At 40.2% G+C, this 72089-nt stretch overlaps 1 protein-coding gene across 1 annotated transcript; it reads right to left on the bottom strand.

Annotated features, from left to right (window-relative positions):
• Positions 1-12155: 12155 nt before the first annotated feature.
• On the bottom strand, positions 12156-43039 carry mmp2 (matrix metallopeptidase 2). Its single transcript, XM_060838137.1, has 13 exons — positions 42675-43039; positions 41449-41675; positions 39205-39353; positions 31310-31438; positions 30721-30894; positions 28617-28790; positions 26998-27171; positions 22694-22849; positions 22025-22151; positions 14786-14922; positions 14034-14193; positions 13681-13790; positions 12156-13110 (listed from the first exon to the last, which is right to left on the bottom strand). The coding sequence occupies exons 1-13, from the start codon at positions 42825-42827 to the stop codon at positions 13007-13009; spliced, it is 1974 nt and encodes a 657-aa protein (XP_060694120.1). The 5' UTR covers positions 42828-43039; the 3' UTR covers positions 12156-13006.
• Between the last annotated feature and the right edge of the window lie 29050 nt (positions 43040-72089).

Genomic DNA, 72089 nt, shown 5'->3' with positions numbered 1-72089 from the left:
ACTCACGTACTCCGACAGCAGTAAAACTGCTTTCGGCTGCTGGGCGGCTTCCCACGGTCCCTGTCCATCACTCAGGCTGTCGGTGCCGGTCCACTGTACACCAAGTCCTGGGATGAAACATTTGTTGCGACACCTCCGTTCGCCACGTCTGTTAAAAATCACTGCACTCACTCACTCACTCCCTCTCTCACTGGGCCGGCCCCACACTGGTTTTCATCCACATACATGCCAATCCACGCATACTGTCGGTGTGTCCGTACTCTCGTCTCAGCCTGTCGCAGTCCCTTGTCCCCAGTCTTAGTGACATGTTTCGAGGCATTACATCCTCGCAGAAACTGACAATCTGTGTGAGATCGTAGCCTAATACCGGTTTCTATAATCCCGAATAAAGTCGGCCTTACAAAAACATGTCGTTGCTTGGTGTTCAGTAAAAAGTAAAGATTACAACCTGTTGGGAAGGATGGAATTGGAAGCATGATGTATAATCTCCTGTGTGTTGTTGTTGTGAAAGGACAAACGATTGATTAAAAGGCTGATAGTGAAGCAGTTTTTTTTAGTTGTGGGAGGACAGAAGTTACCCACCCTAAAACAAATCAATGTGAGAATGTGACTAACAGTTTCGTCTTCCACCCCAGGGATTTTTCGGCGGTCGGTGGTGCCCAATCAGTAGGGGGTTTCCCTAGGGCTATCGTTTGCCGCACTGAATATTGCGGCGAGAGTAGGAGACTGTTTAAAATTTTGTTCATTAGCGCCGTATTGGTGAGGGTCTCTTTTAGTTTGGTCAATATCAGGTCTTTTTTGGGCGGGCGCTTGGTTAAACACTTGATCCAGTGCTGTCTTGTGCACTGTTACACTGTCCAGTAATAAATGAGCATGCCAAGTTACGTCTGTGCCAACCGTGAGGTGCCATCAGGGCACTCCGGGGCATAATGGTCGAAAGTGGGTCATTTTTGGTGGTCCAAAGTTCAAGTCCCCCATGACGGATCTCACCTGGTGGGTACCGCTTTAAAACCAGTGCATTTTTCAAAAGCCTGACCTTCGCGTGGCAGATTTCTGCTCTTAACAACCGGTCTAAGGCAAACGCCTGTGCAGGTAAACCCTATCCAGGAGATGAGATCCGCCCTCTGTCCCCTTAGGATGCTAGCAGCGAGTGTGTCTATCGATAGTTGTCAGAGATAAAGTGCTTACTAAAAAAGAAAGGATCCAATCAGTCAAGTGCGGTCAGTGCTGTATTAATTAATTTCAGAAAGCGTCCAGGCTCCGTAAGCCACGCTTTTACCCTAACTCAGAAAGCTGCGTCCAGGATCAGAAATCCACGCATAAACTTTACTGAAAAACCCGCGTCCAGGATCCGAAATCCACGCGTAAAACTCAAACTCAAAAAACTGCGTCCAGGATCCGAAATCCACGCATTAACTTAACTCAAAAACCGCGTCCAGGATCCGAAATCCACGCGTAAAACTCAAACTCAAAAAACTGTGTCCAGGATCCGAAATCCACGCATTAACTTAACTCAAAAACCGCGTCCAGGATCCGAAATCCACGCGTAAAACTCAAACTCAAAAAACTGCGTCCAGGATCCGAAATCCACGCATTAACTTAACTCAAAAACCGCGTCCAGGATCCGAAATCAACGCGTAAAACTCAAACTCAAAAAACTGCGTCCAGGATCCGAAATCCACGCATTAACTTAACTCAAAAACCGCGTCCAGGATCCGAAATCCACGCGTAAAACTCAAACTCAAAAAACTGCGTCCAGGATCCGAAATCCACGCATTAACTTAACTCAAAAACCGCGTCCAGGATCCGAAATCAACGCGTAAAACTCAAACTCAAAAAACTGCGTCCAGGATCCGAAATCCACGCATTAACTTAACTCAAAAACCGCGTCCAGGATCCGAAATCCACGCGTAAAACTCAAACTCAAAAAACTGCGTCCAGGATCCGAAATCCACGCATTAACTTAACTCAAAAACCGCGTCCAGGATCCGAAATCAACGCGTAAAACTCAAACTCAAAAAACTGCGTCCAGGATCCGAAATCCACGCATTAACTTAACTCAAAAACCGCGTCCAGGATCCGAAATCCACGCGTAAAACTCAAACTCAAAAAACTGCGTCCAGGATCCGAAATCCACGCATTAACTTAACTCAAAAACCGCGTCCAGGATCCGAAATCCACGCGTAAAACTCAAACTCAAAAAGCTGCGTCCAGGATCCGAAATCCACGCATTAACTTAACTCAAAAACCGCGTCCAGGATCCGAAATCCACGCGTAAAACTCAAACTCAAAAAGCTGCGTCCAGGATCCGAAATCCACGCAGTAACTCGACTCAAAAAGCGCGCATTAACTTAAGGCTAGCCATGGATCAATTAGTCACTTCAGTACCGCGATAACAGGCAGGTATTAGTGAAGAAGTGAGAAAATAGCTTACCAGTATGGACTCTGCAACGTTGCTGCCAAACTGATTTAAAAGTATTGTTTGTGTTGGTGACGATCAGGGAGCAGACAAAGACTGACTAACTGAAAAATTTTACCTACTGGAAGCCTTTGCTTTAACAGGCGCTTCCTCACCTTTTAAAAGTTCGGCCGAAAGTTTGTCTGCCCTCCGGTCCGCCAACGTGGCCAACTTGCGGTCGTCTCTTTCCCTTCCCACGTTCAGGCTCACCATCTGTTGAGACGGAAACCGAATGGTCTCGTCTCTACGTGTTCGTTGGAAGGAGAGATCAAACCGGCTAGAGTTTGGAGCAAAAACACCGTTTATTACAGAATCAAGACTGGCAAACTATACAACAAATTCAAAAGCATGCAAATTCGTTGGAGAAAGCGTTCTGTCTCTCCCTTTGGATCTGGTGCAGTTATACTTCGCGCTCCCTCGAGTTCCCGGTCAGGTTCCCCTTGTTCGGCTCTTTCATTGGTCGGTTCACCTGTCTGTGAAGGGATTAGTGTCTCTATTGGCTGCCCCGAGATACCTGTCCCACTCCTGCTGTGCCGAACAATGGGTAGACATCCTGGGTTCGGCAGTTTCCGATCTTGTAAATTAAAAGTTTATTGTTGGAAGGGTTTCCTCATTGCCATGCGTCTGGCTGTCTGGGCGTTCACAATAGTTCTCCATAGTTGAATATACAGATATTATCATTTAACATAGGACCCGAATGAGTTTGACGTCAGCGGAGGCATTAGCAAGTACTTTATCAATCAAGTGTGGTATCGGTGCGATTTACACTATCCGATAGTTACCGGTTTCCTTTATTAACAATGAGAGTGTAGCAGGATGATCTAAAACTGACGGACATGTTCTAATCCCCCAGGAATGTGGCCCCAGGCAGACAGTCCTGCAGTGGCTGGGTTTACTTTACATGGCTGTGTTTTAGCTGGTATCTGACAGTGTCTGCTTTAATAATGGTGCTCCCCTCCCTAGCCCCAATGTAGGTACCCCGATAGCAGATTCTCCCCAACAGTTCAAAGAAGAGAGCCAGGTTTGTCATCTTAAACTTTGTCACCTGTTGATCTCTGGCCTTATTCAGCCTTATCACCAATTAGTTCTTATGTTCTCAAAAGTACACAATGCAATCTTCACAGCACATTGTCTGGTGTATCTACAAGTTATTCAATTACAATTCCAAGATCTGTAGATATTTGATAATGTTCATGTAGCTTATTCAGAAAATTAATTTACAACTTGTACCTGGGCATAAAAACAGTAAGGTGTCTATCACCAAGTCAAGATAGTGTTCTTCTGGGACAAGGTCAGGTTATCTATGGGAATGCCATATCTTCAGGCCAGCAGTACAGAAAGACAGGTAAGACCTTCTGTGCTAAGTCACCAAAGTAGCAATCTTCTCTCACACATGCTTCAACCATATTACTGCACACACCTACCACCAAAGGTTTTGACCACAATGACTCTCTGACATCTGATAGGGGTTGATGCTGGTCCTGGGCTTGAGTGTGCATATGTTTCTCAACCATTCATTTAATAGCCATTAGTGCAGTCATAGGGTTGACCATGTAACTTCTGTGCTTTAGGATGATTCCATTGAGTGTATGTGGACAATATCAGAAACAAAGCAGTTCCTCAGTGATATGATCAGTCAGCAGTTGCAGCACCACAAATAACCTTTAAACATTGTCATTGAGTCATAGAGGCCTCCTGCAAGGCCAGTGGGATGCCTCTACATGGACATGGAACACAATTTCCCTGATTCAAACAAATATCTGCTGCTCAAACATTTCATGTGCGTACCGTAGGAGATTGGTCCTCATTATTGCTGCAACTTGTACAATCTCCCACATCCAACCTGCACAGCATCTATTATAAATGGAGAGGTTGTGAGTGAGTGCGTACTTGTATTTGTTAGTGAGTGACTGCATGTGTGTGTCTTTAGCAATGCCTTATGGCCTGGAAAGATTCCCCGTCGTTGCCAAATTAGCAATTACCTTCCACGTTCCCATAGCCTGCACAGGGAGATTGGCAGCATTAATGTGAACCCATTCCCATACAAAACCTGTATAGTATCTATATAAATGGATGGGTTCTGAGTGAATATGTGCTTGTTTGTGCGTGTGTGGATTGGTGGGTGGCATGTTATTTTTTTTTGTGGATCAGCACAACTTGGGTCCAATGTAGCAATTGGCCAACTAGTCCAAGAAAAGCAGCATTGCAGATAGGAGAATGGTGTGGATGTTTTATCATCTAAGGTGTGAAGTGAGCAGCTCCTGTAAGCTATGGGAACTTGGAAGGTGATTATCATTTTAGCAACAAGAGGGCATCTTACCAGGCCATAAGATATCACTTAAGACAAACACACATTCTCACTCAAACTCACTCAGTTACAACCCATCCATTTATAATAGATACTGTGCAGTTTGGGTATGGGAGATGGGTCCTCATTATTGCTGCCACTTATAAAATCTCCTACTATGCGTGTACCAAAAGGCTTCTGTCTGTATCAGTGTACAACGTCCATGTAGAAACATCCACTGGTCCCCCTGTAGGAGGCCTCAATGACTCAATGTTTTGATGACAATGTTTAAAAGTTCCTGTCCTTTGAAGGACCTTAAATCACATAAAAGTGGACACCCCTCCTTCAGAGAAAAAGCACTTACTCCACCCACTCAGAATTTGTGATAGTGCTCTGCATTTCCATTGTGCATTTGTAATTCAGATTAAGATAAAAAGCAACACAGGTCATGATTCGTGGACTGAGTCATACGCTCAGCCTGTTAGTCTCCTCAAACCTTCATATTTTTGTCTTCTTTGCCTATTGGCTTCATTTTCATCACATTTCCACCCAACCCATTTCGTAAACTGCTTACCTCCCCACTTTATTCCCTGAACCCCAGACATCCAATGTAATCAGTCACGTACTGCCTTCCTGTTGAAGCCTGAGCAGTGGTGAATTTGATGAAATCTCCCATAATAACTCCTTGTTCTCCCATGCCCATTGTCTTCAACAGACAACTGCTGCCCTATCAGAAATTAGGGACATGCTTTCAGAATTGCATCTATTTACCCAACAAAACCAATATGCCCTCGATTACATACTTGCAAAGGAAGGTGGCATTTGTGCCATAGTTAAGGGTAAATGCATCATGGGGGTCACTGACTTCATGGAAAACATTACTAGGCATATAGATAACTTCCTTGAATGAAGGTGCAGGATGGGAAGATTGGGGTTTTGGCTCATGGTACAACTGGTTAATCAACATGACTATATGTGCTGCTATTATTTTAGTTGGTCTTTTTGTTGGTATTGTTATTGTTAAGTTTATTATTGCTAAGATATTAGCTTCTATTGACAACATTGATTCAACCCAGAAAATGCTTGCTTTATACAGACCACATTCTGTTGATTCTTTTGACCGATCGTGAAACCGAGAGGTCCCTCGTGGAATCTTGATCTTCATGTTGACCTACTTCCCTTTATAATTAGTATCCCCTCTGCATCCCAGCATATTGTCTCCAATCCCCACAATGGTTTCCTCAACCTCCCTGCCACAACTTTGGTCACTGATAGTCCCCCAACAACCCAACCTCCACTCCTGGCACCTTCCCCTGCAACCGCAAGAAATGCAAAACTTGCGCCCACACCTCCTCCCTTACTTCTCTCCAAGGCCCCAAGGGATCCTTCCATATCCGCCACAAATTCACCTGCACTACCCTACACATCATCTATTGCATCCGCTGCACCCGATGTGGCCTCCTCTATATTGGGGAGACAGGCCGCCTACTTGCGGAACGTTTCAGAGAACACCTCTGGGACACCCGGACCAACCAACCCAACCACCCCATGGCTCAACACTTTAACTCCCCCTTCCACTCCACCAAGGACATGCAGGCCCTTGGACTCCTCCATCGCCATACCATAACAACACGACTGTTGGAAGAAGAGAGCCTCATCTTCCGCCTGGGAACCCTCCAACCACAAGGGATGAACTCAGATTTCTCCAGTTTCCTCATTTCCCCTCCCCCCACCTTGTCTCAGTCAAATCCCTCGAACTCAGCCCCGCCTTCCTAACCTGCAATCTTCTTCCTGACCTTTCCACCCCCACCCCACTCTGGCCTATCACCCTCACCTTGACCTCCTTCCACCTATCACATCTCCATCGCCCCTCCCCCAAGTCCCTCCTCCCTACCTCTTGTCTTCGCATGCTGGACACACTTTCCTCATTCCTGAAGAAGGGCTTATGCCTGAAACGTCAAATCTCCTGTTCCTTGGATGCTGCCTGACCTGCTGCACTTTTCCAGCAACATATTTTCAGCTCTGATTTCCGGCGTCAGCAGACCTCACTTTCTCCTCCACTGATAGTCTCCTTTGACCTTCAATGAACACACTGACTGGAATGACAGTGGTTCACCCAACAGACCAACTGGGAGAAACAGTTTTAACTGTTGTGTGACCAGACCCCTGACTGATCTCTGTACAGCTCCCCCACTGATCTACTGTGAAACCCAGAATGGTTCAGTTGAACCTGCAGAACAAATGATAGCAATCTTCATTTCTCAAACAACATCAACATGTATTGACTGGTTATTTATCTCATTGCTGTTTGTTGGTGCTAGCTTTGCATTGAGTTGGCTGTCACATTTACTTGAATTAAACACCTTAAGAATTATTTAATTAACTGAACTGCTTTTGAATATCCTGGGCACTTGAAAAACCCTAAATGAACCATGTTTTGCTGTACTGTTCTGTGTTCTATTTACAGAATTGTTACAGTGCAGAAGGAGACTCTGTAAAGATCCCTCATCATTTTGAATATCTGCATTAAATGTCCTCTCAACCTTTGTTTTTCCACTGAAAACAATCGTAACTTATTCTATCTGTCTCCATAACTGAGGTTCCTCACCCCTAGAACTGTTCTTATGAATATTTTCTGTAACTGTGCCAATGTCTTCACAGCCTTTTTAAAGTGTGGCTTCCAGAACTGGGCCCAAATTTCCACCTCAGTCTGAATTAGTGTGCTGTATGGATTTAAAATAACCTCCTTGGTCTTGTACCCTGTGTCCTTACTAGTAAACTATAGAAATTGAGTCTCAGTCACCCTGCTACCTCCAATAACAAAAACACCTATATACATATGTCACTCTACTCCTGCAGTCCCTGTAGAATTTTGCCCTGTACTTCAAAATGTTTAATTTTCTTCCTACCAAAATGAATCACTTCATACTGAAGTTTATCTGCCACTTGTTCACTCATTCTACCAACTTGTCTATGTCCTTTTGAAGTTTCAATCTTGTAATTTGCACTTTTTTAATTCATTCATGAGAAGTGGGCATTGATGTCAAGGTCAGTATTTATTGCTCATACCTAATTGCCCTCAAATGAGTGGTTCGCTGGGCCATTTTGGAGAGTAATTAAGAGTCAACCACACTGCTGTGGGTCTTGAGTCACATATTATCCAGGAAAGGAGGCAAATGTCCTTATCTATAGGGTATCAATGAACTAGATGGATTTCTTTCAGCAATTGACGATGGTTTCATGGTCACCATTATCAAGAATAGCTTTTAATTCCTATTTTTTATGTTAACATTTGAATTTAAACTAGCTGCTGTAATGGGATTTTATCATTTCCCCAGAGAAGTAGCTTCAATCTCTCACCGACCAGTTCAGAGACATTACAATGAGACCACCATCTCCTTCCTTTTCCTTCCTCCTCCAGATGGCAAGACCAAATTTAGATGAGATGATCCACTTTGCTGAACTCTTCATTCCATCTACATGAGTAAGCCTGGTTTTGACTAGCTCACCACTTTAATTCCTTGTCTTACTTCTACTTTATCCTTGGCCTTCTACATTACTCTTCAGTGATGTTAAACCACCAAACCAAGATGCCTTCCAAGTGCTGGAGCTGTTACAGATTTTAAACCCATAATAATTTAGTTCTATTATCTGATCAGTATCATTTTTTTTGTACTTCTTTGTTACCGTTTCACTCACATTGCTTAGTCCAATGGTTGAATAATTCGTGGATTTCAAACACAAAAGGGCTTAATTATTTTGGTCCTGCTAAACTGGTATAAATTTCAATCTTGGCTCAGCGCTTTCACTGAATCATGGGTTGTGGGTTCAAGCTTCATTCCAGAGGCCTGAGCACATCTACTTGCACTCCATTGCAGTGCAAAGGAAGTGCTGAACTCTTGAAGGTTACAGCTTTTCAGTTAAACTGAGGCTCTGTTTGCCTTCTCGGTTTGGAGGTAAAAGATCCCATCGCATTATTTGATGAATAGGAGGGAAATTGTTGGTGTTCTGGCTGACATTTATTCATCTACCAATACTACTAAAACAGATAATCTAGTGTTTAAACCCTCTCAAAAACTGGGGTCAAGGCAATATAATCTACTCCACATTTCTTTGATTGGCACCATGTTAATTATCAGCGTAGCCTGGAGGCAATACCGAACGACAAGCCACATCCACTGCAGTTCTGAAGGTCATCTTGTGAGAGAGTCGACTAACAAACATGGCACAGGCATGTTCCAGAATAAGCCAGTGCATGGATTGCCTTACATTTTGACAAATGCTCAAAGGCACTTTTCAGTGAAAAGTGGCACCAACTCAAATACAAACAAGAATGAGTGTGACAATAGTAAATTAGCCAGAAAGAAACTAACATTTGAACCTTAAGGCAAAGCCTACTGCAGTCTTTTAAGAGATTCTAAATCAATGGACCATACACTGCTGCAGCTGTTTTAATAGGTCAAAAGGAAAATGCTGACAGGGCCACAAGATCCAATAAATGACCCATTTTCATTGGATTCTAAACTGGTCAGGAATCTTATACTGTCATAGTGGGATGGAGGAAGGCCTCTTTCTTTCACTTCAAAATATTGTCCACTGTGAATCAAGAGGGAAAAAATTCAGGAAAAGATTCCTGAAGAAAGGCTTATGCCCAAAACATCGATTCTCCTGTTCCTTTGATGCTGCCTGACCTGCTGCGCTTTTCCAGCAACACATTTTTAAGCTGTGAATCAAGAGGCCCAATTTACAAGTCTAAATGTGCAATTGATTGTCTGGACTGTTGGAGTGCTGTATTTCCTGGGTAATAAACATAAATGCCATTGGTAGAATTAAATAACTTATTATTTTTTCCTTAACAATTGGATAAGGAGGGCACCATTAGTTTATCAACCAACAACCAAAAGAAAAGCAAATTTTAGTTATGATTGAGTTACAAATAAGCAATTGAATCACTTTTTCTTCGTCTTACCTGTACGCTGTATCATACAGAAGCAATTTTAACTTTGCTTTAAGCAGGAATATTGAAGGCACATTTTGCTTATTCAAATTAGAACAGACTCTTTACAAACAGAATGACCTTAGCATTTCTAAATGCTGGTGTTCCTGATCTTGGCACAAGCCATTATTGATTATAACACAAGAATCTTCAGACAGGTGACATTGCAGACAGTGTAAATATTGGTAGACAAGATGAATGGGCAAAACTGGGGCAGACAGAGCTCAATGTAAGCAACGGACAGGTTCTCCAGTTTGGACCGGAATAGGTTAGGGTACTTTCTGGATCGTGTGAAGTTAAATAGAGTGGATATCCAGAGAGACTTGTTGGGTGAGGTTAGGGATGGGGGTTGTGGTGGTGTTCAGGTGCATAGAGCTTTAAAAATTACACAAACAGGGAGAATATAATCAAGAATGGAAAGCAATGCTTTATATCTAGAGGAAAAAAAAGTACAAAAAAAGGTTCAGGGTGATCTGATTAAATCCTTCAGGATATTAACAGGAAAAGACAAGCCAGACAAAGACAAATGTTTTCACTAGTTTGAGGTTATCAAACTGGTGTGGGGTGCACATTTAGTCTGAGAATTAGTTCCAGACTGCCCAGAAGAGATAAAATTATTGAGTCAGAGAGATGCATAGCATAGAAACAGACCCTTCAGTCTGATTCGTCCATGCCGACCAGATATCCCAAACCAATCTAGTCCCAACTACCAGCACCCGGCCCATATCCCTTCAAACCCTTCCTACTTATATACCTATCCAGATGCCTTTTAAATGTTGCAATTGTACCAGCCTCCACCACTTCCTCTGGCAGCTCATTCCATACACGTACCATGCGTGGAAACATTGCCCTTAGGTCTCTTTTATATCTTTCCCTTCTCACCCTAAACCTATGCCCTCTAGTTCTAGACTCCTCCACCACAGGGAAGAGACTTTGTCTATTTATCCTATCCATGCCCCTCATGATTTTATAAACCTCTATAAGGTCAACCCTCAGACTGATGCTCCAGGGAAAACAGCCCCAGCCTATTCAACCTCTCCCTATAGCTCAAACCCTCCAACCCTGGCAACATCCTTCTAAATCTTTTCTGAACCATTTCAAGTTTCACAACATCTTTCCGATAGGAAGGAGAACAGAATTGCATGCAACATTCCAAAAGTGGCCTAACTAATGTCCTATACTGCTGCAACATGACCTCCCAATCCCTGTACTCAGTACTCTGACCAATAAAGGAAAGCAAATCAAACACCTTCTTCACTATCCTATCGACCTGCAATTCCACTTTCAAGGAGCTATGAACCTGCACTCCAAAGTCTCTTTGTTCAGCAACACTCCTGAGGACCTTACTATTAAGTGTACAAGTCCTGCTAAGATTTGTTTTCCCAAAATGCAGCATCTCACATTTATCTAAATTAAATTCTATCTGCCGCTTCTCAGCCCATTGGTCTATCTGATCAAGATACCTGTTAGGGAGCATTTTTGCACGCAAAAGGATGGAAGATGTGTGGAATTCTCTTCCACAAACAGCAAAGGATGCTGAAACGGTTATTGATTTTGAAAAGGATAATCTTTTTGTTGAGCAAAGATATGAAGGGATATAGGCCAAGAGCAGATAGATGGCATTACGTCATGGATCAGCCATGACCTCATTGAATGGTGGAACAAACTTGAGGGAACAAATGGCCTACACGTGGTCCTATGTTTCACATCCATGCCCCTTGTGAAGTCAAACTTGAACAATCTACACAGTGGAGAAAGTGAGGACTGCAAATGCTGGAGAGTCAGAGTCAAAAAGTGTGGTACTGGAAAAGCACAGCAAGTCAGGCAGCATCCGAGGAGCAGGAAAGTCGACGTTGAAGGGCTTATGCTGCTCCTGACCTGCTGTGCTTTTTCAGCACCACACCTTTCAACTCAACCTGCACTATGTTCAGTAAACATGGTTTAGGAAATCTGAGATTGGCATGTTGAAGATTGGCTTTTACTGAAGTACAAGAAAGAGTTTTGAAAGGTCAAATCCATTTTACTGCAATGTCTCAGAATTAAACTTTGGCTGCACAGATTTTGATTCACTTAGTGGTGGAACATTTTCATTCATTCTCCAGGAATCGTTTGGCATAAATTCAGCACTGGAGGACCAGAGTTCACACTGGCCTAATTTATGGCATTCATAACAAATATTGGAAGTTCATGGCTATGCAATTAAATTTAGTATGCCTTCTTGAATTGCTATTAAATGTTATTAAAGAGAGAATTTTCATCAAAATGTCTTGCTCCAGGCAAGGATGATCCATATTGTTATTTATTTTGTTGTCGGAGTCGAATAGTCTTTGGACGAAGTGAATCGTAAGATGACTTTATCTGCTCTTATTGCCCTTTCACTGATATTTAAATAATCACAAAAATGAACTCCAAGCTCATTAAGACAAATTTATTGAATATCAAATTTAAGAAGAAAAGTAAAATTAGTACAAGATTGCTTCAAAATATCACAAACTTTGTAGCTTTGTAGTTAACACTGTAAAATTTGAAAATCTGAAGTTGAAACACCAGTGCTTCTTGAAAGTTGACAATGTTTTAATAATATTTTGTACTACAGAAACTGCTGTATTGCTAAGTATTCTCCTCCACAATGGTATTGTTGAGAAATATCAGTTAGCACCAGTATCCTGATTTTGGTTATTTTCAGCAATCCATGACATTTCTTTTTCCTAAAAAGTACTAACCATGACCTATTTTTGATAGCTGATTATTTCACTTTATTGGTTATGATGATGTTTCCATACTGTCAGTGTGGAGAAAGCAGATTTACTGATAAGGACACACAATGATCAACAATATCACTGCATAGAACACAAAGCTGCAAAACTAACTGAGATTTGTTTAAAGCATTTCCTGTATTTTAAAAGAAATAAATGTGGCCCATGTTTAAAAATTATACCAGTCAAGTTCAGAAAGCATTTTCAAATATTTAAATAATTGGTTTTCATTATAATTCCATCGCACTACACAAATCAATACTTCAGGCAACCTGTGCCTTCACCACTTTTTCTTTAGTTCTCACAGAATAATGAAAAGACTGACCTAAAAATATTGTTTCAATAGCAAAGCTGGGTATAATACTGTTGTATTTGGTCTTGGTATAAAATTCCAAGCTTAATGGTACAATCATGAGACAAAGTTATATTTGTCACTTTAACAATAACTTACAGGTAAGACACATGACTATTTGGCAAAAAAAAATATAAGTGATAAAAACATGTTTATTCTAACAACCGAGCCAGTCAGTTTTCACATTTCCTACTTTAATAATCTTCAAGCTCTGGTCTTCCATTTGGAGGTAGTACCAATCCTTGAAAAAGTAGGTATGTCCTGTACAAAATGAGAAACAACATTGCATATTTGATACACATTCGCAAATAAGCATTTTATAAAGTTTCTTTCCAGTTAATGATTTATATCTAAAACTTATGTTGTGAACAAAGCAGGGGTTGTAGTTGGAGGGATGAAGAAGGGAGCTTACTTTTGGGATATCCTCAACATCTTTAAATTAGTTAGACAGAGTTATTGAGTATGATAAAGGAAGGCGTAGGATAGCAGGTAGAAGAAGTGGCTCAAAAATGCCTCATCTCTCAGTGTCAAAGGTTAAGAGCTTGTACAGAAATTGCTGACCTAGATAATGATTCCTCTAATTTGTGGCATGTCATATTAATTTGGAACACTGTCGCTACTCTTCATATTCACAATTTGTCAAATCAAACCACTGCCATTACAATGATTCCTGTCTAACTTATATATGTGAGAGAGATCGCGAGAGAGCGACTAAGAAATATGCATGTCAGATCACAAATCCCATTATGGTAAATGTAGGGTTATTTGGCTTCCTGTTTCTTAACAGTGAGATTCCATGATTTCATTCTATTTCAAGCACATTAGGATTACCATTCTCAAGAGACTCAAGGGCACCATTCAAATTATCTGGAATGCCATTCCAGGCATCTGCAATTAGCTTAGGGAATCCAGGATCCATCTTTTTCTTCACTTCATTGTATCTGTTAGGATGAAACATTTTGTCACAGTTGATGAGTGTATAAGTTCATCATATTAAGTTATGAAGGAACATCTTTTTTTCAAAAGCTTCATGACATTGTCAATATAAAAACATACGTCGTCAGCAGCTTGAGAAATCTAAAGCATCAACATTGACACATTTATAAAAGCAAAGCATAATTTCACAACTCAAAGTATGAACTGAAATAAATAAACCCCAATTAGTATGTGGAGTATTAGCCTACCTCCAAAACTTGTCACCTGCAAAGATGTAAGTCTTCTTGTTTTTCTTCCAGTTAAAAACTGCATCAATGTGTGGCAAATCATCTGGTAGCCCAAGTGTGGAGATTTTCTTGGGATATCCACTCTCCAGGTCACTGGCAGTGTAAAGCCAGTGCTGATCACCTAAATAAGCAGAGCCATTGAATACTAGTAAGTGCGGTAATTAACTATTCTTAATCTTAATATACATGTGCTCTGCAAAACAAATAATTCATCAGACTCATGTAAATTTGAGTAAGGTGATATTTTTGTCTTGTAAGAGCTGGATCCAAGTTCTGAATAAAAAGGTTGATAAATAGATTTATCCAACTTTGGTTATTTCTTCATGCAGTGCAAGTGTTGAATTCTCTTTCACATTTTACATAATTCTTGATCATTATTTCTTCCATTTGTGACCTTGTGACAGTGAAAGGTCAAAGCATGAAAAATGTTTATTTTTGAAAGTTCCTTTAATCTATTCCACTACACGCATGTAGAGTGTATGGCAGAATTTGGAAGTAGTTTTACAAAAATAATGTCAAATGTTTGCTATATACGTGGGCATATTTTGATATCACAACCAGGATGTACTAATGAGATAAGTGGTCTTAAAAGGAAAATGATGTGATTGATCAAATCATTTTGACCAAGTTTGAATATGTATTCACAAGTTTTTTTTTGACAAAAGAAAGTTTTTTTTAAACTGTATCAAAGTATTTAATATTGAAATTAATACCTGCAAAGAATACAGCTTTGTCAGTTACAGGCTCCTGATAGGCAGCATCAATTTTTTCAGGCAGATCAGTCCAGTAAGTAGCAACTAGCATTGGTCCCAGGGGTTTTGACCGGGGATTTCTGGTTCTCCACAAGAATCTAAGCAGCACAAAAGACTTTAGGAAATGTACAATAGACCTATTCATCAGTACATCTGTTTCTAATTATCATCAGCAAAGTGAATACCAGCTCCAGAAGTTCCTTATTTCAGCATCTGCAAGAGGATGCTCATTAAAAGATTATATTTTTTAAAAAATCTAAATATCAAGATGCTTCTATAAATTTAATTTAATTAAGGAAAGTGCAAAAAGTCTACTTGACAACTTTAGTAAACAAGAGAATACCTTGGCCATCTGAAAATGGCTGATTCTGTGCATGAAAATAAGCTAATGAAGAAGATCATAAAAAGTTAACCAAACTTCTCCAATGCAGTGATAAAGAAATTAAATAACAATGAATTTGTAATGAAACCTTGGTGTCACCTAATCATCCTTGGTCCTTATTATTTCTCATCTACATGCTGTTCCTTGGCAGAATTATCCAAAGGTACAGCATTAACTTTCACACATACACACAACACCTCACTCAAACACATCACTGTTGCAAAACTGTCAATAGTATACTTGTCGAGCAACCAGCACATGTATTATTTATTGGGTAGATTATCTCACTCATTGGCAGCTGAAACCACGAGTCATATCTTTGTTATCTCTATTCCACAGCACTTCATTGCTGATCTTTCACATGCTGCCCTCTATAAATGTGAGGTCATCAAAACCTCTGCTGTCTGTGTCTGAACGCATAGCATGTCCTACCCCACCACCTCTGTGCTCACTCATTGACTGACTCGTGGTCAAGCAACATCTTGATTTAAATATCATCCTTATTTCAAATGTGTCCATTGTTTTAAAGCTCTGTACCCCTTTAATCTGCACCAGCTCCAAAACCTTGTGAGATTATTCTATGAGCATATCTAACAAATAAACATACTATACAAGGTTTGTCGCCAAGGGTGAAATCTTAGAAGTCTCGACAGCAGAAAATCCGGCTGGTGTTATAAAGCATTAGCATAACTGCACGGTTTCAATCTGCATTACAGCATGGTTGTTACAATTTCATATTTACAGTCGCTTCTGCTATAACGTGGTAGTTTTGTTCTTATGCAATCCCATGTTATAAGAAAATCACATAATTGCAGCACCATTTAAACTAATGGGGCCAGAATTGTGTTATAACCAATACACAATTTCAAAGTTTGCAATTTAGAAACCGTTTCCCCAATTCATCAATCACATTATAGTGAATTCGAATTAACAAAATGCACGTTATAGCAGAATGACCTGCAATTCATCTTTGAACTCTGCTTTAAACTCGGTTTCGTCTTTGCTAAACCACAGAACAAGTGATACCTACAGTGTTTCAGGTGAAGTGCGGGCCACTGTTGAGTAAGAAGGTCAAAATTTTTATTTTGTGCAAATCTAATTTCATCTGGAGGTGGTAGTTTAATTAAAATGAAGAATACAATTTGAATTCGGAGGATGCCAGCCTTAAAAAAGGTTTCAACAAGGTTTCCAGTAAAAGCATAGCTTAGTTAAAAATCAGCTGAACCTGAATCCTCATTGATTGAGTCAGTCAGGCCCTTTGTCTTTGAAGCATATAAAACTAGCCAACGTTGTGAAACATGGCAGTTCAGGGTGACTTATAAACTGTCAGAGCTAAGTGAATAAGGGAGTTAAGGAGAGGAAGGGAAGGAGGTGTTCTGTTGCTTTTGCTTTTCCTGAACTTTTTCAGGACAAAGAATTGATTCTTGGTCTACTACAGGAGAAGAAGATTGTAGTTTGGCATCTGGTAAGTGAGTAAGATCTATTCTATTCCTAAGGTTCACAGAGTACTGCAACTGGTAGTATGGTTACTAAGATATATTTTAAAAATTGAACGGAATAATTAAACCATTGCTTGGAAGGAATTACCAATGGAAGGAGAGGTGATGTATTATAGGTGTAGGAACTCCTGATTGCCAGTTTGGTCCACAATAAGTGTATCGAGCAGCTTTGGCTCAGAGTTGATCAGCTGGAGACTGAAATACAGACACTGCGACACCTCAGGTGAGTGACAAAGTTAGCAGGATTCTTTGTACCAGGAGGCAGTCACACTGGCACAGTGGTGAGCACTGTTGCCTCATAGCACCAGTGACCTGGGTTTGATTCCAGCATCAGGTGACTGTCTATATGGTGTTTGCACCTTTCTCCCCCTGTCTGTATGGGTTTCCTCCAGGTGCTCCAGTTTCCACCCACAGTCCAAAGATGTGCAGGTTAGGTAGATTGGCCATGCTAAATTGTCCCATTGTGTGTGTCTAGGTGGAGTTATGCGGTCAGGGTAGGAGGCTATGCCAGAGTAGAGTGCCCTTTGGAAGGTCAGTGCAGACTCTCAAGGTTGAATGGTCTCTTTCCACACTGTAGGGATTCTATAATTCGTAGGGTTAATTTGTCTGATTTGGTCAGTATTCAGAGACAGAATGTTTTAGTTGCAAGTGAGGGGATCCAGGGCTCATGAGCATAGGAATATGAGCCTTTGCAATTGTCCATCAAATGCGAGGTTCTTTCAGGTAGTCTGGATAAACTCGAGGGCTGCAGGATGGACTATGGAACAGTTACACAGGAAACTATTTGTCAGAGAAAAATAAGAAAGAATACAGTGGTAGTGTAGAACAGTATAATGAAGAGGATTGCCACTACTCTCTGCAACAAGGAGGTTAAGTTCAGATATCTGCGCTGCCTGCCTGGTACCAGAGTTTAGGAGATCTCCTCAGAGATAGAAGACCTTGCAATGGGAGGGGGAGGATCCAATCATCATGGTCCATGTAGGTACTACTAACAAAGCAAGACAAAAGGAAGAGGTTCTGCATAGTCAGTATGAAGAGTTAGGCACCAAATTAAGAACCAAAAACCCAAAAGGTCATTGTCTCTATATGTCATGAGCCTATTGCAAAATGGGCAAATCAGATTAGAGAGATGAATGTGTCGCTCAAGATTGATGTGGATGAAGTGGGTTCTGGTTTATGGGATATTGGTACCAGTACTGGGGAAAGAAACATTTGTACAGTTGGGATGGTCTCAATCTCCAAGGTACTTAGAATCATAGAATTGCTACATGGCAGACAGAGGCTATTCGGCCCCTTGCATCTGCATCAACCTTCTAAAGAGCATTCTACCCAGACATTACTGGATGTTGTTTACATGGACTTTACTGAAGTATTTGACAAGGTCTTTCATGGTAGGCTGATTCAAAAGAGTAAGTCACATGGGATTCATGATGAGTTGGTAAATTGATTTGGTCATAGAAGTCAGAGGTTAGTTGTTAGGGGTGTATATGTGACTGGAAATCTGTGACCAGGAGTGTTGCGCAATGATCAGTGCTGGGACCTTTGTTGCTTCTAATTTAGATAAATAATTTGGATGAAAATATACATGGTCCGAGTAGTAAGTTTGCAGACAACACATAAATTGGTGGAATGAACAAGTTTGTCAAAGAATGCAGCAGGATATCGGTCAATTGGAAAGCTGGACTGAGAAAATGGCAGATCGAGTTTAATCTGGACAAATGTGAGGTGATGCATTTCACGAGGTGAAAGACAAGAGTGAAGTGTACAGCAGGACAGTTCTGGTTGCCATGCTATAGGAAGGATATTATTAAATTGGTGAGGGTTAAGAAAAGATTTACCAGGATGTTGCCAGGAATGGAAGATTTGAGTTATAAAAGATAGGCTGGATAGACTGGAACTTCTTTCATGGGAGCATAGAATGTCGAAGAGTGACCTTATAGAAAATACATAATCATGGCGGGCATAGATAAGGGGGGACATCAAAACTAGGAGCTATATTTTTAAGGTGAGAGGAGAAAGTTTTAAAAAGGAACATGAGGGGCAACTTTACTTTTTTACAAAGAGTGGTTCATATGTGGAATGAACTGTCAGAGGAAGTGGTGGATGCTGGTACAGTTATACCATTTAAAAATACATTTACAGCGTTCAGATAAGTACATGAATAGGTTTGGAGTGTTATGGCTAAATGCAGGCAAATGGGACTTGGTCAATGTGGACTAGTTGGACCGAAGGATCTGTTCCATGTTGTATGACACTATTCTCCTTAGAAGCATAACAAAATAAACAAGTTGGTCCTATAGAGAGTGAGATAGGAGAATTAATAACGGAAAATAAGGAGATGACAGATGAATCAAACAAATATTTTATTCCAGTTTTCACTATAAAAGGATAGAAGTAACATTTCAGAAACAGTAACAAGTAAGGAAATGAAAGGAAGGTAGTAACTCAAGAAAGTCACAATCAAGAGAGAAGTGCTCCTGAGTAAACTATCGAAAGTGCAGGCCGAGAATTGCTCAGCTGCTGATGGACTTCATCCTAGGGTTCTAAAAGAAATGGCTAGTGAGAAGATTGATGGATTGTTTTAATTTTCTAAAATCCTCTTGATTTGAGACATGCCTATTAGATTGTATGATAACAATTGCAACTATTTATTCAGCAAGGTTAGACAGAAAGCAAGAACTTACAGGACTGTTACCCTAACAGTTGCCATAGGGAAAATATTAGAAGCTATTATTAAAGAAGGTATAGCAGGGCGCTTGGAAAAATTCAAAGAAATCAGACAGAATGAACATGATTTTGTGAAAGGAAAATCCTGTTTAATCAGTTGAAGTTGTTTCAGGAGATAATACATGCTATGGATAAATAGGAAATTGGTGGAATTCCAGAAGGCATTTGGTAATGTGCCACGTGAAGCATGACTGCAGAAAATAAAAGCTTGTGGTATGGGAGGTAGCTTATTGGCAAGGATAGAGGATTACCTAGTTAGGTTGAAGAGGAGATTAGGCAAAAGGAGTCTTTTTCACATTGGAAAGATGTAACGAGTGGTGATCCACAGGAATCAGTCTGGGGAACTCAACCAATTACAATTTATATAAACGACTGAGTTGAAGGGACACAACGTATGGTTGCCAAATGTACTAATGACACAGAGAGAGACTGGAACTAAGCTGTGAAGAGGACATAAGGAGGCTACACAAAAAAATGAGTAGCTTAAGTGAACGTGCAAAGATGTGGCAAATGGAGTATCCTGTGGGAAAATGTGAAATTGTCTATTTTAGCAGAAATAATTTAAAAATCATTTTATTTCAATGGCAAGAGATTGCAGAGCTCAGAAGTGCAGATGAATCCTGGTGTCCTCATGCATGAATAGCAAAAGTTAGTATGCAGGTACAGCAATTAATTTGGAAAACTAGTACAATATTATTATTTACCAGGAGGGTAACTACAAACGTAGAGAGGTTTTACTCAGTTATTGGTGCAACTACTTCTGGATCATGCACAGAACTGGTCACCTTATTTCAGGAATGATGTAACTGCATTGGATATAGCTCAAAGAGGGCTTACTAGATCAATACCTGGAAAGACCAGGTTGTCTTATGAGGAGAGGCTGGATAGACTAGGTCTAGTATCCATTGGAGTTTAGAAGAGTAAGGAATAGCTTGATTGAAATATCCAAGGTCCTGAAGGATCTTGACAGGATAGATTTGGAGATGATGTATTCGCTTATGGGACAATCTAGAACTTGCAGATACTGTTTAAAACTTGTGGCAGAGATTAGGCAAAAACATTCTCTCAGAGGGTTGACAGTCTTTGGAACTCTTCCTAAAATAGGTGAAAACATCGGAAACACTGTCCTTGAACATTCTTTTATACCGATGTAGATTCTTCTCAAGCAAGAGGGGACATGTTATCAGGGTTTGTTTGAATACAATCCGATCAGCCCCACGATCTTAATAAATGGCACATCAAGTCTGAGGGGCTGAATGGCCTTTTCATGCCCTTAATTTGTATGTTGTTGCATACTGGATCCCTGTCAGTTGACTGCAGGTGGAGACCTTTTGATAAGGATGAAGTAGTAAACCACATCTAAAACTAAAGGCAGGGCTAGTTTACCACTGTCACAGAAGATGCATTTGTGATTTTAAGAACCTTTTGTGGGAGAAGCAGCTATTTCTAGCTTGATTGTTAGTAATTCTTTTGAAGCGATCCTAACTTCATAAAGGGCTGATGGTTCAGCTACGATTCATTACTGTACTAGTTCAATGCCAGTTTGGAATGTCCCATCAGCCCACTGACCTGTTTAACTTTATGCTGTGTTTATTCCCAGAACAAGAAGTCTGGTTTCTTAGCAGCTTGCCAAAGATTCCCGCTTTGCAGCATCCCATTACTGTACAGGCTACACAGAAGTTGAAACAGCCATGGATAATAAATGCAGCCAATTTTCTCTTGAGTCTCACACTCTTCTAGAAGTCTCAGAGGTATACTTAACACCTTGACAGCTGACTGCAGGTACAATGTCACAAACCCTTGGGTCAGTCGGAGGCAGATTTTGGATCTTGCCGCTTTTTACAGAACACAGAAACTTAATGCAATTAATGAGTAACACAGGAAATCAAATATATAAACTTCTTTCAATCAACATTTGCAAAATAAAGCATAACAGTGGAGAAAGAATGTTTAAAAACAAATAGATAATACAGTAATTACAACTGTTCAGGTTAGGCAGATCGATGTGAATTGGTCGAAGCTGGGTTAGTGGGGTTATGGCCCATTTGGAACAAAATGCAAGACCCGAGGAGAGAACTGGTAACTAGTTTAGCATGTCGCCATGCCATGCCCAGCCAAAATGATACCTGGCTCCTTTGAAGACAATTAAAATTGATATACGGTAACTTTTAAAGGTTTCCAATTTTAGACAACTCCAGCTTTCCAATAGGCAGATTTGAAACACTGTACCCACACCATAAAAAGCTAAACGTTAATAAAGTATAACGTAGTCAGTTTCTGAGCAACTCACAGTCCATGTAATTCCAAATTATTTTCTCGACATCTCAACAATCTCAAAGATAACATGGTATACCTCAAATGTTCCACTATCTCTGCCAGAAACAACAGACAGGAGAAACACTGACAATAATCCAATTGTAGTTTGTGAAGTCAGTTTAAAGAGAAAAACTGGAACAAACTCGAGAGGAAAGCTTGCCTTTTATGGTCATGAAAATCATTGACAGAAAAACTAACAGCCCTTTTCACATCTTGATCAATTTTTATTTCTGTTGACTTATTTAACTGCGGGTTTAAAATGGGAAATTTTCTTACCGATCTTTAAAGAAGAAAGTTTCTCCTCTGATATGTGTAATTCCGTCAAAAATCAAGGTCTCCTCACAAAGGTTCATAGGAGTGACAGGACCCTGTGTTGGTGGCAAGGGTTTATCAGTTGGTGCACCTGAATGGAACCCAGAATAGACAAGATTTGTTTTCAGTTGACAGGAAACACACAATTCAATTCATTTTGTGGATGACTGTTCAACTCTTTTGACTAGACAACAACACTGAGTCAATAGTATAACATGCCAATGAATCAGTTAAGTACTATATCCTGGCCATGTTTATCTGGAATTTCCAGACTTTCTAGCTGCTTGTTCCAGCTGAGCTACCTTCGGTTTGATAACCACATTAATCCCTAATAAATAATTCAGTATTTATCATTCCCTGACAATGCTGGTAACTGAGAATTAGAATAAAATTCCAACCTCTTCCACAACAAAGGAAATTTATTGACACTTTGTATTACAGAAATGGTGGTGGAGAATATCAAAACTATATTTAGATGACTGTTCTCATGATTCTTCACCTTGAAGTAGCACAATCAGAGCAGTCATGTTAATTAATATTGTCTTAAGGGGATTTTAAGCACAAGCGGGGATTTGCAACATACAAAACAAATGTGAAAATTTCTATTATTATTTCGGTTCACTGTCACTTTACCATAAAGTTTTTGAATGCCGAGAATGTCATCGTTTGAAAGCCTGAAGTTTTTGGTGTAGGTGTAGATTGGGGCCATTAAAGCTCCAGGATCTTGGGAATGCTCCAAACCAAGTGCATGACCAAATTCATGAGCAGCAACAAGGAAAAGACTGTAGCCTGCAAAAGTAACAAGGAGAGATGATGTTTATTGTTTAAGAAAACGGCAGACACATCATATTGGATATTGCGTTCTTTCTTGCAGTAGTTTTGATGGGGAGGGTGAGGGGTGTTCTTGTAAAATAGATCCATGGCTAGACCACCAGTTCCCCCAACAACTTTCAAGGTCATCCCCATTGTACATCATCAAACTCAACAGCTCATCCTTATGTTTAGTGAATAATTAAGAGTTTGTTTAAAGCTCAATTGACACAAATATTATGCTGTTAACTCCATTATACAGTTACTGTGGAAGCAGGTGGGTGAGGAATCCCCTTTGTTTTCAAAAGTATTTAAGATTGTGGGCAAGATGCATGTGCTATCTTTGCAGGTACTGCCCTTTGCCCTCTTCCTTGCTACCCGTGGGTATTTTGAAACCCACCTCCTCCACACCTTATGAGCCACCATAATGTTGCAAAGAAACCCCTGCCCAAAATCATCTAATTCGCCTTACTCCCGAATCTATTGTTGTAAAAACCCATCTGGTTCACTAATATCCTTCAGGGAAGGAAACTGCCATCCTTACCCTGTCTGGTCTGCATGTGACTCCTGACCCACAGCAATGAAGTTGACTTTTTCTGGGTAATTAGGAACGGGCAATAAATATTGTCTAGCCAGCGATGCCCTCATCCCATGAATGAATAAAAAAAAAATCTGCTCAAACATTCAACAAAGGAAGACCCATTTATCCTAGGAATCCAGTAGATCCTCAATGAATAGTCTCCAATGCAAGTATACTCATCCTTAAATACTAAAAATGTACACAGTGCTCTTGTTATGGTCTCATTAATGTTCTGCACAGTTGTAGCAGGACTTTCCTACTTTTATACTCCATTCCTCTGACAATAAAAGCCAAAGTTTCTTGCCTTTCTGATTATTTGCCTAATTACTATGCTGGACCTCTGGTGGACCACATTTATTTTATTGGTGAGAGCAGTGTCTCTCATTTGTCCCTTTGTTGTCAGCCATAACACAGATCCAATAGTTCCAACTCTGTTGTTACCTACTTCTGTGTATACGTAAGTAACAGCTACCTAACATCATGTAATGTCATTCAGTTGACCGGTGACTCATCATAACAGAAAGAGCTAGGAATAAGCGGGACCTTTGAATGTTGTCATATTGAAAAATGAACTATATGCTATCTTAATCCTATCACCATTCAAAATTTAAGCAGTGCACCTTAGGCAAGGGTTACTGGATAGTGATCATAGAGTCATAGAGATGTACAGCATGGAAACAGACCCTTCGGTCCAACCTGTCCATGCCGACCAAATATCCCAAACCAATCTAGTCCCACCTGCCAGCACCTGGCCCATATCCTTCCAAACCCTTCCTATTCATATACCCATCCAAATGCCTCTTAAATGTTGCAATTGTGAAGAAGGCGTTTGGTATGCTTTCCTTTATTGGTCAGAGTACTGAGTACAGGAGTTGGGAGGTCATGTTGTGGCTGTACAGGACATTGGTTAAGCCACTGTTGGAATATTGCGTGCAATTCTAGTCTCCTTCCTATCGGAAAGATGTTGTGAAACTCGAAAGGGATCAGACAAGATTTACAAGGATGTTGCCACGGTTGGAGGATTTGAGCTCGAGGGAGAGGCTGAACAGGCTGGGCTGTTTTCCCTGGAGCATCGAAGGCTGAGGGGTGACCTTATAGAGGTTTACAAAATCATGAGGGGCATGGCTAGGATAAATAGACAAAGTCTTTTCCCTGGGGTCGGAGAGTCCAGAACTAGAGGGCATAGGTTTAGGGTGAGAGGGGAAAGATGTAAAAGAGACCTACAGGGCAACGTTTTCACGCAGAGGGTGGTATGTGTTGTATCAGGAATAGATATTCTGAAAAATCCAGGCTGTGGAGACCAAATGCTGCTGCAGGTATAATTAGTAAATTCACAAGCACTCTCAAAATGATTTGAACAAGTGCATTACCTTTCACGAGATCTCGTAGTGCCTCTGAGCCAGAAGCTCTTGGTTCATCTCTAGGTCTTCATGACCAAGGAAGTTGTGTTAATAATGTGGCCAATGCATTGAATATGAACCTATAAACTCTACCAAAGGCAGGTGATAGGTGGTGAAAAGACTCCTGGTCAGAATGTCATCACAAGAATGTAGGAGCCTTCACCATCTCTTTCCATTGCTCCCAAACTACAATAGGCATGTTATCGAGCATATTGTGAGATAATGCTGTGGATTTAAGGGGTGCATTTTTTCCTGCTTTTTGTTTTGAAGACGGGTTGTAAAACAGAGGTGCTGAGTAGTCTATCATAACCAGGAGAATAAACAACTTGAGGCTTTGGGTTATTTTTTTAAAACGTTGGAACAATGGAGGCAGCCTGGATGGGTATGACCAGGATTTCTGAATTTCTTTTTTGTTTTGAGATTTAGCTTTAAGCAGCTGCTGTTGTGGGCTTGATGATGTCGAAGCTATCTTTTCCCGCTCCTCAGTTACAGCTAGAAGCCGTAATGACATTAAGGTGGGCAGAACTGTCAATAGTGCTGAACGATGTTGAGGGTTACAGAGGGACATAGATAAGATGCAGAGCTGGGCTGAGAAGTGGCGAATGGAGTTTAATGTGGAAAAGTGAGAGGTAGTTCACTTCGGAAGAAGTAACACAAATGCAGAGTACTGGGCTAATGGTAAACTTCTTGGCAGTGTAGATGAACAGAGAGATCTCAGTGTCCAGCTGCATAAATCCCTGAAAGTTGCCACCCAGGTTAATAGGGTTGTAAGAAGGGATATGGTGTGTTGGTGTTTATTGGTAGGGGGATTGAGTTTCAGAGCCATGAGGTCATGCTTCAGCTGTACAAGGCACTGATAAGGCCGCACCTGGAGTATTGCGTACAGTTCTGGTCACTGTATTATAGGAAGGATATGGAAGCTTTGGAAAGGGTTCAGCAGAGATTTACTAAGATGTTGCCAGGTATGGAAGGAAGATATTACTAGGAAAGGCTGAGGGAACGAAGGCTGTTTTCATTGGAGAGAAATAGTTTGAGAGGTGACTTAATTGAGATGTATAAGATAATCAGAGAGTTAGAAAGGATGGACAGTGAGAGCCTTTTTCCTCAGATGATGAAGGCTAACATGAAGGGACATAGCTTTAAACTGAGGAGTGATAGATTTAGGACAGATATCAGGGGTAGTTTCTTTACTCAGATAGTCAGGGGGTGGAATGGCCTGCTTGCAACAGTAGTAGACCCACTGACATTAAGGGCATTTAAATGGGCATTGGACATACATGTGGAAAATAATGGAATGGTGTAGGATAGATAGGCATCAGATTAATTTCACACGTTGGAGCAACATCAAGGGCCAAAGGGCCTGTACTGTGCTGTAACATTCTATGTTCTAGAAGCTGGGGTTGCTGTGTGCTGCTGTGTGACCTTTGAAACAAATCTTATTTTTCTGAATTTGCCTTTTTGCCAAGGGGTAGATTAATGAGACACTACAATATTGGAACAGTTAATTAGTAATAGTTAATGGATCTACTGGTCTGTTGAATTTTCCAACAGTGTTAAGTTATTCTAAGTTCTCCTTTGTTTTGTTTGTATTTAAACTATAGTGTTTGAATAAATTGTGTTTGCTTAACATCAAGCAGTTTGACCTGTCGCACTGCATCAGGAACACGGCACTTCACATATGCGTTTAAAATATGAAAAAATTAGGGTCTATGTCACTTTCTCAAAATATTTTGAGGGGGTTGGTCTGGTCCATAACAATTGTCACCATGGACTGAGCTCCAAGTGATCTGCGACACCACCAGCATTCAAAATATCCACATTGTTAAGACCAAGATGCTCTCTCATTTGGTATTTATTGCAAGTAACAATCAGGAAGAGCCTTCTACGCTCGAAACGTTAAATTTGCTTCTCTCCTCACAGTTGTTGCTAGACTTGCTGAAATTCTCCAGCATCCGCAGTAATTTGCTTTTATTTGAGGGGCAATTAACCTATTTGCTACAATTTGTCTGCACTTTCCATGGCATCAGCTCTTGGGGCAGGAGAAACCCGGAGCTTCAAACTCGAGACTTCCAAAGTGTTAGGAGTCCTCTGTGTGAAAAGTGCTCCACTCCCTTCTCAATACTGTCCGAATGCCATCTATAACTTACCACTATCAGGGCAGAAGCCCCACTTGCTGTCCTCATCATAGTTTCCAGTGGTTGCACACCACAATAGGCCATCATTACGCCCGCTGCTTGTGCAGGAATCATATGTTTTCCGAAGGAAAGTGAAAGGAAATACACAAGGTGAACCATCTGAGTTTCCTCCAATTGTTGACATGGCTGAAATGCAGGAAATCAGATATATGAGCAACACAGTAGATATTTGAAAAAGTTTTCAAATAAAGAAATTACTATACGATATTGACTTAAAAAGTAATATTTGTCAAACTCTATTTATTCACTGGAGAAATTACTTGAATCAGTTCTGAAAAACAGGATAAACCAACCTTAAAAAGAGATAGAGTAATCAAGGACAGTCAGCACGGATTTATTACGCAAGGATTTTCCAATGGCATCAAGGATATAATGATAGGTCCATATGGGACGCCTAGACCATCCATATTGTCAGCGTACCCATAGTGCAACATTTCAAGAGTCGGCCTAGTAATCGGCTGCCTCCGTGCTCCCTACTCTACTGTGAACTATCTGCAGAATTTAAGGATAGAGTTCCAGTCAGAGGGCCCACAGCAATGCTAGGCTGGTAGTCTCCCTCAAGGAGAGATGGATGCTGCCAAAGCAGGAAGGTGAACATGAGGGCACCTCAAAATGGAACATCTTCACTTGGTGGGAGATGATGAGGCAGGCTGTGACAAATGCGCTCAAACAATAGAAAAATACTGCTTCCATGAAAACGTGATTTCTAAAGTTCACCCATTTGCTGGCCCCCTCTTTAGATCAGGCAGCCAATCCCTGGAGAAGCCCTTGGGAAGTAGGAATACATCAGTGAGCTGCCCTGATGTGCTTTCCCTAATTTATGAGCCTTCCTATCTCCATGCTGTTCCCCTTTGGTGACAGAAATTCAGATTTGGTCATTTGAATGGTTTACTTGATTCAGAATCATCATTGCACTATACAGAAAAGTTCATTGTGCACATGTTGCTGACAAAAGTTTTGACACATCATTTTACATAATTACCGACTTCTGTCATTACATTCTGAAACACTACAGATAATGTAGTTCTTGATAGCAATGAGTTTTCTGGAGTGTTGGAATCCTTTTCTGACTGGGATGCATATTTGGTTGTTTTACAGTAATACTGAAGTCATACGGCGCTACCTGGAATGCTCAAGTCCCTTTAAAACGAAGCACATTTTGCCAAGTGTAAATGCAACTGAAGGACCAAACTTTGCTACATGACAAACAGAACTGCCTTGAAGACAGAAATGAACCATTGCAGTGACCAACCTTTGAGTTTTACTCCCTGTTGCTTTTGTACTAGGAGGATGAATAGAAACTTGCTGGTTGATTAGTGCGATAGTTCTTACATTCAATAAAACACCAAATGTTCCAAATGTTCCACCCATTCTTGGATGTAATGATCAGCAATGCTGGTCTGGCATTTCATCAACTTTTTTAGCATTCCTGGCACTCAGCTTTGCAACTTGGGAAAACTTAAGGTCAAGTGTGTTTTCAAGGAATTACATTATTGATTAATATATGAAGAATATCTCACAAACCGTGGAGCCCACCTTATTTTCATGCAACACGCACAAACTGTTAATACCTTGGTCTGGACAGAATCCATATTTTCTGTCTGCATCATAATTGCTAGTTGTGCTACACCACCGGTAGCCATCCGATCTTCCTTCTGTTGTGCAGCTATCGTACTGCCTGTTTTCAAAGGTGAAAGGAAATGAGCATGGCTCTCCACCAGCATTTCCTCCCATTGTAAAAAGCACTGTAAGGACCCAAAACAATCACATAGGGTATCAGAGTTTGATTTTTGGACGAAACAACAAAATCAGACTGATAACAATTTATGTTCCAAAATTGATCAAACAGAAGTGAAGAAGAATGTTCCTGACTTGTTTTATTTTGTTTAAAATGAGGAACTTAAAAAAAATTATTTCAATGTTGTTACTGTTAAAAAACATGAACATCTGTTTCAATGACTCATATTCAACATTAGCCCTCTCCAGCTGCAGTAAATTGGTTGAACCATAGATTATTACGGATACAAGCTGCTGGTTAAACATGGAGCATAAGATCAATTATGGTTATAATAGATTTCAGCATGCTGCTGACTCATGTAAATATGCAGCAACATGAAGTACAAAAACACTTCTTTTGGGCCTGAGTGAAATCACATGTCTACAGTGCTAGACAAATGCACAAAAACAACAACACCATAAATGGAAATGTTCGGGTTGATAAAAGTGCTGCTCTCAGCCAGAAAAGCTTGCAACATTTCTTCCAGTAAAAAAAATCAGAATATCTTTACGCAGCATTCAAACACTGGTGCCCATCAGAACAATTAAACATCTGTGCTATGTTATATTACATACACCATAAATGCATTGATCCATTATGTTGGTAACAATATTTCATGGGGTGCACCTACTTTGGCAGTCAGCAGGACTGATAGGGTTGGATCTTGTCAACAGCGACCATAAAGTGTCTCCTGCTGGGTTCACTGTCACTATTTAGGATGGTGGCCCAAGACCTTAAGAATGATTGAGCATTGATAGTTATGTGTTCCAAAAACTCTGGGGAATGGGATGTGGGAGCACTGGGAACAGTCAGGCAGGAACTGACACATGGAGGCAGGGTGGTTTTGCTCAGGGTAGACAGTGCCATGTTCACCAAGACATTCATTATTACCAAAGGTTACCTTTATTGTACTAAAGAGCACCTGAAAAGAAGGTTCTGCCCTTCCCCAGTGCCCACCAAATAGCCCCAAGAGTTTACCTCACAACCTTCTCATGTGATGGAAAAACCAAGTGATGGTCATGTCAGCAGAGGTTAAAAAGAGGTCCTTAACTGGCTACATAGGTGGCTCAATTGGGCTCCAGGTGGACAGGCACCTGCCATCTTCCAAACTGCATGGTTTAGGAAGATGATGGGGACATCATCTTTACTTACTGTACTTCAGTGGATAGAAGTCTCATCTACTATGGTTATGAGCCACAATGACCAGGAAAAGTCTGGTTTTCAGTCAAGAGGCAATGCTGAGTTGGACTATCCCAGTAGGCTGTTAAAACATGCCTCAATAAATTAGGGACTTGGTTATGAAGAAAATCAGCTAATTTGAATTATTGACTATGCAACTGCATTATGGGTCTGTTGCACTGTGCTTCAGCAGGAGTCCCTGACTTTCGAGACAGGACCTTGTAAACATTAACCCTGATTCTCTCTCCACACGTGGTGTTGGACGTGCTGAGTATTTACAACATTTTCTGTAGTTTATGGCCTTGCTTATCCACAATTCATGTCTTCAGGGGCTAAAACTTCTCCAATGTCAAAATTTCATTCCATGAATAAATTCTTACATGGCCTCTACCCTCTCAAATCTTCTCCAAGCTGACAACTCCCATATTAAATTCCATTACTCTAATTTTGGCTTTTTGGGCATCTATTTTTTTTTATCTACACCCACCCCTCTGGCAGTAATAACATGAACTCCCTAGGTCCCAAGCTGAGAAAGTCCCTTCCTAAATTTTACATCTCTCCATCTCAGTTAAAGTTTCTTTGATCAAGCTTTGATTACTCATCTGCATCTATTTTTGTTCAAACATGGTTTGATGAAACTGGCAATTACTTTCCTATGTCACAAAATGCAATAGCTTGTGTTGATGAATAGAATACACAGGTTAAGACTGAAAACTTACATTCATGAGGACAGAATCCATATTTTGCGTCTGCATCAAAATTATAAGTTGTGGAACACCATGGGAAGCCATCACTACGGCCTTCTGTGGTGCAACTATGGTATTCCTTACCATTAAACAGAAAAGGAAATTTGCAAAATTCCCCTTCTGCATTCCCAAACTTTGTCTTAACAACTGTAAAATACAAATGTTGAAAGACTCCAAATCAGTAATTACAATCTATTTTCATTAATATTTCACAATTATGATTACAAAATCTAATAAATTTAGTATCATTTGACTAATGTTAGCTAGTATTGTATTGGTCTAAGAGTAGATAATAATATTAATTGTAATAGAAGTTTTTGTGTAGATTAAATATGTGGACACTTAATCACAGCATGGGATTTGAGGACACCTCATGATCATGAAACAATGTCTAAAACCGAGCAACATTAAAAGTCATCTCTTATTGTGTTATAACAAGTATAGTATATACGGCAACATGAAATACATTGCTACTTGATGAGTTTAATATTTAATGATTGGTTTCAAATGATAAATAAAACAATAAATATGTAACTAAAGTTAATCCACTATAGGTATGTACCTCGTCCTTCACCCAACGTCCAGAACTCATCATCATCAAAATGAGAATCACCACCAATTCCTGTTGCTGGGGCAAAAGCATGTGCAAGTAGCCCATCCTTCCCATCAAATGGATATCCATCACCATGCTCTTGTAAAAGTTAAAATAACACTGCCTGGTTAGATTTCATACACACCACTATCTGAAATTAATTACAGTTGTCTTTAACAATCTCAAAAATGCTTTATTATTTTGGTGATATTGTAGTCTGTAATTAGAACACGTTACAACCTCACTGGTGTTTTTTTCCAGAAGCGACAGGTAGACTTAATCTTTTCAATTTCCAGTGCTATTGTAATACAGAATTGCGTAGAGCAAGAGACAGTATATTCCTGTTAGAGGGCAAGGAAAGGCTGATAGGTGTAGAGAATGCAGAGAAATTGAAGTTTTGCTTAAAAAAAAAGGAAGTATATGTCAGATATATGGAGAGATTGACAGAATCTTTAGAAGAGCATAATGGCAGTAGGAGTATATTTAAGATGGAAATCAGGAGAGCAACAAGGGGAAAATGAGATAGTTTGGGCAAATAGGGTGAAGGAAAATCCAAAGGGTTTTTATAAATACACAAAGGACAAATGGGTAATCAGGGATAGATTAGAGCCCCTCAAAGATCAGCAAGGCAGCCTATGTGTGGAGCTACAGGAGGTGGAGGAGATATGAAACGAATATTTTGCTTCAGTGTTTACTGTGGAGAAGGACGTGGAAATAGAGAATGCGGGGAAGTAGATGGTGACATCCTGAAAAATGTCCTTATTACAGAAGAGGGAATGCTGGACGTCTTGAAATGCATAAAACTGGATAATTCCCCAGGACCTGATCAGGTGTACCCTAGAACTCTTGTGGGAAGCCAGGAAAACGATTGCTAGGCCCCTTGCTGAGATATTTGTATCATCAATAGTCACAGGTGAGGTGCCAGAAGGCAGGAGGTTGGCTGACGTGGTACCATTATTTAAGAAAGGTGGTAAGGAAAAGCCAGGGAACTATAGACTGGTGAGCCTGATGTTCGTGGTGGGCAAGTTGTTGCAGTAAATCCTGTCCCTCAGGATTCCCATGTATTTGGAAAGGCAAGGACTGATTAGGGATAGTCAGCATGGCTTTGTGCCTGGGAAATCTTGTCTCACAAAGTTGATGGAGGCTTGTGAACAAATAAAGGATTGATGAGGCCAGAGCAGTAGACGTGATCTATACGAACTTCAGTAATGAAGGCTGAAGTGGTGAAGGCTGCTACAATTATAACATTTAAAAGACATCTGGATGTGTATATCAATAGGAAAGGTTTAGAGGGATGCGGGTATAGTGCTGGCAAATGGAATCAGATTAGGTTAGGATATCTGGTCAGCATGGACAAGTTGGACCGAAGGATCTGTTTCTGTGCTGTACATTTCCATGACTCTGTGACCTGAGGAAGATGCGTAAGAAATTACAACAGTAAACTTGGAATGGGAATGTAGTATGCAAACAATTGAACTTAATTCTGTATTTGTCCATGTTAGATTGAATGATTGTATCCTTTACAATGTTGTGTTGTGTAAGTGTTCGGGAGATCACAGAATCTTAGAATCCCTAGTGTTGAAACAGGCCATTTGGCCCAACAAGTCCATGCCGACCCTCTGAAAAGTATCCCTACCCCCAAGATCCATTCCCCTACCCTACCGCTACATGTACCCCTACTAATACACCTAACCTACACATTTCTGAACACTGTGGACAATTTAGCATGGTATGCAAATTTGTGGATGACATAAAGCTATGTGTGAATGTCAGATTTCTAAAGGATCTTAACAACTTCAAGAAGATTTCAATCTCATTGAAATAGGTCCACATTTGGCAAACGATACTAACCTTAGAAAAATGAAATGTTATGCATGAGAGGCTTCATTACAGGAAACAACATTCCAGCCAATGGTAATTGAAAAAGCGAGATATTGTACACACTTTTGAAAGGTTCATGATCGGTTTTGTGAAACTATAGTTGAAGCAAACAAGGTTCTAGGTTGTATCATGGTATAATTTGCACCAAGCATACAATTTTGTCTTTATTTAGAGGTGCCAGTGTTGGACTGGGATGTACAAAGTTAAAAATCACACCAGGTTATAGTCCAACAAGTTTATTTGGAAGCACGATCTTTCAGAGCGCTGCTTCTTAATAAACCTGTTGGACTATAATCTGGCGTTGTGTGATTTGTAATTTTGTCCCATGTGTAAGACCTTGTTAGAGCTTTAGAAGACAGTGCTCCATTTTGGCCTCTTCATAGAATGAGAATATTGCAGCTTTGGAAAGTGTGCAGAGAAAGTGACAGATTAATTCCAAGATAAAAGAGTTGACATGGCTAGATAAGCTTTGCTTTAGAATATTATAGACTCAGAGGTGATTTGATTGATAAAATAACGTGGGAAATAGTTTGTGTTTCCCTGGGTCATTGTCTTTAGTTGGATAGATAGGAAGGCCAGTTATATTTTGCATAAGTACAAAGCTAGGTTAGATGTTAATTAACCTTGTTTTCCAGAAGAATAGTGAATTAGTGGAACAGTTTGCCAACTCAAAGTGTTGGAGGAACTCAGCATTTCTGGCAGCATCTGTAGAGAAAGAAACAGAGATAACGTTTCGAGTTCTTTATATCTCTTCCTCAGAACTTAACAGAGAGTGGGAAATGATTGGCATTTTCTGCAGCACAAAACCTGTCAGTCTTACATTGGTGGTGGGCAAATTCTTGGAGAGGACACAGAGACAAGATTTATGATTATTTGAAAGAAGCACAGCTTGATTAGAGATAGTCAGCATAGCTTTGTGAGGGTGCAGAGTCTTATTGAACTCATTGAGGATATGACAAAACACATTGATGAAGGTCGAACAGTGGATATGGCGTATGTGGATTTTAGCAAGGTGTTTGATTATGTTCCCCATAGTAGGCTCATTCAGAAAGTAAGGAGGCATGGGATACAGGGAAATTTGGCTGTCTGGATACAGAATTGGCTTGCCCATCGAAGACAGAGGGTGGTAGTTGATGGAAAGTATTCAGCCTGGAGATTGGTGGCCAGTGGTTTTCCACAGGGATTTGTTCTGGGACCTCTGCTCTTTGTGATATTTATAAATGACTTGGATGAGGAAGTGGAATGGTGATACTAAGTTTACAGATGACACAAAAGTTGGTGGTGTTGTGGATAGTGTGGAATGCCGTTGTTGGTTGCAATGGGATATTGACAGGATGCAGAGCTGTGCTGAGAAGTGGCAAATGGAGTTCAATCTGGAAAAGTTTGAAATGATTCATTTTGGAAGGTCAAATTTGAATGTAAATTACAGGGTTAAAGGCAGGACTCTTGGCAGTTTGGAGGAACAGAGGGATTTTCGGGTCTTTGTCCATAGATCTCTCAAAGTTGTTCAGTTCTGGTTACCTCATTGTAGGAAGGATGTGGAAGCTTTAAAGAGAGTGCACAGCAGATTACCACGATGCTGCTTGGACTGGAGGGCATGTCATAGAGTCATAGAGGTGTACAGGATGAAAACAGACCCTTCAGTCCAACCCGTCCATGCCAACCAGATATCCCAACCCAATCTAGTCCCACTTGCCAGCACCCGGCCCATATCCCTCCAAAACCTTCCTACACCCATCCAAATGCCTCTTAAATGCTACAAGTGTACCTGCCTCCACTATTTCCTCTGGCAGCTCATTCCATACACAACACACTCTGTCTGAAAACGTTGCCCCGTAGGTCTCTTTTACACCGTTCCCCTCTCACCCTAAACCTATACCCTCTAGTTCTGGACTCTCTGACCCCAAGGAAGAGACTTTGCCTATTTATCCTATCTATGCCCCTCATAATTTTGTAAACCTCTATGAGGTCATCCCTCAGCTTTTGATGCTCCAGGGAAAACAGCCCCAGCCTGTTCAGTCTCTCCCTATAGCTCAAACCCTCTAACCCTGGCAACATCCTTGTAAATCTTTTCTGAACCCTTCCAAGTTTCATAATATCTTTCTGATAGGAAGGAGACCAGATTTGCATGCAATATTCCAACAGTGGCCTAACCAATGTCCTGTACAGCTGCAACACGACCTCCCAACTCCTGTACTCAATATTCTGACCAATAAAGGAAAGCATACTAAACGCCTTCTTCACTATCCTATGTACCTGCGACTCCACTTTCAAAAGGAGCTATGAACCTGCACTCCAAGGTCTCTTTGTTCAGCAACACTCCAGAGGATCTTACCATTATAAGACCTGCTAAGATTTGCCTTCCCAAAATGCAGCACCTCGCATTTATCTGAATTAAACTCAATCTACCACTTCTCAGCCCATTGGCCCATCTGGACAAGATCCTGATGTAATTCCGAGGTAACCTTCTTCACTGTCCACTACACCTCCAATTTTGGTGCCATCTGCAAATTACTAACTGTACCTCTTATGCTTGCATTCAAATCATTTATGTACTTGACAAAAAGTAGAGGGCCCAGCACTGATCCTTGTGACACTCCACTGGTCACAGGCCTCCAGTTTGAAAAACAACCCTCCACCACCACCCTCTGTCTTCTACCTTTGAGCCAGTTCTGTAACCAAATGGCTAGTTCTCCCTGTATCCATGAGATCTAACCTTGCTAATCAGTCTCCCATGGGGAACTTTGTCGAACGCCTTACTGAAGTCCGTATAGATCATATCTACCATTCTGCCCTCATCAATCCTCTTTGTTACTTCCTCAAAAAACTCAATCAAGTGTGTGAGACATGATTTCCCACGCACAAAGCCATGTTGACTATCCCTAATCAGTCCTTGCCTTTCCAAATACATGTACATCCTGTCCCTCAGGATTCCCTCCAACAACTTGCCCACCACCGACGTCAAGCTCACCGGTCTATAGTTCCCTGGCTTGTCTTTACCGTCCTTCTTAAAAAGTGGCACCACATTAGCCAACTTCCAGTCTTCCATCATTTCACCTGTGACTATCGATGATACAAATATCTCAGCAAGAGACCCAGCAATCATTTCTCTAGCTTCCCAGAGCTCTAGGTACACCTGATCAGGTCCTGGGGATTTATCCACTTTTACCCATTTCAAGACATCCAGCACTTCCTCCTCTGTAATATGGACTTTTTGCAAGATGTCACCATCTATTTCCCTAAAGTCTATATCTTCCATATCCTTTTCCACAGTAAATATTGATGCAAAAATACTGATTTAGTATCTCCCCCATTTTCTGTGGCTCCACACAAAGGCCATCTTGCTGATCTTTGAGGGGCCCTTTTGTCCTTAATATATTTGTAGAAACTCTTTGGATTCTCCTTAATTCTATTTGCCAAAAACTATCTCATATCCCCTTTTTGCCCTCATTTCCCTCTTAAGTATACTCCTACTTCATTTATACTCTAAGGATTCACTCAATCTATCCTGTCTAAGCCTGACATATGCTTCCTTCTTTTCCTTAACCAAACCCTCAATTTCTTTAGTTATCCAGCATTCCCTATACCTACCAGTCTTTCCTTTCACCCCAACAGGAATATACTTTCTCTGGATTCTCATTATCTCATTTCTGAAGGCTTCCCATTTTCCAGCCGTCCCTTTACCTGTGAACATCTGCCTCCAATCAGCTTTTGAAAGTTCTTGTCTAATACCGTGAAAATTGGCCTTTCTCCAATTTAGAACTTCAACTTTTAGATCTGGTCTATCCTTTTCCATCACTATTTTAAATCTAATAAAATTATGGTCACTGACCCAAAGTGCTCTCCCACTGACACCTCAGTCTCCTGCCCTACCTTATTTCCTAAGAGTAGGTCAAGTTTTGCACCTTCTCTCGTAGGTACATCCACATACTGAATCAGAAAATTGTCTTGTACACACTTAAGAAGTTCCTCTCCATCTAAACCTTTAACATTATGGCAGTCCCAGTCTATGTTTGGCAAGTTAAAATCCCCTACCATAACCACCATATTATTCTTACAGATAGCTGAGATCTCCTTACAAAATAGTTTCTCAATTTCCCTCTGACTATTAGTGGCTCTATAATACAATCCCAATAAGGTTATCATCCCATTCTTATTTCTCAGTTCCACACAAATAACTTCCTTGGATGTATTTCCGGAAATATCCTCCCTCAGCACAGCTGTAATACTATCCCTTATCAAAAATGCCACTCCCCCCTCCTCTCTTGGCTCTCTTTCCATCCATCCTGTAGCATTTGTATCCTGGAACATTAAGCTGCCAGTCTTGTCCATCTCTGAGCCATATTTCTGTAATGAATAGAGGTTGAGAGAGTTTGGGCTTTTGTAATAAGAGGGAAGAAGGATGAGAGGAGACCTGAAAGAGGTGTACAAGATGATGAGAGGCATAGATAGAGTGGATAACCAGACATTTTTCACCAGGGTGAAAATGGCTATCATGAGGGGGCATAATTTTAATGTGACTGAAGGAGATTTAGAGGAGATGTCAGAGGTAGTTTCTTTGCACAGAGGTGTGTGGAATGCACTTCCAGCAGTGGTAGTAGAGTTAGATGCATTAGGGACATTTAAATCGACTCTTGGATAGGCACATGGATGATAGCAAAATGAAGGATATGTAGATTAGTTTGATCTTTAAGTGAGATAAGAGGTTGTCACAATATCGAGGACTGAAGGGCCTGTGCTGTACTGTTCTAAGTGAACAAGTTGGCACTAGTGGACCAGTTACCAACAGCAGTGGGAGGAGGTATTTGCTCCTTCTGGTTCAATCATGCTGCCTCAACCATGACACAAAGCAACCAAATTGTTGGGGAAAGAAGTGAAGTCCAAGCAAATTCAATAAACTGAATGAAAAATATTTGGAAAGATTGGCATAGATTGGATAACAGGCAATCGTTTGAAGCTGGTGGTCTGAGGAACAAGCAATTGTAAATGAATTAGAATCGGTGGCTAATTTATTGTGCCTGTACTGGCTGAATAAACTAGCCAAATTGGTTAAGTGGACTCTTCATGTTATAATTTTTCTGTTGTTCTATAGATGAATATGAATAGAATGAAATTCTTTGTGCCCCAGCTCATCTACCACCATAATTCAACATGGCAACCGAGAGATGTCTAAATAGCTGGCAAAGACTCTGGTGTAACTAATTTTGGGCATTTCCATTTTGCCTTACATTGGACAAAGCCTACATCAACCCCACACGAACAAAATCAGTTTGAAGTAGCGCTTATTCTTCGAGATATAGTACAACTGATGATATCAGTGAAAACCCAAGGGAAGGTCAGGCATACTGGCCTCCATCTCTGGAATCCAAGCCAGCAGGTTTGTCACCCTCTGTATACACCCCACCTCCCTTCCCAAACAGACACACACACAAGCATCCACACAGAATACATCTAAAAATTCCTTATCATGGGGACCACGGAAAATTTGGCTGGACCTGAAAATTAACTCTCTTTCTCTTTCCACCAATGCAGCCTGTCCTACTGCACATTCCCAGCATTTTCTGTTTTTATTTCAGATTTCCAGCAACTCCAGAATTTTACTTTTGAACTTGACTGAGGTTGGATGTGGGCAGCACTTTCTAATGGAAAATGGTAACGAAAACTTCCAGATACATTTGCAGAGGCACCCAGAATAGTGTTTGCACCTAGACTGTGTAGATCCTCTCCTGCTGACACTGAAAACTGCAGTGCTGGTAGATACTGCAGTCACAATTCCACTGGTCATACAAGGATTATACTCTAAAAGGTTTGGCTCCAAAACATCCGCTAAATACAAAGTGTTTGACAAATGCTTGTATCAAATGTTCTTATATGGAAGCATCTTGTAAAACTCTCATTTAGACACCACTGGCATAAACCCATATTGAATATAATACAACATGGATTTGTCATCTATGTTACATTTCAAGTAAGACAATTATTACCCCAACGACCAAAGTTGATCATGATGTCCGCTTCTCCATCGAAGATCCTTGAAAATTTCAGTGGTGTCACGGCAGCCCATACCTGAAAGGCCCGAGCGAAAGCATCATCCACTGTCTCAGAGTCCAGATCGTAGGTGTATCCCAAAATCCTGTGAGCAAAAAGCAGCAGAAACTCAGCTGACATGCCTAAGCCTCAATGTAAGGGAGCAATGGCAGAAACCTTTCTCATAACTCCTATTGGAGGCATGCTTATAGTGATACAATGATCTATTTTAAGAAAAAAAATCCTTTTTGGCACATTGCTCATTGCAATTTCTTTTGCCTTAACGGTAGATATTTTTCATGAGTTCATCTTGCTACTTCTGCTCTTGGCCACTGTTGCCAGGAGAGCTCCCGTTGTGGTCCATCACGTTTGTCTGTCTCGCACCATCCTCACAAATTTACCGTTACTTGTCTGTAACTGCTCTGCGGCATCCATCATTGAAATACCACAGTGACTTCTCTTTCCGCTGTCTTATCTTTTGCCCTCTAAGACAATCCCTGCAGCTTTTCACCTTGACCAAAAGGCTGCAACAGCAACATTTTGTTTTTTGGATATCACTTTTAAAAGAGTTTTTTCAGCTGTTTTAACTTCAAGTTCCTCTTCATTTGTCTTACGGTCTTTACATGCAATTTTTAGCTTATATCTCAGCATTCACATTTCAAACTCTCCATTTTCCTCCATAGGTCTTTATGTGGAGCTTTATCCAGCTTTCTTAGGCATACAGGAAACAGGATAGAATGTAACATTTTGAGAGTTCCTTTCTTGGTACAAACTCAAGTTTTCATGATGTGAACAAAGCCTTCTCCTTTATAAAATTACTGTCTGCCTATTCGTATTGTCACTTCTGCATCACATCTGTCATACGCTGTTATCATTTATCAAATACAGACAAGTATCTACTTATTCTAGTGTGACACCATCAACTTCGATCTTCACTCTGGTATGTTTGCACTCCATCTAAGTAACATGGTTTCTTTTATCTTTTTGGTGCTCATACACAATCCATAGCCTAAATTTCAATTTTACTGCCGTCATGATACTTTGTAGGACCTCTTTCAATTCTGCAATAAGTGTTGTGTAATCAGCACACCACAGTATGTTATATTTTTGCCAGATTTATTACCCATGGAAGGATATTTAATTCTCTATTTAAGAACTAAGAGCAGAAGTAGGCAAATCAGTCCCTTGAGCTGTTCTGCCTTTTAGCATGGTCATGGCTGATCTCATCACAGCCTCAACTCCACACTGCTGCTTGCTCCTTATAACCCCTTTCTAATTTAAATTTATTCAGCGCCTTGGCCTTCACTTATTCTGGAGTAGAGAATTCAACAGATTCATGACCCTGTCAGAGAAGTATATTCATCCAATGTGTACAGAGTGAATAATATTGGTGACAGTGCACAGATTCATTGTACTCCTCTTTTCACTCAACAAATGTCTGATTATCTCCCTTCTAGCTGGAATGCTCACGTTGGCTCAGTGGTTAGCAGTGCTGCCTCATAGCACCATGGACCCACATTCAATTCCACCCATGGATGACTATTTGTTTGGAGTTTGCACATTCTCCCAGTGTCTGCATGGGTTTCCTCTGGGTGCTCCTGCTGTTTCCCCCCACAATCCAAAGATGTGTAGGTTAGGTGGATTGGCCATACAAAACTGTCCATGTTGTCCAGAGATGTGCAGGTTGGGTGGATTAACCTTGTGAAAATTAGGGTTACAGGGATGGGGTGAGTCTGAGTGGGAAGGGCTGATTAGGACTCTGTGGGCTGAATGATCTGCTTCCACTCTGTAGGGATTCTATTTACTTGCAATATAGTCTCTGGATAAGTTTTATATTTCTGCAAAATTTCAAATGAACATTCTTTCACAGTCAAGAAGCACTGTAAATAATCTGACTTACTTCAGATATTTACTGAAAATTGTTCTTGTTCTTACTTCAGGAAGAAATCCGGATAATATTTTATCATTTCTTGCTTTAAACATGTTATTATTGTTTTTTGTTATAATTTTCATGACACTTTTAATAAAATAATTAGTACCTAACTTAATAAAAACAAATTTTGGAATAACATGGAGTAATACAACAAATCAGAAACCATTTTTGATTCCCTGCAGCATATTAAAATAATTCCAACAAAAATCCTTACCAATAGGTTACTTTGATAAAATAACACATTGAACACACGTTAATACACACCGACCTGTAAGTTATTTGCTTATTCTCCCATTTGGGCATCTGTGGGAAGAAGTTGTAATTGGCCACGTCAGGAACTCCACATCGCGGTTTCTTCATCACATTGACTGTCTCACTGTCCAGTTCTCCAGTCTGTGGCAATCCAAAAAATTTCTGCATCTTCTTCAGTGTGTCTGACAGCACCACAAGATCACACCTTTCTTTCGGGCAGCCGTAGAATTTATTCAAGTATAACTGGTATAAAACATAAAGAAATACATTTGTATGGGTAAAATATTAAAGAATTTGATTCAGACATTAGTTGAAAATGCATTGATTCTCTGATTTGTTGTACTTATAGCAAACTTTGCTGTCATTTGTAAGAAATGCAGCATATGGATTCAAAAAGTTGACTGTTTTATCCCATATATCATGAAGTTCCCCTACAGGCTGGATTATAATTCTCATTTACAATGCAAATTTCATTTTGCACTAATTTTGTGTTAGAAGGAATTAGAAGTCAAACAGGTGTCCTGATTTTCTTGAGTTAATTTCTTGAAACTTGTCTTGTAATTGAAACTAGTGTTTTCAAATGTATTCATAACTTGATACTCCAAAAGCCAATTTCATTGGCTAATAATCTGCAGAAAGCCATATTGTGTCTCTGCAGTCCTAGAGGCACTTGGACTTCTGCCATCGTTTTCTCAACACGAACACCGTTAGAATACCCACAAACTTTCAGGGTCTTCAGCTCATTGATTTACGGCAATAGATTGGCCTCCAAAGTATATTGTTAATTTAATGACAATACATGTTTTGAAACATATGCTTTAGACACAATACACATATGGAAACATAGCATTTGTTCTATTTGTTTTGTGTCAAATTATACATTTTTAAAATTTTTGACGGCCCCATGTATCTATTTAAATATAAGATTAATCCTATTACGAAGCTATTAGATAACTCTTACATAAACAATGTATGAGGTTCCGCTTATCTATAAATTGTTTTGTTTTGTCTACTTGCAAGGACCCTGCCTTGCCAAAACCAACAGATGTTATCAAGCTCCATTGTGATCTCGCCTCTAGAGTTTTAAGAAACTTTTGATTCCCCTGGAGACACTGAGGGGGGAATAAAAAAAACAACCGCTTCCTTCGTTTCGGCAGCTGTAATGAAAGTTACAGAAAATGACCAATTAGCATAAAACGCCATTTGCAAGGCGTTATAAAGTTAACGGCTCCCCACACTTACAGCGGCTATTTCCTTGTCTGTCTTCGTGCTGTTATCACCTGGAAACTTGACTATGCCAGTCGGTGCTGCTAAAGTCTGCTGGACCCAGATGATTTGGAGCAAGGTTACTTTTAAGACTAAGCGATAAAAGTTGCTGGTTGTTTTCATAGTCATTTTGTTCCAGTGAGAAGGCAACTATTCACCAAGAGAAATATCGCTCCAGTGGTGTCTGTGATATCCTTCACTGTACAAACATAATACGGCGTTTCTCTGCTTTGCCAGTACAGGTAGATATCGGTCTCAGACAACTATGTACCACTCTTACTGGCCCCTATCGACTCAAATCCTTTGTACTTCCAGATGCGCAGTCGCGATCCGTCTGCTGGAGCAGAGGATTGGCGGAAGTTGAAAAAAACCCACCGAAGGAAATACATTCTCTGGCAACTGGAGCAGAGGCTGCTTGCTACAAGCTTATGTTTTGGAAAGAGGACTCTGGAAAATGAACGACTTTGTTTTTAAGGCAAGATCACTTGGGTTAAATGCACCATACACGGAATGTCAGAAAGCAACAATGTTCCCACCATATTTCCGAAAACATTACACGTGAAACAAACTGCAGTGGTTTTGAGTTTATTTTATAGTTCAGACGTTAGAATTCCATCGATTGCAAAAGGAGTTTGACTCCAAAACACGTCATTGATATTTTTCCTTTTTTTTCTTGAGACGATTTTTTGTTCTTACAGTGATTGCATTTCATTGCATTTATGGGCATCCAGTCGTGCTGAAAGGAGCTACATCAATGCATCTTTCAAACGAAAATGAAGACCGGCAGAAATAAAGCAGCAAGTTATGACCGCACAGTTCACAGAAAATGATTAGTAACTAATTCAAGGCACGGATAATACTAGTCCTTTAATTGTGTTGACACTCACGCCATGAAGGGTATGTTAAAATCCTATGAAAAATATTCCCACATTTTTAACACCCTTTTTAAGAAAATCTCGAGAGCAGTGATAAAGAAAAAGTGGGCTATTTTTAATTTGAAGGGCGTGTTGTAAACTTATTGCATGACTGGAACAATTGCAAGCCCGGAGGCGCCAGATAGTCTTTGAGTGTTTTTGTGTGCCAGACGAGACATCCTTTCCCGTCTTACAGCAGCCAGATGTTGCTGCGAGCCATACAGCTCAGCCTGTGGAGGCCGCTATCTGCAACAGAGCGGGATGCAATTCTCACTCGACGTTTTCAATTGGGGTTCTTTGAAAGTATGCTACTTTTACTGTGTATTCGAGGAACGTTCATTCGAGGCCGTTTTGGGGGTTAAGTTGTGTTTTACCCAGAAGTGACCGTAAACAAGTCATCCAGTCACAGAATTTTGCCCGAATCGTCAGTTTTCCTGATCCTCGGATGCTGCCTGACCTGCTGTGCTTTTCCAGCACCACTCTAATCATAGAGTCACTTCAGCGCGGGAGTAGGCCATTCGGCGCGTCACACCCAGATCCACGCCACCCTATGACCCTCCATTTCCCGTGGCTCACCCACCTAGCTAACACATCCCTCAACACAGTGGGCAATCCACTGCACATCTTTGGACTATGGGAGGAAATCCACACAGGCACAGGGAGAATGTATAAAGTCCACCCCAACAGTCACCCAAAGATGGAATTGAACCCAGGTCTCTAGTGCTGTAAGGCAGCAGTGCTAACCAATGAGCCACTGTGCCACCCTTGTATAGTTTGAAACAGTTGCACTTCATTGACAGCACAGTAACTGAAGCAGATATAAAGTGCTTAGACTTGACATTAATGTTATTTAGGTGATTCTTTGCATATTGACAGAAATCTGTAAAGAAAGTCCCACATAGAACCCAACTGCATGCTTAATCCTTGCCTGTTCAAGTATAGACAAACATACAATCGTAGAATGATACAACACAGAAGGAGAGCATTCATCCATATTGCATTTGTGGGACCTTTTAATACTTACATAGCAGGCATCAGAGGCACAGATATGTAAACAATTGACTGAGGTGAGTAAAAACAATAACAAGGTAATTATATTAGGAGATTTCAATTTCCCAAGCATTAATTGGATTAGTCATTACATAAACAGTTTAGAGGGGGCAGATTTCTTGAAATATATTCAGGACAGACTCTAATATCAGGGAGGTCCAACAGGGACGGTGTAGTGCTGGACCTCATTCTATGGAATGAAGATGTTTAAGGTAACAGTGGGGGAGCATTTTAGTGATAGCGACCACAACGTTGTGTACGTTTCTGATGGAAAAGGAAAACATTGGTTTGCAATCAAAGAGTTTTGAGTTGGGGAAGACATATCTTTATTAAAATAAGGCAGAAGTAGACTGGAAACAGCTACTTCTGGGTAAATCTACAGAATGGAAGGTGGGGGAGGGGGAAGTTCAAAGTGGGATTGGGGTGAGTACAGGCTCAACATGTTCCCTTTAGTATGAGATGTTGGAATAATAAGCCCAACGAATGCTTGGAGATTTAGGACTGGATAAGAAGGCAAAGAGGAGCTTTTAACAGATACAAATGGAGGTCCTTGTGAAGTATAGAAAGTGCAGTGGGGAAATTAGGCATTTGGGGAGCAAAGAGGGGGCATGAAAAAGCACTGGTCAGCAAGATTAGGGAGAATCTGAGATACTGTATAAGCATATCAAGCAGATTAGGATAACCAGGAAAAGAGTACAACCCATCAGGGACGAAAGGGTCAATTTGTAAATGGACTGGCAGACACTGGTAGCGGGTTAAATAAGTACTTCACATCCATCTTCATTCGGGAGAAGGAGGATGTAGATACAGAATTCAGGAAGGGATACTGTGAGGTTCTGAGGGCCACAGCAGCAGCAGAATTGTACTCCAGCACAATCTGCAAGCTCATGCCCTGATACATGCCCCACTCAACTATTACCATCAAACCAGGGGATTGGCCCTGGTCAAAGGAGCATGCAGGAGGAAATGCTAATAGCAGCATTAGGCATACTAGAAGATGATGTGTCAACCTGGTGAAGCCAATAAACAAGACTACTTGCTTACCAAACAGTATAAGCAGCAAGTGATACACAGAGCTAAATGATCCTACAACCAACAGATCAGATCTAAGCTCTGCATCCTGCCACATCCCATCGTGAGTGGTGGTGAACAATTAAATAACTCACTGGAGGAGGAGGCTTCGCAGATATGCCCATTCTCAATGATGAAAGAGCTCAGCACGTCAGTGCAAATCATAAGGCTGAAGCTTTTGCAGTAATCTTCAGCCAGACACGCCATTTGGATGATATATCTTTGCCTTCTCCAGTGCTCCCCAGTGTCACAGATACCAGTCTTCAGCTAATTTGATTCACTCCACATGATATCAAGAAATTGCTGGAGACTGTGGATACTACAAAGGCTATGGGCCCTGACAACATACCTACAATAGCAATGAAGGCTTGTGCTCCAGAACTTGCCGCTCTCCTAGCCAAGCTGTTCCAGTACAGCTACAACACAGGTATATACTTGACAATGTGAAATATTGCCCAGGTATGTCCTGTACAAAAAAAGTAGGAAAAATCAAACCTGGCCAATTACTGACCCATCAGTCTACTATCGATCATCAGTAAAGTGATGGAAGGGGTCATTGACAGTGCTATCAAGCAGCACCTGCTCAGCAATAACCTGGTCAGTGTTGCCCAGTTTGGGCTCTGCTGGGACCACTCAGCTCCTGACCTCATTACAGTGTTGGTTCAACCATAAACAAAAGAGCTGAATTCCAGAGATGAGGTGTGAGTGACAGCACTTGACACCAAGACCACATTCGATCGAATGTGGCATCAAGGAGCCCTAGCAAATCTGGAATCAATGGGGATCAGTGGACAAACTCTCCACTGGTTGGAGTCATACCTGGCACAGAGGAAAATGGTCATGGATGTTGTAGGTCAGTCATCCCAGCTCCAGGACATCTGTGCAGGACTTCCTCAAAGTAGTGACCTCAGCCCAACTATCTTCAGCTGCTTCATCAATGATTTTTCCTCCAACATAAGGTTAGAAGCGGGGATGCTCACCAATGATAGCACAATATTCAGCACCATTTGCGACTCCTCAGATACTGAAGCAGTCCATGTTCAATTGCAACAAGATCTGGATAATATCCTGGCTTGGGGTGACAAGTGCCGTTTATGCCATACAAATGCCAGGCTATGACCATCAAGATGATCACAACCAGGATGGCGGTGGCAGAGTAGGCAACATTTGGGTTCCTGTGCCCTGGCTCATCCTCTTCATCTGCTTTATCTTTACTCTTTTTCCCCTTCTTCTTTTCTCAGCTTTTTTTTAGTTTTCACTTAAATTTACCTGGTAAAGAGAACTCTTTGGTAGGAAGGCGGATTCAGAGGCAATGTAGCTACAGAGTCAGCTGGCCTGTGAAGCCTGGAGCGGGATTCTAGTGATGGCATGGCATGGGCTGGTGAAGCCCAGAGTGGGATACTGCCGGTGGCATGGCATGAGATGGTGAAGCTCAGAGCGAGACTCTAGCAGGACTCTGGTGGTGACATGGCATGAGCTGGTGAAACCTGGAGTGGGATGTTGGCGATTGCATGGTGTGGGCTGGTAAAGCTCAGAGCAGGATTCTAGCGGCAGCATGGCATGGACTAGTGAAACCCTGAGTGGGATACTGGCAGTGACATGGTATGGACTGGTGAAGCCGGAGTGGGATACTGGCAGTGACATGGTATGGACTGGTGAAGTTGGAGTGGGACTCTAGCACCGGAAAAGGAAAAACTGGATTCTCTAAGTTGTCTTTCTTTATTTTGGATTTGATTTTAGTCAAAAGAACTGTGCCAATGCATGGCCTCGGAATTAACTTTGCACTGTATATTAAATACATGTTACAATAAATGATTCAGTTCAATCACCAATTAGAGACAATCTCACCAGTGTGCCTTGACATTCAGTGGTGTTACCATCATTAAATCCCCCACTATCAACATCCTGTGGATTACCATTGACCAGAAACTCAAATGGACTCACTGGAAAAACACAGTGACTACACGAGCAGGTCAGATGCAAGGAGTACTGTGGAGAGTAACTCACTCCTGACTCCCCAGAGCTTGTCCATCATCTATAAGGCACACATGTCAGGAATGTGATGAAAATTTGCCGGATGAGTAAAGTTGCAACAACACTCAAGAATTTCAATGCCATCCATCACAAAGCAGCCCACTCAATTGACACAACATCCACAAGCATCCACTTCCTCTACCGCCAATGCTCAGTAGCAGCAGTGTATACTATCCACACGATGCACTGCAGAAATTCACCAAAGATCCTCAGAAAGCACCTTCCAAACTCACGCTCCCTTCTATCTGGACGTACGAGGACATCAGATAATTGGAAATAACATCACCTTCAGGTTCACCTCCCAGCCACTTCCTGTCCTGACTTGGAAATCTCTCACTATTCCTTCACTGTCGCTGGATCAGAATCCTGGAATTTACTCCCTAATGGCATTGTGGGTCAACCCACAGCAAACAGACTGCAGCAGTTCAAGAAGGGGAGACTCAGTGGTTAACACAGCTGCCTCATAGCACCAGGCACTTGGGTTCGATTCCACCCTCGGGTGACTCTGTGGAGTTTGCATATCTTTCTGTGTCTGCATGGGTTTCCAGTGGGTGATCTGGTTTCCTTCCACAGTCCAAAGATGTGCAAGTTAGGTGGATTGGCCATGCTAAATTGCCCATAGTGTTCAGGGATATGTAGGCTAGGTGTTTTAGCCATTAGAAATGCAGGGTTACAGGGATGTGCTAAGGGGATGGGTCTGGGTGGGATGCTCTTTAGAGGATTGGTGTCGACTTGTTGGGCTGAATGGCCTGTTTCCACACTGTAAGGTTTCTATTAAAAAGAGATAGCTCACCACCACCTTCACAAAAGCAACGATGGATGGGCAATAAATGCTGGCCATCCAGCGACACCCACATCCCTCAGTTAATTTTTTTTTAAGGTTTAAAATTTTTTTTGAGGTTCTTGAGCAAATTGAAGAGTAAGGAGGAATTGAAGGTTTAGGCAGGATTAAAAGTGGAAAAATGGCCTACTTCCACACTGTAGAGATTCTATGCTTCTTAACTGAAGTGGAAGCCTCCAAATTCTCTGTCTTTAATAGTTTCTTTTGGAGGTTCCAAATACATGGGGAATTGTCTATTTGAATTGTCAATTTCCCAAACAATTCTCACGGACTCTGTTGCATATTGGATTCCTCTAGGCACAGACAGGAGTTTGCATGGATTTACAACTCCTGCCTGTGCTGCTCCAATGACCATCTGACCATCAGAACAAACGGGCCATTATGAGTTTTAAGGACATTGCTGTGTTTAAGCAAATAATGGCTCAGATTTTGTTGGCAAAATAGTGGCAAAATTAATAGACACATGGCACGATTAATGTATAAAGTGGGGAATACCTTTTGACGAGGAAGACAGATGCTATGAATTGAGAATCATATTATTGTTATGGTCACTCCAGAGAGAGGAACTACAACTTGATCTGTATTTCTTTGCAAGTTTCATGAAACTGCTCTCTTTGCACTTTGATTATCAGCTGAACTCTAGAAATTTAGGAACTAACAGCAAAAACATTTTTTTAACAAATGAGATTTAGCCAAGAAAGAGAACAAACTCCACTAAGGAGCCAATCCTGTCAGTAAAGAATTGTTGTTAGAGATGACTGAAATTGAAAATTTATTTTCTTTCTTATGGTTCCTTTTTGTCTTTTTTCTCTCTCTTAATCAGTCTCTTTTTCCTTCGCTGTATTACAATTGAACCACAGATGACACTCCTACAACTTATTTGTTGCTTACTTTGTGAATGATCATAGTGAAAATGGCCTATCAATACTCAACATTCATCATTTGATTTCAATACCTGAAACTTTAATGGACTAAACTGGTTTTAAAAAGGATTCAAAATGGCTGCTGTGATTCCTTAACGAGCCTAGGCAACTCAATGGAATATATATTAAATGGATTGTGTGAGAATTGCCATTTTTAACCAGAGGTATTGAAACTTAATGAAGTGTCAAGAATTTTGCATGCCTTGCTTTACTCACATTTGGAATGACAGTTGGAGATGAAAAGCTACCTGCACAGGTTGAAAACAAAATAAGCAGACATAAGAATATACAAGTGGACCTTTATCAGCAGCTGGTAAAGGAAAGATTAGGAAAATGGATTTGTGAACAAGAACTGGAAGACACTGTCTCTCAACCTCAAATTCAGATGAACTAGTTGATGAACAGTAACTTGGAAGAACAGCAGCAGTTAACTGATAATATTGGGATATCTGCAGCATTGTCATTATAGAGGAAACAAGACAGCAGCTAAACAGTTGGATTCAGCTGGCAGTCATTCAACACGACAACTCTTGAAAAAACTATAAATTGCAACTGCTTTTACCTTGCTATCCACACCAGATATCTCTCCCAACAGTTTCTTTGAAACGTGTGTTTTGTGCAGGTGTTTATTGTCACTTATGTTTGGTAACAAATCTCCACTCTCATTCAGTCAAGAAAACCCTGAAACTGGCTCTTGTTTATTTTTGATTGGGTTAGCTAAGTTTAATTAATATGTGATGGTTAAGTGTTAACTTAAGACTCTGAAAAACTATATGAAACCTGGTCGTGAAGAATCTCGAAGTTTGCTGACTGTAGCAATTGACAAGATGCTGTGGATTCAAGTGATAAGCAACATGACAGGCTTTGCACAGTGGGCTAATTAGTAGCAGCTCACATAGGCAGTCAGCAGTGAAGACATCAGGGACACAGGAGAGATAATATACAATGCTTCAAGGTTTACAGAGTATTCAAAGGAAAGGAAGTAAACAACCAGCCTATAAAGATGTCTGAGTCAATATGCACAATCTTCTTGGAGATCCTCTCCACTTTGAGCTGGCAGTTAGTTGATGGTGTTGATTGAAACCCTACAAAAGAAGGGAACAAAGTGAGCACAGGCAGTAACCACTCCTGAGAACAACCATTGTAAAAGTGACCAGCCCTTGTCTCCAGGACCCAGTGATTAGAAACTCCTTTGGCTGGGTTCATCATTCTTGAGTGATACTGAAGCTAGGCTGTGAGCCCTGTGCTTTACTTTGCTTGATTTGTATTAGGAGCCAAAGTTCTGTTTTGTTAATCAATTGTAGCCAGAATAATGAATAGTTGAGTAAACGAACAGACCTGACTGAACGGTCTCGATGTGTATGGAAGTATAGCAAAGGAAAACAAAATATGTTTTCCCACATATGCACATAGAGTTACAAACAACTTTTCTCACTTTATCGTAATATTCAGTATGAAGTGTTGAATGATCGGGATTAATGTTACTTGTTCTGATGATCTAAAAGTGTATTAATGACTCAGAAAGTAATTTAGAACTTTTATGAACCAATACTGACTATTTAGTCATCCTGGTACTCTAGGTGCAAGCACCTTGTATATAATTCTCAGTTAAACATATATCTGAAGTATCTGTCCACCTGCTTCAAGCAGCTGCCATGTGTAGCAGGCATATTTGGGTTGTATGGTGTACATAGGTCTCCAATAGTAATTTAGAGTTACAAATAGATGGTATATGTGCTGTGCAGTCTTTACTGTTGGATACCAGGCATACCCTTAAAGAGCCTGCAGGAGGCTGATCCCAGGATTTGTTTATGTTTATAACTTAACCACATTGTAGACTAGTCTACCACCACTTGATAGACTAATAAGTAAAGTTAGATCAAATGGAATTCAAGGTGAGCTTGCCAATTGGATACAAAATGGGCTTAGTGGCAGGAGACAGAGTGGTGGCGGAGGGTTGTTTTTTGGACTGGAGGCCTGTGGCCAACGACGTTCTACAAATTGGTGTTGGGTCCACTTTTGTTTGCCATTTGTATAAGTTATTTAGATGAAAATGGTTAGTAAGGTTATGGATGACACTTAAATTGAAGACATAGTACACAGTAAAGAAGGATGTTTGAGATTACAAAAAGATCTTGAACAATTGGGTCTACGGGCTGAGAGTGGCAGATGTAGTTTGATTTGCATAAATATGAGGTATTGCATTTTGGTAAAACAAACAAAGGCAGGAATTATACAATTAAAACCAGGGCCTTGGGAAATGCTGTTAAACAAAGAGATCGAGGAGTTTAAGTACATAATTCTTTGAAATTTGCATCACCTGTAGACATGTGGTTAAGAAAGCATTTAGCATGCTTGCCTTCATTGCTCACATCTTTGAGTATAGGAATTGAGCTATCATGTACAGTTTGTTGATGATGCCTGCTCTAGAATACTGTGCCCAGTTCCGGTCGTTCTGTTAAAGGAAGGATATTATTAAGCTAGTGAAGGCTCAGAAAAGATTTACCAAGATGTTCCAGATGTGGAGCGTTTGAGTTATAAGGAGAGGCCAGAGAGATTGGGACCTTTTTAACTGGAGTACAGGAGGTTGGGGCTTGATCTTATAAGAGGATTATAAAATCATGAAGGGTATAGATAGGATGAATAGCAGCCGTCTTTTCCCTGGAGTTGGGGATTTCAAAACTAGGCAGCATATTTTAAGGTGAGAAGAGAAATATTTAAAAGACATGAAGGGGGCATCGTTTTTATATAGAAAGTATTCTTATGTGGAATGAATTTCCAGAGGAAGTGGTGGATGCAGATACAGTTACATCTACCACTTAGAGTTACACTTGAAAGACATTTGGATAAGTATATGAATGAGAAATGTTTGGACTGATATGTGCCAAGAGCAGGCAGGTGGGACGAGTTTAGTTTGGAATTATGGTCGGCATGGACTGGTTGGGTTGAACGGTCCATTTCCATGCTCTATGACTCCTACTGTTTCCCTCACCGTAAAGTACACACAACAACAAAATCATTCATTCAACATTCTAAATACTCCAATGTGTTATTTTCAAGTAAAACTTTAAAATCTAAGTGACAGTAACATTTTGTTGGATGCCCGTTTGGCCCCTAAGCTCCACTAATGACTTGCTGCCTGTCCTCTAATTTTGAAATACTGTTCAGAAAGTTAATGACATGAGACTTCATGATTTCCTTAAGAAAAACCATTTAGTCAACTCATTACCAGATGTCACGCAATGTAAAAATTGACAGTTAAATTTTGTTGCAAAAACATATGCAATTATAAATTTGCCAACTATGGTATTTGTTCTTATAATATATGGACAAAGTGACAGAATCACCAGTGTTGAATAGCCAACAGTAAAAGTGACATCCAACTGCTCCATGAAGTAGTAAAGCATATGATTAGACTTGCTATTTTTGACTTGCTAGTCTCAGGGTGGCTATTCAGAGAATACAGAGACAGGAAGTCACATTCTCGTTTTTACCAACGAAAGAATTTTCAAAGCTATAACTTCATGTAACTTCTCACATTGTGTACAGAGTAGAATTGACAAAGACCACTCATTTACCCCCTGTCATTTAGATTCTCTACAGTGTGGAAACAGGCCCTTCGGCCCAATAGGTCCAAACCGACCCTCTGAAGAGTAACCCACCCAGACCCATTTCCCTCTGACTAATGCACCTAACACTATGGGCAATTTGGCATGGCCGATTCACCCGACCTGCACATCTTTGGACTGTGGGAGGAAATTGGAGCACCTGGAGGGAAACCCACGCAGACAAAGGGAGAATGTGCAAACTCCACACAGTCAGTCACCCAAGGCTGGAATCAAACTTGGGACCCTGACGCTGTGAGGCAGCAGTGCTAACCACTGAGCCACCGTGCCACCCCAATAATGAGATAAAACTTTAAGAACGAAGCATCAACTATTAATTTTTCACATTTTTGCATTTGTGGAATCCTCTATTCTTCCAATACAAATTCACTTTAACTTTTGAATAAAAAGAATGCTGATGGTAGAAACTACCAGAAGGAAGACATTAGAATGTGAGAGGAAGCTACCTCGGAATGTGTATATATACACAGAGAGCTTCTACAGGTATTATAAGGAAGAAAAGGGAGGAAGTTCAGTCTTGGTCCTCTAGAGAGTGAGAACAGAGTGCAAATAGAATAGAATGAGAAAATAGCTGGTAAAATAAACATGTATCTTTCTTCTGTCTTAATTACAGAGGATACAAAAGCATTCCAAGAATGATTATAGTTCAGGACATGGTAAGGAAAGAGAAATTTGATGCAATTACAGTAGTCAGGGACGTAATACAAAGCAAACTGATAGGGCTGCAGTCTGACAAGTCTTTGGGTCCAGATGGAATTCAGCCTAGAGTTGTGAAAGAGGTTGCTGACTAAGTTACAGATGCATCAGTGTTAAGTTTCCAAAATGCTCTAGATTCAGGAGAGGTTATACCTGCAGTTGTTCTGGGTATGTTTGCTGAGCTGGGAACTTGGTTTGCAGACATTTCGTCCCCTTTCTAGGTGACATCCTCAGTGCTGTGGAGCCTCCTCTGAAGTGCTGCTGTACAGTAATGGTTGGAATTTATTTGGTTTCATTCCCACTGCTTCTGGTTGCTGGTTCCAGTTGTTTATTGCAGCGGTCGGTATATTGGGTCTCGGTCAACGTGTTTATTAATGGAGTCCTTGGATGAACGCCAAGCTTCTAGGAATTCTCTGGCTGTCCTCTGTTTGGTTTGTCCTGTTATTGTTGTGTTGTCCCAGTCGAGTTTGTGGCCCTTGTCGCCCATGTATATAGATACGAGGGACAGCTGGTTGTGGTATTTAGTGGCTAGATAATGTTTATGAATGTGGATTGCTAGTTGTCTGTCTGTTTGTCCTGTACAGTGTTTCGTACTGTCTCTAGATGAAATCTTGTACACTACGTTTGTCTTGCATATGGTGGGTAGTGGGTCCAAAAGAGAAAATGCTGGAAAATCTCAGCAGGAATGGCAGCATCTGTAAGGAGAGAAAAGAGCTGACGTTTTGAGTCTAACTGACCCCCAGTGGGTAGTGGGTCATTTGTTCTGGTGAATTGTTGTCTGAGCGTGATTGTCGGTTTATGAGCTCTCATAAATCCGAGCGGTTGGAGCGGTCTAGCTGTTAGTTCCGAGACTTTTTTGATGCAAGATATAGCTAGTCTCTTGGATCATGGCATGTTCTTGTCGCATTGTTCGTCTGCCAGGCATCTGCGGATGAAGTTGTGTGGATATTCATTCCAAGCAAAGACTTTGTAGAGGTGTTCCTCTTCTCTTCGCAAGTCGGGTGTGCTGAGTGTGTGGTAGCCTTTTTGAACAGGTTCCTAATGCAGCTTCTCTTGTGTGTGTTTGGGGGGATTGCTGTTGTAATTCAGGATCTGGTCCGTGTGTGGCTTTTGTTGTGTATTCTCCGTTCTGTGTTCTTTCTACCATCACGTCTAGGAATGGGGATTGGTTGTTAATTTTCTCCTCTCTTGCAAATTTGATCCCTGTGAGCATGATATTGATAATCTGCTGTGTGCTGACAATCTCTGTTCTGTTAATTATTACATATCTGATCTAGTCATTGGGTCGGATTTGTGGGAGGACTGTTTGTTCTACTCTATGTATCACTGCTTCTGCTGTGAGCCCAGAGATGGTGAGCCCATAGGTGTCCCATTGATCTGTTCATATGTCTGGCTGCTGAATATGAAGTGCGTCAGCAAGCACAAGTCCAATAGTTTCAGTATGCAGTCCTTGTTGGTTAGTTCCTCATTGAGTCATCTGCTCTGTTTGTCCAGGTGGTTGTGTATTGTCTCTTTGACTGAGGTTATAGCTGACTGGAAAGTAGCAAACATAATCTCTGTGCTCATGAAAGGAAGGAGGCAGAAAATTGGCAACTATAGGCCAGTTTTTGTCATGGGAAAGGTATTCAAATTGATCATTAAAGAGATTATAGCTTGTGTAAGGAAAACCTGAGGTAATCATGAAGTGTCAGAATGGGTTTCATCGAAAGGAAATCAAATTTAACCAACTTATCGGAGTTCTTTGAAGGAGTAATATGTGCTGTGGATGAAGAGAGAACTTATAGATGTACTGTACTTGGATTACCAGAAGGCATTTCATAAGGCAACACAACAATGTTTTAGTAAAAAATAAAAATGTTTGGTATGAGGGTAACAAATTAACATGGAAGTTTGGCTGGTTGTCAGAAAACAGTGTGGTTGTGTGTCTGATTGACAGGATGTGATGAGTGTGGTCCCACAGGTGTCTGTGCTGAGGCCTCAACCTTTTACAATTTAAATCAATGACTTAGATCAGGAGAGTGATGACACCAAGACACCAAGTTATGTTGTCAAGAAGATGTTACAGACGGATATAGATAAGTTGAGTGAGTGGGCAAAAATCTGGCAGATAGAACATCATGTCGTAAAATGCAACTTTTTCACTTTGGCAGGAAGAATGAAAAATTGAAGTATTACTTAAATGGAGAATGACTGCAGAATTCTGAGGTACAGAGAGATCAAGGTATTCAGGTGCTTGAGTCACAGTAAGTTAGCATGCAGGGTATGTTGCCTCTAATTTCTCCAGGGAGAAAGTGAGGACTGCAGATTTCCCAAGCCACTGTACAGGCATCCAAGTCTGATTGGTGTGCACGGACCCTAAGACTGCATTCAGGTACAACAGAGTCAAGAAGCTAATATGATCCTTTACTGTGAGTTATTATGCTTCAGTTATACAGGACATTGGTGAGACTGCATCACAAATATTGTGAATAGAAGCAAAATATTGCAGATGATGAAAATCTGAAACAAACACAGTCGAAGAAATTCAGCAGGTTTGGCAGCATCTGGACAGAGAAGCAGAGTTAATGTTTTGAGTCTGGTAAGAATTTCTGAAGAAGAGTCTTACTGGACACGAAATATTAGCTCTTTTCCAAACTCCATAGATGCTGCCAGACCTACTGAGTTTCTTGAACATATACTGTGCTTGGCTGATTTACTGTGTCCAGTTTTGGTCTTCTTATTTAAGAGCAAATGTAAATGATTTGGAAATGGTTCAGAGGATGTTTGCTAGAATGATACCTGGAATGAGTATCTGATAAGTTGGACAGTTGGGCTTATTTTCCCTGGAGTTTAGAACAGTGAGAAATGACATGATTGAAGTGTATAAGAACTCAATGATCTTAACAGAGTGGACATGGAAGGTATGTTCCTCTTGTAGTGAATCCAGATCTGGGGGACACTGCTTTAAAGTTAAGAATCACCCTTTTAGGACAGAGACCGTTATTTCTCTGAGGGTAGTGCAACTTTTGAACTCTGCCTCAGAAGGTAGTAGAGGCCTGTTAAATAGAGGATTGTTATATAATCTTAAGGCCAAGGTGAATAGATTCTTGTTAGGCAAGGAAATCAAGAGTTATTGGTGCGTAGATGGGCATGTGGAAATTGGAATACACACAGATCAATCACAACCTTATTCAATGGTAGAGCAGACTCATGGGGCCACATGCTCTACTTCTGATCTCATTTTGCATGCTTATATGTTCATGCAATGGACCCCTTGAAAATACTGTTGAGGTAAACTGTGTTGCGAGGGCCTTGATTGAATCATCATCACTCAGATGTAAATGAATGGAGATATTTTTATGTTACTTCTGAAGCTTATTAGATGGAGATGTGAACAGTAAGCCTACGTGCGTAGCAGTTAATTTTGAAGGCTTGCTTTGCTGATTTGCATGGTCTACTTAAGATGTAGCAGGATAAGAATGCAAAGTAGCAGTTTTCAAAGAGCAACCTGCATTCACACAATGCTTTTCTTGTGAACAAAATCCCAAAGTGTTTCACAGAGATACAATCAGTAAAAAAGATATGTGGAATAGAAGAAGTTTTTAGGATAAGCAGCCAAAAGAAACAGTGGCTGTCAGGAGGCAAAGAGAAGGATGTGCAAAAGTTCAGTTCACTGGTAAACAATCCTCAAGTCTTGGAACACTACAGAGTGAAATTTGAGTATCTGAGAGTAGTTGGGCTATTTTACACCAGGAATTACAGATTTTTTAAACTGGTGGTTTAATTTTAATTTACATTTTACCAACTGTTCTGATTTGCTGCAATTTTGTACAATGGTAAAAATTATGATTTTGAAATTGTCTATAGTTTTCTATGAAAAATAACAGTCAGGCTAATGATGCACTGTATTATTTATATGCACATGATATTGTACATTTCAGTTGAGGGCAGATGTATGATGAAACTCAAATGTCCAAACTGTTCCTGTACAAGTGGTACTGCTCTACTCTTTGCAAAAGTTGATCTTTTTGCTGCATTGAAATTGAATTGTGTAAAGTTGCATGGTAGGCACAAGTTAGAACTACCACAGAAAGTTAACTCTTGTCCATTTCAGTATTAATCCTGTGTTAACAATGTGATAAAAGTTGATTACTACCAGTCTGCCACTAAAACTTAGCTATTAAAAGCATTCATTCAGACTTTACTCAGTTCTGGAGATTTTAAAAAATTATAATATAAAATTTTAAAAATTATTGTCACTTTTACTTTTTGCTTAATTTTATTTATCAAACCAATGCTTCTTTTCTTCCATATATTTCTCCACTACCTGATTCAAAATTGCTCTCACTCATTTCCTTCTCAGACTGGGCATGATCATTTGATATAATTATTGAAGGAGGTATGTTTACCCTTTTCACTGAGGTCCCAGATGCCCTCTTTCTATTTCTTGCGCAGATGCCATTGGACGGCCGGTCAAAGAACATTATGACCCAGTATTTATGGAGGTTGCAAATATTACACAATAATATGTGATGCCAAATGACAGTCTTTTAATTGGTAAGTGGACACTTTGAGATTGTGTGGAAACTTACTATCCATGTTCAATCTTTTAATTGATCCTGTTGAGAAATAATACATTGGTGATTAACCAGCTTTAAAGAAAACTACACTGGAAGAAAAAAACATGATGGTATCAGTTAATATTGAGCCTTCTCATTTATACTTAAGACATGCATCAAGGCTGCAATTATCAGAGAAAATATATCTTAGTTTGTTATCAAAATGTTCTAAATTCATTTATAATTAGTCAGTTAAAGACAATGATTAACAATAAGCATAGCCATATTCCAAGGTATAAATGGTTATGCAACACAGCCTTCAAGCTGCATTATATTTGAAGACTTCAGTTTTGATGAGATATTTTGTTATTTCATTAAATCTCCACCAACACTTCAAGTATGTCAGCTTCAAAACTTAAATTATTTTGCCACTGATTTTCTTCTTTATGACAGATTGCTCGTCTGACCAAATTCAGAGGCTGAGCACATCGTGAAGAACAAGGAACCTCCTTCACTAGATGTAGATCTTTAACTGATTGATGTGATGCTCTACCCAAGTATACAATGTAGGAATAAGAACTCAGAAGAGTGACTTTAGGGTGAACCATTAAGGAAATCCACTCAATTTTCCTCCATTTAAATTGATAGATATAAAATCAGCAGGGTAACTTATACATTGGTGCTTCACCCGAGACCAGTTTCTTCCTGTTCCTCTGCCCAAATGATCCAATATTCTAGGACATAGTAACAGGAAAATACATCTCCCTATGTTAAATGGTCAGCATGCTGGTTGAGAATGAATTCTAGGTATCACAGTAAGTATATCTATGAAACTGATTACTAGAGCTTAGCTGCAGGAAAACAAAATATCATTTGAATTAATGGACTACAGATTTGGACATAATGCTTCCAACATTATTTGGTTTCTGATTTTTCTACCTATACTCCATATGTCTATTTATGAAACCTTTTATGACAACAGTTCAGAACCCCCAAAGTACTGTGGACATTGTTAACTTTTATTTTTAAAAAGATATCTGCCTCAGATAACAAATGACTACAGATAAAGTGGGCGGCACGGTGGCACAGTGGTTAGCACTGCTGCCTCACAGCGTCAGAGACCCGGGTCAATTCCCACCTCAGGCGACTGACTGTGTGGAGTTTGCACATTCTCCCCATGTCTGCGTGGATTTCCTCTGGGTGCTCCGGTTTCCTCCCACAGTCCAAAAATGTGCAGGTTAGGTGAATTGGCTATGCTAAATTGCCTGTAGTATTAGGTGAAGGGGTAAATGTAGGGGAATGGGTCTGGGTGGTTGCGCTTCGGTGGGTCAGTGTGGACTTGTTGGGCCAAAGGACCTGTTTCCACACTGTAAGTAATCTAATCTAATCTAATATAAATTCAGCCACTGTCTGGCAAAACCCCATGTTGCATCCATAGAATGTCACACCTGTAGAGTGTCAGGAAAAGTTCAACAAAAGAGAGAGATAATGAGGGGCTTCATCACCCTACTGTCACAGAACACCACCTCTTACAGAACTTTTGTGTTTCACTTCCAAAGATTTACATAAAAGAGGTTAAAAATATTCTGCAACACTAGTCTGTATGTGCTCACGGCTTGACACTCAAGTGTGTGCACCAGTGTGCTGTGAGGGCGCAGCTCTGAGCACAGTCATTTAAACAGTCCGGCACACATGTAAAGTGAAAAAGACTCTGTTTCCCTCATCATGCTTCCAATCAGTCATGACCAAAAATATTAGGGACAAAAAAAGTACCAATCAACCTACAAAGGTAAGAGTCTCCAAATCAACTATTTAACTGCCAACATCAATACTACCAGTAACATCCATTGCAATGTCCACAATGTTCAACTCTCCACTATTTAAAAACAGTTCAGAGATTGATCTGTACATATTTTTGTAATTATTAACTTTTTGGTATACCTTTTATTTCTAATCAGCATTTATGTGTGCTGTGATACTATTTTTCTTGGCTTTAGTAATTGATAATCTCATTCTTCTTATTAGTTCAAGCAAGCTGGCTTAATGACTCCTTTTGAAATATGAATTCAGTCAGTCCTGAGAGAAAAGGGTCCTGAAGAGAAGGGAACTTCTTAAAACTAACTTTTTTGCAATCAGCTGAGGGTCTGGATAAATGACCAAGAAAAGCCAGTTTATTGCTCCTCATTGAAGAGTTTAATGGTTTGATGTACAATGCCTGATCTGTACAAAGTTGGAGTATTTGCCCTGTTGGAGTATTTGCCCTGGAAATGATCCTAACAATATGTCATATTACAGCCTCTTAAATTTTACTCACAAGGTAATGTATAGTGATCATCACTTTATCCTGCACCTCAATCCGTAGGAGACTAACAGTCGCTATGACGTCAGGGAGAAGGAAATCGATACAGTAGAGTCACACTACAATTTCTATTGTCAAGGAGAATGTAGGAATTGTCAAATCTTTTTAGTTATTGAGACAAATCTGGTGAAGCTCTGAAATACAGCCCAATAAGTGTGTCTGAAATCATTGTAGCTTGTGATGAAGGAAAGGCTGTCAGGACTGAAGATAACAGGGATGGCAAGTTTTGAAAGATCTTTCCTTCCCTCAAACCGTGAGAAATACATTATAAAGAAAGAAAATAGGGTAGGAAAATGAAAAGTCAGACTGGAGGATGTAACTAACAGTTTTGTCATCAATAATTGATCACCATTTCAGAGACCAGTTAGCTTCTTGCTGCTGGTTCAGTGTCCATTTGTACACAGTCTTCTGCTTCCAATGTATCTGAAACTAGGTTTTTCTCACTGCTTAAACCAACAGCTGTGTAAATAACACTTACAATGAGTGTCAGATAACTTGCTTTTAAAATGCGCAGTAATCCTTCAACAATCCTTTATTTTTAAAACAGATCTTTCCCCATTTGAGTCCACAATCAAAAATACAGAAAAATGAAAAGATAATGTCTTTATATTCCTTAACACTTGTCATTTCAAGAAATGTCTTTCATTACAAACTATTTCGTACACATTATTAATATACTATGCTGGAACTCCTTCATCCTCAGCTTCAGTCTGAGCTGTCTCTGCTAACTTCCAGAGCCTCAATTGACGAAAACATGTGAAACACTTCTTTTGGATTAGTCTCATTCTTAAGCAGAGTTTCAGTTACCTAACTTCTGCCTATGGTATCAATATGGGCTCTGCTGCTTCGTACTGGAAGAGTGAATTACTGTGAATTGTTATCAATTTTTATCAGTGTTGAGAAAGGAAAGAGAAGATAGGAAAGGTGCCAATAAACCCTGCTTTCACAGGTCTTCAGATTTAATTTCCAATCTGATTGCTGTGCATCTTTATAGTGTGTCAAAAGGAGTCACATCTGTTGGGACCGTTTGATTCTTTCTGAGATAAGTTTCTTCCACAGCATACATCTTATCCACTTTATTTATTTTAGGCTTGATATGATCTCTTCCAGGATTAAAATTCTGAGATAGAGAAGATTGTTGTGAAGATTGATCTCTAAACATAGAGTATCTGAAATGATCTTAACTTATACAGAAGGTCTTTTACTAATACACCACTTAGTATTTGTATTAAAAATTCCCATATTGCTTCTCTAAATTGTGAACTTCTAAAACATTAGGTCAAATGCAGTGAACTATACCTATATTCAACTCACTGCAGTATTAGGTAAACAGTATTTTTGTGTTTGTATGCCAGTGTGATATCGGTCTCTGTTACACCATGTTATTATGCCAATGAGTATTCACACAAAAAAATGGGCTCATGTATGAGAATACTCTGTACTATAATGCAATATGCTTAAGTATAGTATTTCTTTCACAAATCTCCCGTTGAAAGTGTAACCCAAGTGATTAGAAAATATGGCAAAGGATACATTTTTATTTAAAAGTCTGACCTGATTCGCAGTTCGAGACAGTTTAAACAGGGCGAGTTGATGGGGAGATGAATGACACTTTGCTAATGTGTTCTAACAGGTCTAAAGAAGCCCACAGCATTTCCTTTCAGTCAGATTTTCTTCAGCATTTAGTGATTTGAACTCTGGAGATGCTGTTTCTTTGACAAGTCAGGGTAGGACATTATCTTGAAAAAACACTACATCAGACTAATGGTTCTGCTTGTCTTGTTGCTATTTTCACTGACAAGCACCATGGACTTAATTACTCATTAAAATTTTAGTTCTGCAGGAATTGAGAGGTTAAATTAATGACACTAGAGGCTGAGCATTTTATACTTCATGACAGAATGTAATTAAACTAGTATACTTATCAAGGGGAAAAAAATCAGTAGTTGAAGTATTGGAACTCCAACAGTCAGATTTTGAACGTGATTGTAAATCCCTGTAATTTTCTCAGTGTGCAATATTCAGTGTGAGACATTGAATACTGCTGTTACCCAACTAGTCTCCAAACGCATCTTGAGAAGGAAGGTATTTTACATAGCTACCTATCTTAAAGGCACATTATGGTAAAATATCTTGCAATACAGTGATCAAATCTCCAACTAAAGGAAACTTTGTGGTTTTATCAATGAAGCATTTATTTATTCAGTTCATCAACCTGTAATATTAACTCTATTTCTCCTCAGATGATGCCTTTTCTGAATTTTATTTATCATTTTATTGCATATTATACTGGCAACACTAATACATCTTTAGTATTAAACCAAGAAAAATTGTAAAATTGTACTGAAATAATTTCCTCATCCAATCTCCATTCACTAGCCTTATTGACTGTGTGGTATAAGCTTTGTTTATTTTTCCATGGGATTGTAAGCTTCATTTGACAAGTCCAGCACTTGTCCATCTTAATTGTCCTTCAGAAGATGGTCAGCAATTTGAACCACTGCTGTAGGCCTGGTATCATCAGTGCTTCTACAGTGCATTTAGGATGAGTTCCAGGTTCTTGAACCAGTGGCAGGAATGAGTTATAATATATTTCCAAGTCAGAGTGGTGTGTGGCTTGGAGGGAAATTTGCAACTGGTAGTGTTCCCAAGTCCTTCTAAGTGGTAGAGGTTGCGGGTTTGGAAGATGCAATGGAAGGAGCCTTGATGTGTTGCTGCAATGCATAATTTGTATCGCTTTGGAAACTTTAAACTGTTCCTGATTGTTTCAAGAACTGAATCTCCTTCAGACCTTAACAATTCTGCAAAAACATCTCTTTGCAATAGGCAGTTTGTGTTTTGGGCTTCTTGGATTCTTCTCTATTATTCAGCCCAAAATGTGATTAATTTGCAGGAATATGGTCATATCAGGCTTTTTGCTACTTGGAGTCTCAATTTGCTTTCTGCTGGGACTGGCACCTGCTCATGGATACATCAGCATGTTAATTTTGGAGGCCTTGGAGCTTGTCGACAATGGAGGCTTCCCAGACACCTCCCAAATGGTTTAGTTATAGCTGTTCTCCAGGACTGACAAATGGAGGCTGATGGTAGGCCAGTTAGAACCTGCAGTAACCACAAATTCAGAAAATAAAAGGGAAACAACTTGTGGAGGCCTGCTGTCCTTCCATATGTTCCCTCAGTTACTTATCTGAGTAGGCCTAAAGGTACAAGGCTGCAGATCTCCCAAACTCTGAGGCTCTTCTGCACATTTAAATGCTGCATTACTGTTCCTGCTATAGTATTACCAGGATTCTGTGACTAGGCATTGTCAACCTTTGCTGTGTAATTCCGGTCATTACCTCTCAGTGTGGAATAAAGCTCTTCATCACCTCCCCAGCCACCATTTGCCCAGCATATTAATCAAGTATCTCATAATCCTCATACATCAGCTAATGAGAATAGCTTTTCTTTGTCTAGATTTGTTAGGATCATATACACCTCTGTCAAATCTCCCCTCAATCTCCTTTTCCAAGAAGAACAGCCAGCCTAACCTTAGAGCTAAAAATCTCTTCTCCTTTGAACCTTTATGACAAATCTCCTCTGCACCTTTTCCAGGACTCTCATATCCTCTCTAGAATGTGGTGACTTGTGCTGGATATAATACTCGAGCTGTGTCCTAACTAAAACTTGACTAATTTAAGTCAAAAGAGCTGGGATATAAGGAGCATCTTAGAAGAAGAGAGAGAGAGAGAGAGAGACAAGGAGTTAGCATGTTAGTGTGGGGTTACCAGAGCTTAGGGACTAGACAACTAGAAGCATGGGCCCAATGGTGGAACAATGAAAATTGGGGATAGGCAAGAATCCAGAATTAGAGAAATTGAGAGAAATCAGGGAATTGTAGGGCTGATGAACCACAGGAATAACGAGGAGTGAGGCCAAGGGAAGATTATTAATGATCACCAGAATTCATACAATGAAATGTGGACCAGTACTAGCAACTATTTATGCACACATGAATGCTCACATTCAATTTAGATGCAACACCCAAAGCAAATTCCGAAAGAGATACAAAAAAGTCAGAAATGAATCTATAATTCTTTGCTTATTAATCTTATAGGAGATTTGATCTGCCATAAAATTGTACATTACTTTAGTTCTTCACAGGATTACATTTTGAGGTGAAGATTTTATTTAAGGAAAAAAGCTTCGAAAACATAACTCCAGATACCACTTTTGATATGTGTGCCAGGTAAATATTTAAAGAACCTGACATTTCTTCTGCCAGTATGCATTGGGTTTTGTGCTCAATGTCATATAGGGAAATTTCATGAAAGACCCTACTGTAACTCAAGAGTTTTTCTGAATGCCTTATTATTCAGCAGAGGCTGTTTAATTTGAAGCAGTTATGTTGTCAGATTTTTGTACTCAGTGCACTGAAGGTATTTCCTAACTGAAGTATCTGAATAGAACTTTGGGTGACTGCATGGATGAGATCACTCTGCTTTTTAGCAAATTGAAATCTTCAACTTGTTTGTACTTTATATTTTTAGCTTGTTTTGCATAGTTTGTTCTTAGCTACTTTTCCAGACTGTACAAAAACTCAGAAATAACTGGAGAATCTCAGGTTCAGGATGTCTGGCAGCATCTGTGGAGAGAAAACAGAGTTAACATTTTGAGTCTATTGGCTCTTCATCAGAACTGGTGAGTCTCTGGACTTGAAATATTAACTCTACTCTTTCTTCACCGATGCTTCCAGACCCACTGAGTTTCACCAGCAATTTCTATTATTATTTCAAATTTTCAGTATCAGCAGTTTTTGTTTTATTCCACAAAAAATCAATTCCTTTGTTGTTACCTTTGCACATATTTTATTCAGTTCTTGAAACTTTGTCCAATTTGAACCAAATTCTGAAATACACTGAACATTAAGCATTTTGAGAAGGTAACGGAATTTTGCTTGTTAAGTTTAAACTCAAGGATATTATCTTGCTTTTAGTAATATTTAAACCATGAAACATAATTAATTACTTTTTATCGTACTTTATGTTATGCTTAATTTTGCCACTATGCAAGGAGAAAGATACAAGAGGAATATTATTACTGTAGGCATTCACCCCTTTTGTTGATTGTTCAATAGAATTATGCAAAATTCACAAGAGAGAACAATTATCTCTCAACTTTTTATGATTATGGCAAGAAAATTAAGCACAGTGAAGATCCGTTCAAGAATATCATCAGATGAATAGTCTGGTTTGAAGAAAATTTATCACATAAAATTGGAAAGGGCTGAAATTACACAAGGGTATCACAGTGAATAACTAATCCATGAAAATTGCTCCCAATCCAGGTAAGCATGTGGACTTTATGGCTGCCTGCTAATTTGCATGATAGCTCACTCCAGCCAGTGCTAATTGCACTGTTGTGTGTTTGCATGCCATAGTAGGGGTGCCAGCCAGCCTCTCTTAAAGGTGAGGTACATCTGAGCTGGAGAGGTTTATGAATCTGATTGGAGAAGAGAGGTGAGCAAGCAGAACGCTCAGCAATGCAGGAACAGCTTGTAGGGCAGTCTCGAAGGTTCTCTGATGTGACTCTATGATTTTGTCAGAAGGAGAGAAGTCCTGTATCCACAGGAGCATGGAGCGTATTTGAACAACTGTGCAAATGTGGTGGGACCAGATAACTACAGCATTAAGTAATAGGAGTCTAGCACTTAGAAGCTGGATTCTAGTGCCACAAGAATTCAATGACAGGAAGGCAGTGTTAAAGAAGAAATCTTATCACTCTCACAGTCTTAACTACCAGCTCAAGGACTGACATGGTGGGTAATGTCAAAGATATGATAGTGATGGAATATGCATGTCTTGAAGTAACAGGGACAAAGCGTTTAACAATCTTTGAAACCAAAGGGTATAACAGTGCCAGTCTGCCATAAGGGAAGGCCACATACAACAGCAGCTGTAGAAGACAGGTGAGAATTTCAATCAGGTAACCTACAGAAGAAGGCTGGAGAGTATCCACAGTTGGCAGAGCTGCCGAAAAAGCTTGTGCCAGCATCAAGGAATGTAGAGATATTTGGCACAAGGTTTGTGTAGAACTTGGAAAGCATCCTTTCTGGCATTGAAATGGTGGACAACTTCATTGGTACACTTGCAGACCTAATCATGGCTAAAACCTAGCTTTGACTGTAACACAAGCAACAGCCGTGCATCACTGAAATCATCTGGTGTGAGCTCACTCTGAAGCAGTGCAAAGTCAGCTTCTGCCACAGAAAAGCAGACTGCTCTCATGCAGCTTGCTATCATGCAGGTTTAGCTTGCTGCCACCATGACAGTAGGTGCTGGTATTCAAAGGTGACCACAGCAGTTGTGCTCTGTCAGATGAGTAGGATCGCCAACCAATTCATCGTGGCATTATCTTTGTGCAACTGCCCAATCTAAAAGACAGCTTTCAAACTTCCACCGCCACTTCATCAATGTCCTTGTGGTTGTCTCTCAGCCAGCTAACCCAGACTATTGTGACCCATGTTGTGAAGGTGCTTTCTAGAGACAATGTTACTCAAGGGTGTCCCACAACTCCATCTTCAGTCTCCTCCACTGAAATTGACTGGCCATGCTGTACCCACTATAGTAATACTATGCAGGGCCTCTAGAAAAGATACGCAGAAGGCAGGTACTAAGAAATGCACAAGATCGATTAGTTGATGATGTATTTAACATAGTATTGTTAAAGTTATCTATTTGGTTCTCTGTAGTTGTTCACTCATGTCTTTTGTTTCCAGGAGGGGTCTTTGCTTCAAGAGCTATCTGTGAGGAGTTACATTTTGATTTTCTAGGGGGTACCTTTACATTTTCAGGGACTCCTCTTTCCAATAACTTCTTTATTAAATGATGCAGTCAAATAGTACCATTACCACTGTATCTGTGCTTTTATTTTTAGGTTTCATTCTTTAAAAAAGATAGCACAAATCCCAAAGAAAGTATACCCACATATGTTATTAAATCATTTAACTTGGAGTCTGTAAATAAGATGTTTTTGCTAATTTATGCTAAACAAATCTCCCACACTCTTGCAAGATAAGACTTTGGATTAACCTGAATGGATGCAGTTGAAGTTGAATTATTCAAATTTAGTTGATGATGAACTAGAACAGGAGTTTAAAATTGAAAATCTGACAAATAATTACATATTGAATTAATTTCAAATATTTTCTCAGGCAAAATATCAAATAAAGATTATTTGTTTGACTTGATGCAGTCACACATGCATTGTAATCAGCCTGTCTTCCCTCACCATTTGCACATATCTCCTCTTACAAAGCCCTCTCCTTCATACTCACTCAGCAAGTAAAAAATAGTTCCTTCCAACCCCCTTTTACAATCCAAAATAATCGATATAATATTGGATTTTAGCATACATTTACAGAATGCATAATCATTTGTTGATCTCAACAAGGGGTTTCAGAATACTTATGTATTTCCACTGCATATCCACTAAATTGTCTTCATAAATTGCACCTTTCACTTCTGTAACATTGATGTTGGTTTAAAGTCCCTCCTACATTTCATTGAGGGCAGCCTTCATGAAGCGGAACATCTGATACACTGTTAGCTGCTGAACGCTGGACAGATAGAGTATTAAAAAAAATCAGTAGCTAACCTAGTTGATGATCCTTTTAAATACCATTGGAGATGGAGACAAGGGGAGCTTCGATCTGCTGAAGAAATGTTCAGAATGGCAAAGTTAAAAGACGGCATCAACTGGAGTGTTGAACTCCAAAAAGGCACTGATTGCTTCCACAACATGCCGATTTTTTGCACAGTTGCTGGTGATGTTACGTGTACATGTGCTTATGGCCTCACCAAGAATGGTGTCTCACCTCGTTCACATCAGCGTTAAGCATGCATGTTACGGGTGTTATTCTGGAGGCGAAATGGCACCGATAATGCTAAGACATCTAACGCCAAAGAACCAAATTTTGAATCTAAATAGACTTGCAAGACCATAGACTGCTTTCCTGAAAGAAAAGATGATGCAGAGACCGCAGCATCATTTTGGACTAGCTCTTCATCTTCTTTATTGTAATGTCAATTCTATTATATCTGTACCGTATGTGATTTCACAGTTACTTGATGTGTATATTTACATTTTATAATAAACCAGTGTAAGCAGTCAGGATCAGCAATCCAGATCAATTATCAACCACCCACAATAGTTTGCACTCAAATAGCTTAAGCTTGGAATAATGTCCTGAGGCACTTCATAAAGGCATAATTAGGCAAAAACAGGACGGCGAGACAAAGAAGGAGTCATGAGGAGGATTGAGTAATTACTTAAAGAGGAGTGTTTTAGGGAGGATCTTAAAGGAGGAGGGATAGGTCGAGAGACTTAGGGAGGAAATGGCAGATGTTGAGGCCTAGTCAGCTGAAAACATGCCACTAAAGACGGGTCAAGAAAATGGAGGCTGCATGAGGCTAAAGTCAAAGGAACTGTCGAGTTCACTGCTTCTTTTGATTATTTGTTGTATGTGAAGCAATTTGGTTATTTGATTTGATAATAAGATGTTACATAATGATGAGTTCTTTTTTTAGGGTGCCGCTTTTGTGACGTTGTGACTCATCGCACAGTTACACCGTAGTTCGCTATAGGCAAATTTACCTCACAGGTTATCTCTTAAGCATGTACAAGATTTACCAATTCTTGAAATGGGAATGCCTTTTAAGGTAATAGTGAATGTGTTGGAATCTTTCACTGATTTGAGGGTCAGTTTTAACTTGGCCCAGTTGCAGAAATGGGGAGGGAACAAGCATGAAGTGCAAGTACATGAATTATGTCTGTGGGACCAGGATTATACTTTCAGGATCTACTTCAATACTGACTTTGTCCACCTTGATCTAGCTCGGTCTTTAGTGCATCCAATATTCCACTGGTGGGGGGGGGCTTATGAACTGTAGAAAGTCAGCCCTTTGGGGTATGCAGGCCACTGCTGGCGTGCTGATGAGGCGTTGTCCTCGAAACATAGCAAGCATCTTCCAAGAGGAACAGGTAACTCAAGCCCAAGTGTTCTGTGGCTTGAGTTAAAGTTGCCGTCAATGTTGAAATGCTATTTATTACCCACCCACACAGAGGTTATGTGTTAAGTCTGAAGCGCCAGGCCTGACGTGTACAGGCACTCATTTGTGGCTTTTAGTTTCCTAAAATGCTGACTGATTCTGCCACCTTTTCAACTTGTTTATTTTCCACACAGCGAAGTAACTCTACACCCACGCTGTGTAATCTCAGTGAGTAATCTAATTCCAGTTTAGTGTTCATGTAGGCACAGTTCTGATTTCTAATTTCTTTCAATAATTTTCTCTGAATTATATTGCCAATAATCGTAACTTATTTGAGACAGTGCAGGCTAAGGTTTTCAGATAAAAAGAACTGAATATCAAGTTATATTTTTGATCAGTTTTACTAAGTTATTCTGGAATATCAAAATGCTGATACGTTTAGCATATTTTTGTGTTTTGTAGTGACAGTGGCATGGGGAATAATTCTTGGATTGATAACATTGTTGATTTTAATGGAATCAAGGGATATGTGGATTTTAAATAGCAAAGTGGAGTTGAATTCAAGTATCAGCCATGATGGTAGAGTACAGGCTCAATGGTCCACACTTGTTCCTGTTTCTGATTTTTCTCCACTCTTAGAGTCATAGAGACGTACAGCATGGAAACAGACCCTTCGGTCCAACCCGTCCTTGCTGACCAGATATCCCAACCCAGTCTAGTCCCACCTGCCAGCATGCCTCTTAAATGTTGCAATTATTGGAGGATTATTGGAGTTAGGTGTAATAGATCAAAATAGATATAACTCAGGTAGCTAAACGTGTTGGTCTAGAAATTCAAACACACTCAAAAATGCATGTGAAGCTATGCCCAGCATGCATCAAATATTAGAGCCTCGAGCTTATTATCATTGAGCTTTCCAGCTGCCAATTCCTAATGGATGTGTCCATGTTCAAATATCTTTCAGGGGAGATCTGCCATCATTACCTGGTCTGGCCTTCATGTGAATCCAGACACACAGTAATATGATTGATATTTAACTGCCCTTGAGAAAGGCCTACCAAGCAACTCCATTCAACAGAAAGTAGGATGGGCAATAAATGTTTGCACTGCCAATGATGACCACAAAAAAAGGATGAAAAAAGAAACTCATTGAAGATGTGACCAACATGAATGAAGAGGCGTTGTCTAAATGGACTTTAGTAAAGCCTTTGACAAGGTTCTGTATGGCAGCCTGTTTAGTAAGTTAGATCACACAGGATTCAAGGAGAGCTTGCCAATTGGAATCAAAATTGGCTTGACAGTAGGAGACAAAGGGCGGTGGTGAAAGGTTGCTTTTTAGACTGGAAGCCTGTGACCAGCAATATACTGTAGAAATTTGTGCTGAGTTTATCATTGTTTGTCATTTATATAAATGAATTGGATTTAATAAGTTTGTGGATGACATCAAAATTGGTGATATAGTGGACAGTGAAGAAGGTGATCTAAGATTACAAATAGATCTTAACGAACTGGGCCAAAGGGCTAACAAGTGGCAGATGGAGTTTAATTTGGACAAATACAAAGCAGTGCATTTCAGAAAAGTGAATACGGGCAGGACCTATATAGTTAAGTCCAATGAGAGAAAGCATGTCATATGCCTTCTTGATCATTCTATCGACCTGCATTGCCACCTTCAGAGTATAATGGACCTGAACACTCAGATCTCTCTGTACATCAATTTTCCCCAGGGTTTTTCCATTTACCATACAGTTTGCTCTTAAATTCTCCCAAAATGCATCACCTCACAATTGCCTAGATTGAAATCCATGTACCATTTCCCCACCCAACTCTCCAATCTATCTATATTCTGCTGCATTCTCTGATAGTCCTTTCACTATCTGCTACTCCACCAATCTTAGTGTCATCTGCAAACTTGCTAATCAGACCACCTATACCTTCCTCCAGATCATTTATGTATATCACCATCAACAGTGGTCCCAACACAAATCCCTGTGGAACACCACTGGTCACACTTCTCCATTTGGAGAAACTCTCTTCCACTACTACTTTCTGTCTCCAGATGCTCAGCCAGTTCTCTATCCATCAGGTTAGTATACCCTGGACCCCATGCAACTTCACCTTCTCCATCAGCCTCCCATGGGAAACCTTATCAAATACCTTGCTGAAGTCCAAGTATATGACATCTACAGCCCTTCCCTCATTTAGTACATGTCAGAGAGTTAGTGAATTTCCTGAGTGTGTCTGGGGTAGTTTTTTTATAACAGTGTATCTGAGAACCAAGAAAGGATCAGGACACAAATAGAGTTATTC

Source organism: Hemiscyllium ocellatum, chromosome 17, assembly GCF_020745735.1.
Source record: "Hemiscyllium ocellatum isolate sHemOce1 chromosome 17, sHemOce1.pat.X.cur, whole genome shotgun sequence".
Classification (NCBI taxonomy): domain Eukaryota; kingdom Metazoa; phylum Chordata; class Chondrichthyes; order Orectolobiformes; family Hemiscylliidae; genus Hemiscyllium; species Hemiscyllium ocellatum.
This window is presented reverse-complemented; position numbering and strand designations above follow the sequence as displayed.

Excerpts from the sequence above, each read along its gene's own strand:
- mmp2 (XM_060838137.1), bottom strand. The coding sequence starts at position 42,827 with ATGACTATGAAAACAACCAGCAACTTTTATCGCTTAGTCTTAAAAGTA. Across the intron at positions 31,439-39,204 it reads GATCAACTTTGGTCGTTGGG|AGCATGGTGATGGATATCCA; the intron begins GTAATAATTGTC and ends AACTTTTACAAG. Across the intron at positions 13,791-14,033 it reads GCAGGTGACAAGTTTTGGAG|ATACAATGAAGTGAAGAAAA; the intron begins GTAGGCTAATAC and ends TCATCCTAACAG.